Here is a 72,089-nt window from a genome sequence, read left to right on the forward strand (position 1 = left end):
TCTTGCAGCTGGTATGTTTCCACATAGTCTAAACCAGGCAAGTTGATGGCAGTGAAGGCAGTAGTCGCTTCTTGTGGAAAAGGCACTTTCAAATTCTTCAGCGACACTGGGTATTTGCTACAAGGAAGGCCAAAGAAATCAGGATGATGTAGTGGTGGCACTTCCATTATTATTTCATCATCCACCTCCTCAGCTTCAACATATAATGCAGGCTTCATTTTCACAATTTTGCACATCATAACTCTCTTTTGAAGCTCAGCATCATATAATTTGAGTTCAAACTCTCCAAAGTGACCATCAAGTTCAAACTTAGCAGTGGGCTTTGGAGAGACTCTTGGAGGAGGTGGCATATCATCAAAAGACTCTGGGACATCATTAAAATGAGTGGGAGAAGAGATAAGCACATATCCCAAGTCTTCAGCCAAAAACCCACTAACAACATCTTCCTCACTTTCTTCAGCAGCAGCGAGTGTGATTTCGGCTTCATCATTTAATGGGTCGAACTCACTGCCTGCTTCTTCATCTGTAAGATTACCAAAAATATATGTCTCGGTCCCTGCAATAGCAGTTTCCAAGACAGAAGTAGATTGAGGGTTAAGGGAACCTGGTGCCTCAACCTCAGTGTGTTGTTCCACCAAGGTATCATTGGCCGTAGAGGGTGTTGACTCTAGCATCACCTGTGATCTGGCTGCTGTCAACGACTCAGAGGGTATTTGAGAAGAAGGGGGGATATTTATTTAGGGTGGATTTGGACTTAGACCTCTAGTGGGTTGGGCATGTTGGGAGGCTGCTGATGGGGTGGCTTGGGTACTATCATCCTTGGGCGTAGAGGACATCCTAACCTTTCGTTGGCCCTTTGGATTACTCCGCTTTCGTTTTGGGATGACAGCGGAGGGTGAAGATTGGATATTATCAGTTGGGGATGCTGCCTTAGATTTTCTTTTGTCTTGTTAAGAGGCTTTGGAGGTCGCTGGGGGGTTTTCCAGCGAACCAGCCTCCGAAGGCATTTGGGCATCCACAGCGACCGTATCAGCCACTTCATCAGAAAGAAGTGCTACCTCCCAGATGCTGTCTTTGGGGTATAAAGAAGAATTTAGAGAGAAGAGTACCTCTTTCATATATGTAGTGAGGCGAGCAACCAAATGTTCAGCAGGTTGCTTGTAGATATTGCTGCCTACCCTTGCAACTTGAATTGTGGCAGCATTTGGTAGGTCATATTCATCAACTAAAACCTCTTTGAAGATGAGAGAGAAGATCCTCACAAAAGGCACTGTGTGAGATCTGTTGTTCAGCGAGACCTTATTCTTCATGTCATTGAAGATCAGCAAGGCAAAGTCCACGAATCTTCCTTCGGCCAAAGCGTGGATAATAGGCATCGAAGTAGAATACGCCTGATTATAAGACCCAGAGTTACCACCCATGCACTGGATCACATGGGTGAATAGGACTCTCCAGATCCCTGGGAGATTTTGTTTTAAGGGATTGCTTGGGATAACTGGAGGGTTCCTCAAATTGTGATTATACCCGATGGAAGGCAACCATGCCTTCCATTCATCATCTCCAGCAGCTTCCACAAACATATTGTCCTCATTTTCTTGTGGGAAGCGAAGAGTACGGCGTAATGACGCTGGAGTGATTGAGACAGACTTTGTTCCTTCTCGAACAGTACCCACTATAGACTGAGTGGACTCATCAAAGTTACACGTCCACCAGAATTCACGAAGAAGATGAACATAGATCTTCTCCGGATCTGCCATTATACAGTAACTGGCAGGAGAAGCATGGATAAAATCCAACATAGGCTTATATCCTTTTGTACCTTTCGGTACGTCAGACGAGCCGAGATGGTTGTTTGGCTTAACAACCATCTCAGAAGCAGAGAATGAGATTTTAGGAGATTTTACAATATTGGTAGATGGAGAAAAAGAAGAGGAGTTTAGATAGGATTTCTGAGTGGCGGCGGAAGCAGATGGAGTTTCAGATGAAGAAGCCATTTTGATTTTTAGTAGTGAGATGTGAAGATGTAAAGGACGGAGGAAGTAGAGACCAAGATATAGAGGAGATGAACAATTTTTTAGAGATTTTGATAGATTTGAAAGAAAATGAATAGTTGAAAGAAAGCGTGAAAATGAAAGTATGGGTATGAGTTCGTATATATAGGGTGTGGTGAAGGAATGTGATTGGTCAGAAACGAAAACACAGAGGAGAGTTTTTCTCTCTCCTCATTTTCAACATCTACAGCTGCTTAACAACTGTAAACCTATATATATTTATATATATAAAACCCTTTATGAGTAACGTTTTGAAAAAGAAAAAAAGATATTTACAAAATACTTGAGTGTGTGCCGTATGCATCTGACAGAAACAAACCAACAGAGGCATAGTCACAGTCTCAAGTGGACAGATGACGTACTTGAGTAAAACAAGTGGGTAACTTTTTTGTAAAAGTGTATAATATGTGGCACAAAAGACTGCCACGTTGCCAACATAGTTACATCCGAAATTGTGAGTTTCAGATCCAGTCCTATGTTTTATTTAATATGTTTTATTTTATCTAAATAGCACATGTCTCAGCGAACGTATCGATAAGGACATATTTTATATTAGATATCAGCGAGCATATGACACACATATGGTCGCTGAGATACAATTTTTGGCAAATTGTCAGCCATCAACGGATTTTAGGAGTCTTTACCAATAACCGTTTGCTATTGGACTAGATGGAAACTTTTGGCTTTCCATTGCCTTTATTTTGCTTTTTCCCAAAGCAACAGGGATCAACGGATTTTAGAAGTCTTTACCAATAACCGTTTGCTATTGGACTAGATGGAAACTTTTGGCTTTCCATTGCCTTTATTTTGCTTTTTCCCAAAGCAACAGGGATCAACGGATTTTAGAAGTCTTTACCAATAACCGTTTGCTATTGGACTAGATGGAAACTTTTGGCTTTCCATTGCCTATATTTTGCTTTTGCAAGTAAGACAAACTTAAACTTGCTGACTCCAATTAAGCTTACACATGATATGTAAGTTAGATAGCAGAGTCACCATTCAACATCCCCAACCTACTGACAAGATCTTTAAATCTCTTTTCATCTAAGGGTTTTGTGAAGATGTCGGCGAGTTGATCATCAGTGGGGATGAAATATATTTCAACATCCCCTTTCATGACATGGTCACGTATGAAATGATACCTAATGTCTATGTGTTTGGTTTTGGAATGTTGAACAGGATTATGTGTGATAGCAATTGCACTTGTATTGTCACACATAATGGGAATCTTAGTGTAGTCTAAGTCATAGTCAGCGAGTTGGTGTTTCATCCAGAGGACTTGTGCACAACAACTCACTGCCGACACATATTCTGCTTCAGCAGTGGAGATGGACACTGTATGCTATTTCTTACTAGACCAACTAGTTAACCTCCCCCCCAACAGTTGACATCCTCCACTGGTACTCTTATGATCTAACATGCAGCCAGCATAGTCAGAATCAGAGTAAGCAGCAAGATCAAAATTGGACTCCGTGGGATACCAAAGACCTAAGGTCATGGTACCCTTCAGGTATTTGAAGATTCGCTTAACAGCAAAAAGATGAGATTCTTTAGGAGATGCTTGATATCTTGCACATAAGCAAGTAGCAAACATGATATCAGGACGATTCGCTGTAAGATACATTAGCAAGCCAATCATCCCACGATAGTGAGTGGGGTTCACATGCTTACCATCAGGATCAGCATGGAGATTATTGGGAGGAGACATGGGAGTTGGCTTTGGAGAAATATCAGACATAAGGGAGCTAACGTATTTGCAAACCAAGAAAGAAGGTTAGTTCTCCCATCATACTCATTTCAAAATGAGATGACATAAGGGAGCTAAACTTTTTGCATAGTTTAGTGCTTGAGGATCCAAAGATAATGTCATCAACATAAATTTGGACATATAGTATATGAGCACCTTTTCGAAAGATGAAAAGAGTGCTGTCAATGGATCCTCGCTGAAAGTTGTTCGAGAGAAGAAATTCTGAGAGGGTGTCGTACCAAGCCCTAGGGGCTTGTTTAAGACCGTATAAAGCCTTATTAAGACGATAGACATGATGTGGCTTGGCTGGATCTTCAAAACCAGGTGGCTGTTCGACATCGACTTCTTCATCGAGTTTTCCATTTAGGAAGGCACTCTTAACATCCATTTGATAGACCTTGAAGTCACGATAAGCAGCATGTGCCAAAAATAAGCGTATAGCTTCTAATCTGGCCACTGGAGCAAAGGTTTCATCAAAGTCGACTCCTTCTTCTTGAAGATAACCTTGTGCAACCAGCCGAGCCTTGTTGCGTATAACAACACCGTCTTCGTCCATTTTATTTCTATATAACCTTGTGCAACCAGCGGGGTGACTAGCTGTCCACTTAAGTGAAGGAACACTTGAAGAACCTAGTTGAGTATCAGCAGAAGATGGAGCGATGGGGACTAAAGGAAGAGGATTGTATGAAGAAAGGTCGATAGTGACAGTGGGTTCAGCGACAGGATGATCACTTGAGTTATTTGATGGAGTTGAGTTATCATTGATGTTGGACTCATCAGCAGACTCCATATCATTCGATCACAAGTTGTCTTAAGTTTGTACGATCTGCCTCTTTAATGGATAGAATTTTGACTCGTTCTTTTCTGCTTAAAGCATTAGCTACTACATTCGCCTTGATGGTCCTAGAATGCACTACTTGTGTTTGATTACTAACTTGTAATATAAATAGAACTGTGTTTAGTTATATGTATTTCATACTAAACGATGAAAAACATGGATGGTTGTTTGACAACAACAACAATAAACAGAAAAATATGTTAAGTTTTTGAACACACAAAAACTTAACAAATAACTAAAGAGAATAAAGTAAAACTATGGAACACACCAACCAGTTTTAGTGGCTAGGTCAAGTGATTCTTTTTATAGGCAGATAAGGAATCACATGACTACTCTAGTAGATGTTGACACATGAAGGTTGTCAACTATCTATTGGTGGAACATTCAGATCTGCAGAGGTCTCTTTCCATCATCTTGTTTGTTTCCAGAAGCGGTATGAAAGAGAAACTCCATTGCACCGAAGTAGTACAAGGTCACATGTCTTCATCTTGATCTTTCAACACGTGTCCTTGGGACCATTCTTCTATTCTTCAAATTCCCGCTCATATTTGACTTACAAATACTGAAGGATGAGTCATTGAACATATCTTTTAGACTTTGAAGATAGATTATGCTTGCAGATATATGAGCTCGCTGAACGAGTCACTCGCTGAGTTCCTCAGCGAATCCCTGATCCAACACGCCTTTCCAGGATGGTACTTAATTTCACAATCGTAATCACTGAGTAACTCCACCCAACGCCTTTGTCTCATGTTTAGTTCTTTCTGGTTGTACACATGTTGCAAACTCTTGTGGTCGGTGAAGATAGTACATTTACTTTCGTACAAGTAGTGCCTCCAAATCTTTAATGCAAAAACAACTGCTCCAAGTTCTAGATCATGGGTCGTATAGTTCTTTTCATGCACTTTGAGTTGTCTGGATGCGTAGGCGATCACTTTGCCTCTTTGCATGAGTACACAGCCTAGCCCTTGATGTGAAGCGTCACAGTACACGACAAAGTCTTCGGTGCCTTCTGGTAAAGCTAGAACAAGTGCTTCACACAGTTTGTCTTTTAGGGTTTGGAACGCTCGTTCTTGTTGTTCACCCCAAATAAAGTCTTTAGTCTTTTGAGTCAGTTGAGTCAAGGGTAGCGTGATCTTAGAAAAGTTCTCGATAAAACGACGATAATAACCAGCTAATCCGAGAAAACTACGAACTTCAGTAGGAGCTTTCGGGGCCTCCCACTTCTTAATGGCTTCAATCTTGGTCGGGTCGACATGAATGCCTTGATCATTTACGACGTGGCCGAGGAACTATACTTGGCGAAGCCAGAACTCGCACTTAGAGAACTTAGCGTACAACTCTTCTTCTCGAAGAAGTTGAAGAATAGAACGTAAATGTTGCTCATGATCAGTCTTGTTCCGAGAGTACACGAGTATGTCGTCAATGAACACGATCACGAATTTGTCTAAGAACGGACGACAGACACGATTCATTAAGTCCATAAAGATTGCTGGATCATTAGTCAGCCCAAATGGCATAACGAGAAATTCGTAATGACCATAACGAGTACGAAAAGCTGTCTTTAGGACATCACCATCTTGAACACGAATCTGGTGGTAACCCGAACGTAGATCGATCTTAGAAAAGTACGAGGCACCTTGCAATTGATCAAATAGATCGTCTATGCGAGGTAGAGGATATCGGTTCTTAACGGTTAGTTTGGTCAGTTCGCGATAGTCTATGCACATTCTCATGGAACCATCTTTCTTTTTAACGAACAAGATCAGTGCTCCCCAAGAGGATGAACTAGGACGAATAAAGCCTTTGCTCAAAAGTTCTTGCAATTGATTGGACAGTTCTTGCATTTCAGGAGGAGCTAAACGATACGGTGCTGTAGCGACTGGTGCTGCACCGGTAACAAGATCAATATTGAACTCGACTTGTCTAACAGGTGGAATGCCTGGTAAGTCGTCAGGAAAGACATCTGGGAAGTCCCGAACAATGGGGATGTCTTGAAATTTTAGTTCTTTAGCACTTTTATCAATGATATGAGTTAGGTACACAAGATGATCTTTCTTGTCTAAGTACTTACGGAACTTCATGGCGGAGATGATTTTAAGTTCGTTCGTGGACTTATCGCCTTGTACGATCAAGATCTCGCTGTTCTGAAGCGGTATATGAACTAATTTCTCATGACAACAGATAGTCGCGTGGTGTTTGGATAGCCAATCCATTCCCACGATAACGTCAAACTACTAATCTCGACAGGGATTAGGTCAATCATAAAGTTCTTGTCTACTAAGATCAAAGGACAGTCTAGAGTAATTTCATTAGTGTCGTACTTATGGCCATTCGCGTACTCTACCACATACTTATCATTTAGTTTGCCAGTTTTCATGTCAGTCTTAGCTTTAAAGTCTAATGCAACAAAGCTACGTTCAGCACCGAAGTCAAATAGTATGGAAGCATAACGATCGTTAAGAAGAAAAGTACCTGTCACAACCCGAGGGTTCTGACGAGCTTCCTCAGCGTTCAGAGCAAAAACACGGGCGTTAGCAGGGCCTTGTTGGTTTTGCTGTTGTTGATGGTTCTGGTTTTGATGTCTGGGCCCGCGTGGATAAGCAACACGCTGAACTTGGGCGTTTTGGAACTGGTTCTGATTTCTTTGAACTGGTACAGCAGGTGGTAGTGGAGGTCTCACATTTCTCATCTGAGGATTTCTGTTCACTGGTGGAGGATTAGTTCTGATCAAGTTCGCTGAAACAACATTACAGTACTTTGCCATGTGCCCAACACCTTGGCACTTATAACAGACAGGACAAGCACCAGTATGATGAAGATGGCAGCGAGAGCACTTAGGATAAGCTCCAGAGTATCTAGTCGGCTCAGGCACTGCGGTCACCGCATAGTTCTTCAAGATCTTCCCCTTCTTACTTGGGGGCTCAGCTTTCTTCTCAACAACCTCCTCAGCCCTTCTCTTCCCCTTCTCAACATTCTCCGACAAACCTCCAGATCTGATGATATCTTTAGTCAAAGTCTTAGCCAGTACAGTGGCTCTGGACATGGTCTTGGGGCCTTTGCTGGTGAGGTCACGGTGGATCTCAGGAATCAAACCCCAAATGAAACGATCGATCTTCTTTTCCTCAGTAGAAGCCAAGTGTGGTACAAGTCTAGCAAGCTCATTGAATCTCAAAATATACTTCTCAATCTCTAATCCTTCCATCTTCAAAACCCAAAACTCTTGTTCTAACTCTTGCAAAGCATCTTTGGTGCAGAACTCAGCTCTCACCATCTTTGGTATTGAAGGTCTTCCTGCCCACAGTAGTGGCGATGTCAGTCCACCAAGACCTAGCAGCTCCGTCAAACTGGCTGGTCGCATGCTCCACCATCTTATCTTCAGTAGTTTCAGTGTAGTACAGGGCTTCTTCCATGTTCTCAAACCACATCAACAGTTCGGCAGCACCTTTCTCCCTGTGTACACTGGGGGTTTGCACTGAGTAAAGGTCTTGAACAAACAACCCCTACTTCGGGTAACTTTGCCCTCAGCAGCAACTTGGGTGTTGATCTGACTAGCACCTTCAGAATCACTGTTTGCCTCTTGATTCTGTTCAGGCCCTTCTTGAGTTTTCTTGCTTTGGGTAACTCTAGTAGCTTCAGTCAGGGGAATTTCTAGCATCTGAGCAAGTTGAGTAGCAAGGTTCGGCATCATCGCATTCATGCGGTCTGTGATGAGGTTCACTACATCTTCTAGAGTGAAGTTGACAGTAGCATTAGCACTTGGTTCAGGTTCAGCGGGTTCAACAGTGGGTTCAACCTTAGCTTTTCTCCCACGTTTAGCCGGCATCCTTCCTTATATCTCCCGATAAGATGAAAATATGAACTCGATTACGTTTCGAACAAGTCTATAGCTCCAAGCATGTAGTACGTTAATAGATGATCGTCATTAGCACAGTACATGAACAAGAACAGTCGTCGGTCATACGATAAGGACCTATAGTTGTATAAGCTCTAAGGCCTATAAATGAAGCACTAGCACGTATGTCTTACAAGAACGGATGAACTATAAGAGAACGAATGAACTAGAACTGATATGAACAAGAACGAGATTGCACGAAGTTATTAATAGAGCTCTAAGAAATGGATGACACCTTCAATGACACACCTTCAGGTCCTAGGTGCTTTTATCGTAATTATATGTAGTTGATCAGGTTACATCTAATTAGGATAAGAGTACCTACTACTCAAACCGGTCATCAAAGAATCACCTCAGAGTGGATTAAAGTTATAGCTCGAGTTTTCCTTAGGAAAAAGCTCGGTGTTCACTATAACCTAGCTCTGATACCAACTGTAACACCCCGCTAAAGCGGAATATACGGGATGCACAGATAAGCACAATTGCACACAATACAATTTCCAACACAGCCATTAATATAATTAAAGAACAGAAGTACGATTGTTATTACAGAACATAAATGAACTTATAATAGTCAATATCTGGAAGACAGAACAATTGTCTTTTAAGAACAGAACTTGAACTGATGTAGCAAGGAAGGTCTTCATAGCTCCTGAACTTGTACGCTCGAACAATCACCAAAAGGATGGGCTTAGAAAGGAAGACTCCTATGCTAAAGAACTATGAACTAGCCTGAAAAGCATGTAAGTTCAATAGGTCAACTACAAAAGTAGTTGGTGAGATTCACATAATGTACTTTTAGTTTACATATACGTATATATGTATAATAAGAACAAGATCATAAGTTTTGTACGTCGAACCAATGTACTTTGTAATAATAAGAACTAGATCAAGTTCTGCACGTTGAACATATGTACTTTATGATATTAAGAACTAGGTCAAGAACTGCACTTTGAACATAGGTACTTTATAATAGTATGAATTAGGTCAAGAACTGCACTTTGAACATAAGTACTTTATAATAGTATGAATTAGGTCAAGAACTGCACTTTGAACATAAGTACTTTATAGTATGAATTAGGTCAAGAACTGCATTTTGAACATAAGTACTTTATAATAGTATGAATTAGGTTAAGAACTGCACTTTGAACATAAGTACTTTATAATTGTATGAATTAGGTCAAGAACTGCACTTTGAACATAAGTACTTTATAATTGAATGAACAGAGCAAGAACATATAATGAACTTTAGTTATAAGTTGTCATTGCTAAACCGATTGGCCAGAACTGAACTATAATGTGATAATATGCTAATAAAGATCAAGTACGTCAAATCAGATCTATGTCAGAACAATGACAAGAACAAGAACAAGTAATATGCATTCTCCAGAACTGCGGAGAATGAGGGTGGGCCTACCCTAAAAAGCGCTGTCCATAATTACCTACGGTTCATTCCCTGAACTGTGGGATATGAATTGATAGCAGTGAACAAGAACTGAACAAGTACATGTACGAACTAGAACATAATAAAGATCAAGTATAGTGATATAGATGTATTTAATATCCTGCCCATTCAAGACTTAAATACTCTTTTAAACAATTTTATAATCATATCGTAGGTAGTTCAAGATCATAATGTAGTACGTAAGATAGTTCAAGAACATAAGTACTAGTACAAAATAGTTTTCATGCTTTTCAGTCCCCGATAAAGAACTTTGAACAAATGTACGAAAGGGGGATTAGTGAACTCATAGTGATCTGATACAAGCACTAGTAGTATTAGCACAGAGAATAAGCACAAAGATAGATAAGTATATCTATCGAAATCCAAGCACGTCTTGATGGATGCCTAAGTACATGTTGATCATAAATAAGTACATATATTAGTTCATGTGATTATTCAATCACAGAAAATGTCCTTGATGAACTGATGATTTAGTCCTTCGAAGATCTTTGAACGTGTTGACTCAAAAGAGTTTTAAATGAACTTTAAGTACATGAACTGGACTCGAACTGTACGTCTTTGAACTCACACATAAGTACTTATCATTTTAATGAGTTGAACATGTCTTTAATAATAAACTTTAGTCTTTAGAACTCAATTTAGTTGATCATAGAACTCGTACTTTGATAATCATGATAGAACATGTCTTAATTGTACTTAATTAGGGTTTGCGCTTTGTACGTTGTCTTAGATCGAATCATGAACTAGCTTGATGTTATAAGTAGCCTTTGATGTGTTTAATCAAGTGATAATGTTGTTATGAACTGATTTGATGATTAAGGATCAAGTGTGGTATGTTATAGAACAAGTACGTGTTGTTATATGAGTGCACAAAGTCGTCCTAGGGTTTTGTACATCATGCTCGTCCCACTGGCTAGCCAAGATCGTCCTGGTTGCTCCACAAAATCGTCCTAGTTGGCTGATGCACAAGATCGTCCTAGGGTTTAGGACCAAGATCGTTTCAGGTTTCAAGCTAGGATCGTTTCAAGGAACTTATGAACTTCAAGATCGTCCTAATGGACAATGTACAAGATCGTCTTGAGGGAACAAGCTCAAGATCGTCCCATTCCAAGGACAAGTACAAGAACAAGATCGTTTCACGAACAAGTGTTTGAGCTAAACCAATCCAAAGGATCGGTTACCCATTATACGTACCAACAACAACACAACACCACACAAGATCGAACGAACATGAACTATGAACAATGAGGGCTGGCTAGGACGATCTTGGGCTCAAGATCGTCCCTCCAGGATCGTCCCAAGTGCCAAACATGGCTGAACAAGAACTTGAACATCACACGAAGATCTGGATCGAATCCGGGACTTGATAAAACATAGAACTTGTACATATACACACAATAACATTAACCATTCACACTTTTAATGATTTCAAGATCATCTATAACATGAACAAGGTGTGGCTCATCAAGAACAAGTTTTCTTTCTTTTTCAAAAATGGGTTTTGAAGATTAAAGCATGTTATGACCCAAATTTGTTCACACAAATGATACTAAACACATTTAGACACAAACCCATTGATCATTAACATGATTTCATATCAAAATTGGACCAAATCATCAAGAACATAAAGTTGAAAAAGTACACTTTTAATTTGATCTAAAACTCATAATTTGTTGTTGTTACCTGAAATTTGATTCCGAAAATATGTTTTGATTATCACAAGGATGCTAAAAGTACAAATGATTTTGGTTTAATCAACACAAAATCAAAGGATGAATTTAGTGTGTGAAAATGTGGCTGCACTATGTGTTTCTAGAGTGAGAAAGAAGAAAGAAGAAGAAGATGAAGTATGTTTGTTTCTCCTTCTAGGGTTCTCTTCCTTTTCTTTATATACATTACCATAATAAATGAACTCCATAAATGCAATGACCATTTGCGAACATTTTGAACTAGAACTTTAATGAACATGAACGTTTATGAACCGAACTTTAATATTTCATTGCACATAATTATGAACTCGTCATATCAATCCAAATTTAAGATCAAATTGACCTTCATATAAGCACATAACTGAGGTCTAAAGCACGTCAAGAACATAGTCAAATTGAACTGTCTGGTTTTTCTAGTGGCGAAAGTACGTGTCAAGAACTTAATTAGAACATTTCTAAAACGGTTGTTACATATCATCTTAATCCATTATTCTGCAAATTAAACATATTTGTTAATTCAATTGATAAACAAGATGTGTAAAGCTCCAAATCAAACATATATTTTCATTCAAAGATACTATAATTGACAAAACATCTTCCTAAGGCATAACTTTTTGTACACTATGGTCTCAATTAAGATGTAAGAATATGTCACTATATTCTACTCTCATATGACAATTTTTTTTATTCAAGATCATATATTACATTATTATATTTATTTTCACAAACGAATAAGAAATGTAAGTTATGCCCAGCTTCATTAATTTGGATATTAGTATATATATACACTAGTTAATCATTAATGTAATATATGAAAGCTACTTCATATTTATCAAAATTTTATCGCTTTCAACCTAGCAATAATCACGATACGCATATATGGTCATCTGACACAATCACATCATACACAAAGCCAACTAACCATAAATCACTAGCATTATTAACATTTCTACTCCCATTCTAACTATTACATATCTTGGATTTCTATGGGTTTCTTAAATTTGAAGTAGTTTTCATATTATTCATAATGAAAATCAATGCAATAATAATTAAACACTATAAATAATAAATTTAAGATAATCTTATATGACTTATTGATATATATATATTAGTTTTATATATATATATATATATATATATATATATTTAAGAAATAATATAATATATTTAATTTATATGATAAATGAGGAATGTCTTTCTTAAATTAATTATAAGATATAATGTGTAAGGTTAAATAATAAAGTTATATAAAGTGAAAAAGGAAATAACAAATATGATGTTATAATTTTTTAAAAGCACTTATAAGAAGGGACATGAACTTGCCAAATAAAAATTTTACATAAAAAATGTTCTAAAAACAATTATCCCATAGTAAAGCAAATAGCATGCTTGCTACGCAGCAGACTGACAGCTTGTTTGTTTTTTTCATTTTTCTTTTTTAAATTGGCTTTTTAATTATCATGTCTAACAAGTTGTTGCATATCTAGATCTAAACGTGCATATTCTTCATGGTTTTACATAATGTTGATTCTTTTTTATTTTTTATTTATTTGGTAGTAAATTCATTGATAATCTTTTTTATACAGAGTATTTTAAATAAAAAAAAATTAATATTTGTTATCCTCATTCAACGTTCACTTAATCCATGATTAATAACTATATCTACCTATAAGCTGCCTATTTAATTTATTTATTTTTTATATATTTTTTTTTATAATACTTTTCCTTATCGCTCACCTTTCATTTATTAATTATTCATTGATTAGTATCATAATTAATTTTTTAAGGATTCCTCTAAATTAAAAACAACTGATATTTGCATGACCAATGACTCGGTAATCACATAACACTACGATGTAGTACTATTTTTAAATAGTCTATTGAACCACCTTTTATTCTCCGTGTTGTAAATTTTAAATTCTCTGATACGTTTTTCTAATGTACGTTTCTCTTTATGCGTATATCACCGAACTTATACACATTGCAATTTTACGTATCGTTATATTTTTCAAGGCAACGTGGAGCTTCAAAAACTAGTTATTTTCAAAAATATGACTTATTCGTGAATATTTAAAAGGTGACATATATACATCGTTCTAACCACATCTATTTATTTGGATATATCTAATCGTAGTTTTAGTTTTAGGACGTTGTGGTCTTTATCACCGTTAGCCTCATTTACATGATTTAATTTTGATTTTTTCACATATATATAGCACCTTCTCGAATTGTTAATGATTTAATAACGTAACTTTCTGTTAAATATAGATAAAACGATCGAAAAAGAAAAGATTTATACACGACAAGTTGCATAATTAAGCTAAGCAGTTAACATCTTCCACCTATATATATGTACCTTACCTCCCTTCACCGTTCCTCATCTCCTCAACATTCATTATCCAATTACTTTCTTTCTCTTTACAAAACTCTGACATTTCTTTCAATTCTCTCGCACACACAAACAAAAACAAAAAAGTTCACTTGAATGGATAATGACTCGTCCGTACAGATTCCTCTCAACCGTTATTAACTCATCACCAAAACCAGCTACAGAATCATCTCCTGAAGTTGCATCAGTCGAATCCGATTTCGTAGTTATTTTTGCAGCCTTATTATGTGCTTTGGTATGTATAATTGGTCTAATCGTCGTAGCCCGTTGTGCGTGGCTACGACGCAGATCAATAGCTAACCGTACACTTAACAACCAACCTTCAGCCAATAAAGGAATAAAGAAAAAACATGTCGACTCAATTCCTAAATTCGCATATAGTTCCAGTTACGGTACGGAACTGGTTGGCGGAAGAAAGCTTTCTTCCGCCGACTGTGCCATCTGCTTGGCTGAATATGCAGATGGTGATGAAATCCGTGTCCTACCACAGTGTGGACACGGATTTCATGTTGGATGTATTGACAAGTGGCTTGGGTCTCACTCGTCTTGTCCGTCTTGTAGACAGATTTTGGTGATAACTAGGTGTAAGAAGTGTGGCGAGTTTCCAATGGTTTCAGATGGGAATGTTTCGGTTATGGTGGAACCACATGAAGGTAGGCAACAAAGTAATATTAATAGTAACAGTAATAGTGATAGTTCTAGTTTAGGTTTAAGTATACATCAACTGTTGTAAATTTTAATAAGAAAATAATATATCATATTCTACTTTATGTCTTTATCATTATTAATTTGTATATATTATTCGTATTCGTCTTGTAGACTTTAAGCATAGTACAACTACTAATTCATTGTGTAATGTGTAATAGTGATAGTTCAAATTTACGCAATACAACTAATTTTTAGTGGATGTCACCAACTGATCATTGATAGAATATATTGTTGTTAGTTCCATTTAATAGCCATTGGGGTGTTAGCAATTTGGAGGGTTTTTAAAATGTGGCTTAAAAATCTCAGGTTTGAATCTCTTCCTATGCAAACGTGATGAGGGCATTAGAAATTATATTCATCCAACATATAGAAAGAAAACCTGGGCATGGTCAATAATAAAGCTGGTGTGCGTGTATCTGTATCGAGGTATTAGTAATTTATCCATTGCATTTAAAAAAAGCTTTTTTTCTTGAAGATACAAGCTTCTATTAAATCGGGTAACATCACATTTGCAGATTTGCTCAATATTTTGATACTTGAGTAGATAACTTTGCACATAAAATCCACAAATGCCGAAGACAGTCATTTAAAATCCGAATGGAAGTCTAGTAGAGGCTATAATGACGGAAAAGATGCGGATATAAATATGAAACGGAGTATATGAGTATATTGTATTATAAACTTGTCATATATATGTGTGGTGTCAAACGGGGTTGGTAGCTCATTGGTAAGTTCTTTAAAATTGAGAGAATCTACCTGAGTTCGAGTCTCACCTATGAGCTGGATTAATATTGGGTTTTTCTAAAATCTTAGTTTTTAGACGTACATGTAATTTCAAAGTAAAATTAAGATAAAATGTCCTTAAAAAAAACTTGTCATATGTGCCCATTACATTTTAATTTTGTAATAAAGTACGTTGAGAAGAAGTTGTGCCCATTACATTTTAATTTTGTAATAAAGTACGTTGAGAAGAAGTTAGTTACTATTGATATGGGTTAGTAATGATACGGCAAAATGATATACTTTCTGTTTCATTTTAATTGTTTAAATTTGATTTGTCAAGTCTTCTGTCTCTAACTTTGACCGTAAATATTTTGATTTATATTTTATAATATTTGTTATAAGATATATATGAATGAATTAAGTTTTAAATATATTTTATTTGATATAAATTTTCATCAATTAATATATAACATAATTAAAAATATTTATGGTTAAACTTTTTAATAAAAAAAATTTGAAAAATCAAAATTAGATATTTAAAATAGGATAGAAAGGAGTAGAAATGATCTAAGACATCAAGCGGTACGCACGTAATAATATGATGGTTATTTTTAGGCATTTTGTCATGTAGCTAAAAGGTGGAATTGCATCACAAACTAGAAACAGGGAAATATGTAATTTATTAATTAAAATCTAATATCGATATGGATGGATGAAGTCTCCCTTATCTTATCCTCTTGGATCTCGGTGTATCTTTTCGCTAGCTTGTCATGTAAAAAATGTTAACTTAATACACGTTACAATCTCTTACACATATATGTACACACTATCACTGTCTTCTTAAGTGCAAAGTGAGAAGAAAAAATAAAAATTAAAAATATCTGAAAGAGAAAAAAAAATGGGTTCGTCAGATTAATGAAGCGTTATTTATATACTGTTAAAATATTGGGATCTAAAATTTACAGAAAACAATTCGTTTCTTTTTTTTAATATTATTTATAAGAGTCCTACCAATAGTAAAAAAAAACATGGCCTTAGCTAGAGAATAAAACATGAGCCTTACAAGAATTTTCTTTTTCTTTAATATCGGGTTTAGCATCCATATTTGAAAATATCATATATTTTTTAAATTTTTTTAATATATAAAGATAACACATGACACAAAAAGGCTTATAAACTGATAACGTAGTCAACATGTTAGGCTAATAAAGGTTTCAAATGATATTACTAGCTAATCTCATAAACATTAATACCAATTCAAAATATATATATTTTTTTATGTAATATTTAGCTTGTATATATCTTACTATGTGGATATTGTGATATTATTAGTTGTTTGTCATAAATATATGTAATAATAAGTTTAAAAAAAGAAATTTTTAAATATACAATTACACTATCTATGTATAACACATTTATACACTTATCAAAAAAAAAAACCTTTTTCTTTGACATTTCTTCGTTCTTTTTGTCAAAAATCAAAATAAATCAAACTTTTAATCTTTTAATTGAGAAATCTATCTTAAAACTAATGTTTTAAATAGCAATGATTTTTAAAGAATAGATTTACGACAATCAATGTTACATTTGTATGTATTTCTTAATTAAATTTTAACTTTTTCTTGCGATAAATAACAACTATACCATTTAATTTAAAAATTTACAGTGAAGCAAAATTGGAGTGTATGCAATTTCCATACTACCCCCATCGTAATTCTGTCCTTGCCACCACTACTGCCACCCATCATAATGTTTAGTGCATCATAATGTAACTAACTAAGCACGTAATGTTATAGTGTCTAACCACAACCTCTATTTATACACAAACTTAGTAAATATGTTCAAATAATTTAATATGGCACTATGGCAGAACCGATGAATAAAACACTTGCACATAGCGGCTTATATGGGGTGTAATGTATACTATATTACATAATTTGACCATACGTACGTACTACGTTTGTGCATACAATAGAGATTGCAGATAGTTTGTGGCTTTGTGCACTTTATAACATTCCACACTTAATTAGTTACATTATGACGCAATTAACTCCTTTTTTTAATCATTAAGTGATTGTGTTGAGAAAGTGACTGAATAAGTAAAAATATTTATATGGTTTAAATCAATATAGTGTTTTTTACTTATCAAGATATAAAAAAATAGTATTGATTTAGTTAATGAATTAAACGATTATAATTAAGTTCATTAAGCTATAAACAAAGTAACTAAATAAACCTGGTAAAGAAAAAATCAAAGAATTCAAACTTCCGCATTTAGAAAAACCTAGATGTATCATGACATCAACCGTAAATTATTGAAGTTGATATAGATTTTTAATTTATCATATTATTATAAAATAAAAATGTTTCTCCGTCTCTTTTTAAGTGTCCAACTTGACAAGTTTAGTGTTTTCTTGACAAGTTTAGTGTTTTCTTTAAGTTTGATGTAAATAAATTTTTTTATGTTATATAACATTTGATTTAAAATATATAAATGAATTTAATTTTGAGTTTATTTTTCATTGATAAAAATTTTCACCGACTAATATATAATAAAAACAAAAAATTTAAGGTTTAAAGTATAAATAAAAAAAATTTAAAAATCAAAATAAGATATTAAAATGAGACGGATGGAATTATAATTATAATATATAATATGCATTAATTTGTTAAAGCAATAAATTTCCGACATATTATATAAATTTATAATTTGTTACTCTTACTAATAATATTTTATTTACTTTTTACAAGCACGTTACCCGCGCAATGCGACAGAAGTCATGGCGGTGACGCTGTAGTGGTGGGGACGATTGTTGGTGGTGGAGGAGATGTGAGTGTTGTAGATAATTGATGTAAAAGTAATTGATGTAAATGTTGGGACCACGTTAAATGTGAGCGTCATTGATCGTTTATCATTCGTGATATGATAATTGACGATAGTTGAAATCCCTATGTCTAGTAACTATACGATAGGCGTATTTACTCTTCAAGATATATTATAGGGTTTCTCATTAGATAATTATAACTACGGAGACTTATATTGCACATACTAAACACTAGGGACTAAGTTGTAAATGCTTTACTTATAAATAAAGAATCATGTATAACAGTTTTACACTGTATTGTTTAGTTAACTTAAGAGAGGAAAGAAGAAGAGATGGAAAGAAAGTTTTTCTTCCTAATCACCTCAAAAATGAGAAGAAAACTTTTGAATCAAAAAACAACTACACTCCCCCTCCTAATCCTTTCCATTTTTTTCCCTATCCACACTTACAAAAATCTTAAAAATGTATTTTATAATTTTCCCTCTCTTCTCCTTTCCTTCCTACCTCTAAATAAACTAAACAATACAAGTCTAATCTTCCATCTTTCTTTTGTGTATATTTTCTCTCCTAAATTCTCAATCTCATCTAAATACAATAATCTCATTTAGGGAACCCGATATCAATGTCAAACATTTTTGCTCTTACAAGGTCTTCTGAATCGTTATGCATACATTATTATTATCATGTTTTCATTATGTTTACAATACGAATTATATTAATTCCCAACAATAAAGGGTTAATGAGGACATCTTAAAAAATAAAGGACTGATTATGTAACTTAATCATTAAGGGTATTTTAGACAATTTTTCTTATGTAATTTTTCAACATGAGGGCTATTTCTATTATAATATAACTAGTGTTCAGACCCGTCCATTGGACGGGTAGTCTCATTATATATAATTCTTATAATAATTCACAACTTACTGAATACGAAAGCCAAAGAAGAAACAAATGAAAATTAACTCCATATTAATATTGATTCCAGTTTACCTTTTTTTTTTTCCAACTATAGTTAAATAAAAAGAGAAACAAAAAGTTTATGACCAATATCATAACTTAATCAATACGAAAGCTAAAGAAGAAACATATGAAAATTAACTCCATATAAATATTAATTTCAGTTTACCATTTTTTTTCAACTTTAGTTAAATACAAAGAGAAACAAAAGTGTAGAATATATAATTTGAAAATACATACCAATTTATCAACAAAGACCATCTTGAACATTTTGATTTTTTTTTGGTTTTTCCACTCCGAAACAGTCCATACATGCACAACACAAAGTCGTAGATAATTGTTAACATGTGTTGGCTTATAAGATTTTTTTTATTAAATGTTGGCCATTTTTTATTAAATAAATATTAAAAAATTAGAGGAAAGCTGAGGCCCGTCGAATGGACGGGTAGTCTTAAAATATATTAATCAAAGCTAAAAAATTGGTATTCAAGTATATTAAATCTCTATGACCAATATCACAATTTAATCAATACGAAAACTACAGAAGGAAACATATTAATTCCATATAAATATTGATTCCAAAATACTTTTTTTTTCCCAACTTTAGTTAAATAAAAAATTTGCAGTTTGTTATATATCTTAACTTACTACAAACACAAACAACAATTTTAGACTAAACGATTTAGAGTTAAGCTCAACAAAAAGAGAAACAAAAAGTGTACATACAATATATAATTTGAAAAATACATACCAATTCGTCAATAAAGACCATCTCGAATGTTTTGATTTTCTTCGGGTTGTTCTACTCCGAAACAGTCCATACATACACAACATGGAGTCGTAAATGATAGTTAATGATGCAGTTTTGCACGCAATGAAATGGTAAAAGATTAAATCAAAGACCAAAACCATTGACAAAACGTCAACTTTCTTATAATTTAATAATAATCAACTGTCTTTACAATAACCAAATATCCATATTTATACTGATTCTAACACTCCTAAAATAGGAAATAAATCAACTCACAATTATCTTAATAAATAAGAAGATAAGTTATAAAAATAAAAGATTATTTAACAAACCATAAAAAAATAGAAGATCACGCTACCGCATCATTCTCTCCTTTTTCAAAAAAATTCATCCTCGAGTTTTCCGTAAACTTGGAACAAGAATCCAAACACATCCACCCGGATTGAAAGGAACAACGGGATTCCCATTCATTATTAACATGACGACACACCTAAATAGCTTAATTTGTGAAGTAATCTTACCAAGCGCGAGACTTGTATCACGGTCGCACAAAACTTTGAGACTTCGCTTTCTCTTTACTAAAAACGAAAACTTAAAACTGTTAGGTCCAGATTTACTGGACTCGCTCCAGACGTGACTACTGGAGCCCTCTGAAGATTTGTCCAGAAATTATGTGAAGACCAGTGAACAACTTACTTGTATAAGAATCTGGATTCCACCAGATTTGTTCACTGGACTTCACTCCAGTCAAGATTTTTCCACTGAAGAACATTCTCACTGAAGTCGAAGACTGAAGTCTAAAGAAAGAAGTCTGACAAATAGCGGAGCTCACTGGAAGACTTACCAGATCTCCTGACTGGAGTCCTTGTCAGTATTTTAGACCTTACAAGTCTGAACACTGATTTCGAGGAATTGACTTTATGCCTTTACATGCCTTTAACCGGACAATCCATTTGTCTTTTGTTAAAAGCCTTACACGCATGTAAAGGTGGTTGGTTAATTAGAAGACAAGTCACTACCATGTGACTTTATTCTTGTACTTTAATCAATGCTTTTAAGGAATTAAAGTAATTTCCTTAAATGCATGTAACCATATTTGTACGGCAAAAAGAATATTATATTTATTCTTTTTGCCTATAAATACCAAGTAACTTCCTCGTCCAAATTACATACTTGTGCAATTTGGTGCCTTTACTCAAATACTCTCGATATAAACAGTCATACTTCACAACTTTAAGTATTTCGATCAAAGAGTTTATTTAGCAAAGATTAGATCACTTGTAATTCATAGGTTGTTTAGATACTTACTTTGTAATATCTTGTTCCGCAACAACCTTGTATTTTATTTAACATCAATAAATAAAATACACTTGAAAATTACATTGTGTCTCACCATTTACTTACTTGCTTATCTTTATATTGCTTAAGTACGTATTACGTTATATATATTCTTGCATTTATATTTATCTTAATACTAGTCCAATCTAGTGCTTACTTGACGTTTAATACTAGTCCTATCTAGTGATTACTTGACTTGTTATTCTACACCTGTGGGTAAACCATTGAGTGAGGGACTTCACAATTGGTATCAGAGCTGAAGGCTAACATACTTGCCTACATCTGCATTCTCTCGATGGCCAACCCAGAGAATACACAAGGAAACCCTTTAAATACTGGACCTCCACCCATAAATGAATTTGAACAAAGCAATGACCATGCTAATAATAATCCACCACCACCACCTCCTATTCCTGCTTCTCCACACGTGCATGTGCACTACTCAAACACTCCTGTTCCCAAATTCAGTGGGAATGGTGATGAATTTGGCACGTGGAAAGCCATGATGTTATTACATGTTACTGGTATTGAGAGGAATATGCTTAAAATTTTAAATGAAGGACCCTATATTCCTAGAAGTCCTCTTAATCCACTTCTTGATTCAACTGGAGCAAGATCTGGGAGGGAAAAGAGAGAGGAACATTGGTCTGAAGAGGAAAGGAGACTGGTCAATATTGACACTACCTTAAAAGTCATGATCCTCGGGGCCGTTCCTGAAGCTCTTATTCCTACACTAGTCCTTTATCCCAGTGCCAAAAGCATGTGGGATGAACTAGTGAACCAGTATGAAGGTGGTGATGATACTATTGTTACCAGGAAAGTGGATTTAAATAAGAAGTACGAGTCATTTTTTGCCCTACCCAATGAATCATTAACTGATACCTACACCAGATTTATGTCCATTATAAACCAGTTAAGAGGGCTTGGGGTAGAAAAGGACAAGGACATACTTCTTGAAAAATTTTGTGATATTCTTCCTTCAAAATGGTCTCATATGATTGTGGTCTTGAGACAAGGTAAAACCTTGCATTCCCATACTCTGTCATCTTTGTATGGAGCCTTCAGATTCACTGAAGAGAATCAAGCCCAGAGAATTGAGGCAGAAAAATATGCTATTAATCATGCTTCGAGTAGTTCCCCTGTGGTTAGTCATACTGAACCATCATGTGCAGCTTTAATGTCTTCCGAGAATGTATTTTCGATGAAGAAGATGATGTCTGAACTAATGGATTCTGGAGTCATGAATAATATCTCTCCAGATTATGATGAAACTGATAGTGATGATCTGATGGCTATGATGGCTAAAACGTTTAACCGTTTCAAAGCCAGAGTTAACAGACCCACTGGACACACTGCACCAGTTCTTCCACTGATAAGACCAATCTGACATGCTTTAAGTGTGGCAGAAAAGGTCATTTCATGAAAGAGTGCAAGTCCAATCAGTTTGTCTCACAATCTGGTCCATCAACTTCTTATAACAAGCCTGATGATAGCTACAGATTAAAATACAAAAAGCTTAAGGCTCAAATTGCTCTCATGTCTGCAGAGAAAGATAATAATAAATGCATGGTTGTAAAACTTCAAAAGATTCGTGTTTTGATGCGGAAGTTAGATGTTCAACAATGGTGGTTAGTGTGTGTAAGTGTGTGTTCTTGAGAGAGAAAGATATGTGTGTGAAATGATCTGATTACATTCAATCTGTACAATGTGTGGGAAATGAGTTATCAGGTTACAAGGAAGAAAGGTTTGAGGGGTATTTATACTCTAAGGAAACTTACAAAAGCTCCCCCTCAACCTTACAATAAGTACATAAACATACATTGTTTTCAACTACAACTAAGCGCTATTTATATTTCTAACATTCTCCCCCTTAGTGCTTGGTTGTGAGCTTGGTTGTCTATCATCTCTTCCTTTGATGCCTTCTCCTCATGCTTGCTCTCCTTTGCTTGTTCTTTCTTTTCTTATAACTTTGAGCAGCAGTTGATGTTGTAGGCTTGTCAATCTTTCAATTCCAGAAGGCTCTTTTCTTATAACTATTTCAAGTGTCTTTCCAATACTTCTTTGGAATGAAATGCCAGTTATCACCTTCAGGACGTTCATCTGGAAATCGAATGTTGTCTTGGAAATTCATTGGTGGAATGTTATGAGGACCATGTTTGTGACTAGGATTCCAAAGAACCCATGAGCCTGTCTCAGTATGTCTTACTCCTTCTTGAGCCTTGGGAGTCCTTTCAACAATAAGATCTCTTATTCTTTGACGCATCTCAAGAACAACTTTGATACGTCTTATATGATTTCCTCTCTGAGACTTGATGTGATCATCTTCTTCATCATCAGAATCTTCATTCAATGCACTTAAAATTGACAAGCAATAGTTCAAAATACCATCAGATTACTTGGGAAAATCTGAAGCACGAATAAAGATCTTTCTCTTTAGACGGTTAATGAAGACAAACCCATCCAAGTCTTCAATCACATCTCCAATTTGAAATGAATCTAGCTCATAACCTCCTGCTCTTTGATTTGGTTTTGTGAGGTTAATGTTGCTAGTTCTTCTTTCTAAGCCGATCTGAAAGTCATTGAATTCATAAAATCTGATTAAGGCTTGAATGTGACTTTTCAATGTTTCATAGGCTTGAAGTTGATCAAGAGTCTTGATAATCAAATATGCATATTGATTGTAGAGGAACAGGATGTCTGAGATCTTCAAGTGTTGGAAAGATTCTTCTTGAAAAACATACATACAACCATCTGCTCTGCGAACTTTAAATCGAACAAGTCTCATGTTGTAAGTTACCAGGGGAACAAACAACTCTAGCACTCTTGTGATTGGTCTTTGAAACTGCCTATACCACCATTCTTCTCTCACAGAGCTTACAACATTCATCAACTCCATGTACGCATCTCTTCGATCTTTATGTCTGAACAAAAAGAATGCTCTCAACCGATTCAATGTCATGTTTAATCTTTCATCTGGCATGCAATAAATCTGGAAAGATCTTTCTTCAAGATATCTTGCTTTGCACACAATCTCTTCAGGCTTGGTACTTAGATCCAAGATCTGGTCATTGTTCTCAGTGAAATAACCCTCATTAATCTACCAAATTCTGCTTCTTGAAATTCTTGGATGTCTTACTCCTTGTGCAAGCTCACTAGGAGTCTCAAGATTTTCTGGGTTTTTCAGATGATAGACAATCTTTTCAAATATGTCTTTTCCATATGTTTCTTGCTGAGATTGTTCACTTGTTTGAGCATTATCAGGATCATCGGAATCAGATGAATCAGACTCATCATCTTCAGGTTGAAATGGATCACGATCACTTGACTTGTCAGAACTTGAAGTTGTGGAATAATAGTGTGAAATATGTCTGACAAGTGGTGGTAGATCATCTGAATCTGATTCATGAATATGAGTTGAAGAAGCTTAAGCTTGTATTTGATCTTGATTTTGATTTGTTTTATCTTGATTCACATCTTGACCAGTTTGTTCTTGACCACTTTGTTCTTGAGTTTCATGACCTTCTCTGATATCTCTTATATTCTCCCCCTCGGGTTGATCATCAGGATCTTGATCATCCCGAGTTCTAGAGATATCTGCCAGTCGACATTGTTGGTCAAGTTCACGAACTCGTTTCTGAAGAGCTTCAACTTCAGCTCTATTCTCTTGTTGTGTAGCTTGAAATGACATGTAAGCAAGAAGTGATTGAAAAATTGACCGTTTATGGGAAGAGAGATGTGGTTCTTCGGATCTCAACCGATGCATGAGAGAAACAATAAGAGTGTCGGTTGATAGACGACTGGTGGCAAGACGTTTGGGTGAGCAATCACTTAGATATTCGGCAGAATCAGAAGATACAGAAGAAGAACTGGAAGAGTGATGTGGTGAACTGGGATCAGGAAATGATTGAGTATTTGGTGTTGGTGTTGTTGTTGGTGAAATAGTTGGAGTTATAGGTGTTGTTTGAATTGGTGATGATGGAATTGTTGTTGTTGTTTGTATTGTTGTTATTGGTGATGTTCTTTGAATTAATGGGGGTGTTGTTGTTGCACGAATTGGTATTGAAGATGCAACTGGAGTACCAATACGTAAAGCACCTCCAGTAAGCAATCTTGATGATGGTGAACTTGATTCGGTGGCAGGAAGTTTTCCGGTTAAGATATTTCTTGAAACAAGTAATTCACTTCTTTGACCTTCTTCAATTCCTTCAACAAACTGAGATATCAACCTTTGAGCTTCAATAGGAAGAGGAAGAACAGAATCTGGAACTTCAGTAGCCTCAAGTGAGTCTACCGAGTGTCCTGAAGACATCATAACTGTCTCAGGATTTCCCGTTGGTTCAAAAGGATGAACAACAGTTGATGATTCGGCTTCACAACCAGAATCTTTTGGGCAACGAAGGTGAATAACTCCGGAGTCACTTAGACTTGCCGTTATGCCTAAGGCATGAAGAGCTAACACAACAGATTGAGCTCGAAGGAACTCAGACTGTCGCACAACTGATCTAGCCATTAAGGCGCCTTCGTCTAAAGCTGGCATGATGTTAGCAATGGAAGGACTTCCAAACAATCCTCGAGAGGGCACAATAGCCGATCTCTCTATTTTTGTTCCGGCAAGATCACCTAGATGTGCATATGGGATCACAATTGGTGCAAAAGGTGTCCTAAATGGGATACTAGACAAACGTGCAGAAATGAAGTCCAAGAGAGGAGCAGATGTCTCTTGTGTTTCAACATTCACAAACTCAGAAGGAGAATGGAATGGAATATGTGGATTTTGCTCATGCATGAATGAGACGTCAGTCTGTAGAGAGACTTCCGAATGGCTTATGGAGGTTTGACCTTGCGAGAGTTAGGAGCTCTCGACTTCTATCCTAGGGCGAACCCAGCGTTGATAGATGTTTTGAACTAAATGGAGGCCAACGTTTTCTTTTTTCCTTTCTCCTAGTCCGGACCTCTCATCCTCTCTGGTATTTTCAACCCCTCCCTCATTTCCACCTTGTTCCTCCGGGATGTCCATGACATCATCTGCAAACATATTTGCATCATCAGAATCAGACTCAGCATCACTAGAGTCATGAGCATCTTCTTGTGTTGTTGATTGAAATCGATCATATTCAAATCGAGATTTCTTGAATGTTTTGCGGATATTAACAGGAATTGATTTCATTCGGCCTTGAAAATATGTAGGTGGAGGAGATCGAGGAAATGATGATGATGAATGAATTTGTGAAGCAATGATTTGAGGTTGGTTTTGTTCCATTGTTGGTGGTATTGGTGAGATGATTTCAGGAAATGGTGATGATTGATGAATAGGGGTTTGTGGTGTTTGAGGTGATTTAGGTGAAGATGGAGCAGATGATGAAGTTGATGATCTTTGAGGTGACGGTGTTTTGGGTGAAGAAGATCTCAAAGTAGTTGTTTTTGGTGGAGGAGATCTAATTGGCTTTGGAGACCCAGCAACAGAAACTGTCTCCTCAGAAGATACAGGTGAAGAAGGTTCAGCCGAAGTTTTTCTCTTCAATTTCTTTGACGAACTCCCCTTCTTCCTTTTCTGAAAAACTTTCTTACTTAATTTCAGCTCAAACTTTTGATCTTTCTCAATCTTTCTTCTCTTAGGTTCACTGGAACTAGATACACCCTCACGCTCTATTCTTTTTCTCTTTAACCCCTCACTTGGTGTCCTATGTACAGCTTGGGCAGGAACCGGGAGGCTTTCCGGTCCCAGAGTTGTTCTAATCCAGTCCAGGTAACCTTTCAAATCGTTATTAGACTCAGAAACCAAATCCAGCAAATGTGAAGGAATTAAGTATGAATAACTTGCAATTCCAGAGTCTCTAACATACTTGTATTGTTGGAGTGTAACTTTTGTATCATCATGAAGTCTCAGAATGCTTTTCTCATGTCTGATTGCAGCATGGACAATTACTGTCAGAAATCTGATAAATGGAATATACTTTTTGGGAGCTGAGATTTTTCCATTAACCAACACTATCAATTGATCCCACAGAAGTTGAGCGATGTCGTAATGTCTATCAAAGACAAGACCATAAAAGATATGCAGCATAGGCTGAGTCAGATTATCCATCCCTCTTGTATACGGAGTCAAGCAGTTGGTGAGGATAGAATATACATAATACCAGATCTTGGGTAGATTCTTTAGCTTGAAGTCTCTAGTCTTGGTCAAAGGACCTTCATACCCAAGTGAGATTAATGCAGCAAACATTATTTCATTGGACTCAAACTCATCAAAATTAGCATGTCCATTAGAATTAGCTTCAGGGAGCATCAGAGTTTTTCTGAAGTCATCAAGATTGAACTCAAAGTCATATATTCTATCTCCAGAGCTCAATTGATATTGAAAGAACCCTTAACGACGAAGTTCGGGAGATTTATGTTTTGGTTTTGATCTTGAAGAAGATGGATCTTGAGGTTGAACAAAACTTATGGTTCTCCACATCTCAAACAGATAAACTTTAGGTAAGTCCCTTTCGACAGTAAGAACATATGAGAGTGGATGATTGTGAAGAATTCTTGGGACAATTGGGAATCCCGGAGCAACAAATGGATCAGATAGAGCTCTATTGTTTCTCATGTTCTTTGAGTTGCCAGCAACAAGAATTTCTTCAATTGATTCATTTAGGGCAATCTCTTCATCATGTTGGATTTCTTCTTGATGATCCATTATTTTTGTTTTTCTGATTTTGAAAGAAAACAGTTTAACGCACACATAAAATAATGTTTGAATAGCAAATAACAAGTTTCATACAAATTATTTATATAAAATTCAAGGAGGTTCACATAGGCGATCAACTCAGTGTGCTTTATATAAATAGTTTGATATGAGAAAATAAACACAGAATAGTTAGATACATATTTCCATATATAATCATAGTAAGAAAGTACACAAAGGCGTTCAATTCCTTATATTTTCATATATAGAAATATATATATATATATATAACTTTGAAAATAGAATATAATCATATAAGTACAAGATACATGAGAATAGCAAGGCAGTACATAAAGGCGTTTAATTCCTCGTATCTCAAATATATTGCAATTATATGACTATACAAAGCACTTAGTCACACCACACAAAAATTAGGGTTTCAAGAAAAAAATTGTTAAAATTGAAAAAAATTTCTAAGTGTGGGAACTAGGACGATCTTGATAAGATCGTTCTGAGGTTCAACTTAGGTTTTGAAGAAAAAAATGTTAAGTCTTTGAAAAGCAGTGGGACGATCTTGTTTAAGATCGTATCAAGGTTTATGAGGAGAAAACGGTTTAAGTATAGAAAGAAAGAAATGGGACGATCTTGATGAAGATCGTCTTAAGTTTTGTTCCTTAAAAAAGGGTTAAGTATGGGAAAAAGGAAATGGGACGATCTTGGTGAAGATCGTCTCAGAAACACTTTTGAAAATCCTTTTGAAGTGAAGAGAAAATTGAGACGATCTTGGTGAGATCGTCTTGGAAATCAAGTGATAAAAACACTTCACTTCAATTTTGAGAAATTCTAATACTTAGAAATATAAGTTGAAATTATGTCAATTTCTGGAAAAATTGAGCATAGTTTCCCTTTACATTTGAAAGAATTAGTTTTGAGCAAAACCGATTTCTTATGAAATCAGTTACCCATTCAATTGAGTTTGAAAAATTCTCAACAACCACATAGCGTACAGACCCTAAGACGATCCTGACAAGATCGTCTTGGTCTTGGTCTCAGGGGTTTTGCAAGGAAAACAAGTATGTGGAACTAAGACGGTCTTGGCAAGATCGTCTCATTTCCAAGTCGTTTTGGAACCAAGACGATCTTGGTCAAGATCGTCCTAGAACCAATCCAAACAAGAAACTGCGATGACTTTGCCTAGATCGTATTAAATTCAAGCAGCTAATTTATGCAACAAAAATACCACACAGTGGTTCTAATTAGCTTCAAAACTTATTACAGACACTTTACACACCCACAAACCAAAAAAATTAACTAAAACAACCTTGAACATTTAAACATGTAAAGACTATCAACACATAACCTAAACATGCTTCTAAATCATTCCATATCCACAGAAACATTAACAGATGCAAGATTCGAATGAAATTGAAAAACTAAGTTCCACTTTTAAACTCTAAATCATACCTGTGGATGTGATTAGATGACAAAGTTGTTATGAAATGAAATGATCAGTGTGAAATTTGTAACAAAGCCCTATTCTTGTTTCGATGATCAACACAAAATGGTTTTTGAGAAATTTGTGAGTGAGAGAGAGTGATTGAGTGTTTGTTTTACAGAAAGATGGAATGGAAAAAAAAAATAAGAAAAACAATTCCCTCCTTCTTGTTTAATGAAAAAAATCGAGCGAGTCAACTGGGTATGGACCGGGTCAAACAAGGTTTTGGGCTCAAATGTAAAATTGGGCTTTAGAACTGGGCTTGATGTTTTTAAGGAAAAATTTGGGCTCACAGAATTTATCAAGACACATGATAAACAAAACAAAAAAATATAGCAAAACAAATAATAAAACAACTAAAAAATTTTTTTGGTTTTTGACATTATCATTTTTATGAATTTTTCATTTTTAATTTTTTATTTGTTTTTCTAAAATAAATAAACAATAAGTTTCTCTTCAAATAGTGCAAATACACAAACTCACCCTAGATTCAAGATTCATGATCTATCCTTTTTCTCCGCCTCAAACATTGAAAGATATTTAAGCACATTGCACATAAACATAGCATCAATGTTTGACAGATAATGAATGAAGAGGAAAGAGATGAAGGATTTGTATAGAACATTCAGAGGCAAGTAAATGCATTGATAATGAGCACTTATTCGATATTGTTTCTTTGAAAAGAAACTTATTCTAGGATCATGTGTTGAGAAGTATCCAGAATTGAAATGTTAAACACAGACCTTTATTACCTACAAAACAGAATTAGGTCTTTTTAGGTACCCACTTTTGAATGGGTCCTTTTGGGTTAGAGGAAACATTCAAGGTATACAAATGGGGTTTTCGAACAAGAGGTTTATTCTTAAAATTCATCACAATCCCCTTAAAATCAACAATCAATGGTTTAGAAATCACAGTAGAAGATTTTGAATTTATTACAGACCATGGTTTAGCTTAATTACTCAAATTTGAAACAAATTTCCTATTAGAAACTTTATTCTTGTATACATTAGCTGTCCAACTTCTTCTAACTAGTGATTTAACAGACACATGTCTTTTAGCATTTTGATTGTTGGTTTTCTCGGAAGATTTGATGTTCTATTTCTTTGGGTTTCCAACAGTGAACCAACCATACTGATCTCTATATCTGGTTTTACCATTAGATGTATCTGTGATTAGAAAATCTTTGTTAGACTTTGACATCTTAGGTAAAGAACTAGATTGTGAGTCAACTTTAGGAGCAGTGGTTCTAGATATAGATGAAGAATCAACCTTGTTCTTTAAGGTATTTAAAATGGGCTTCTTACCTTTAACAGCTGGTGCATGCTGACCTTTGGGTGAATAAAATGAAGTTGGAACAATCTTAGACTTAGATTCCTTCTTTGTTTCAATTTTAGGCCTTTTTGGTGAAAGTTTTGCAAGTTCTTTCTCTACTTCAGGTGCAAAAACATGTTCAGTTTCCAAAAACTTATCAAGTTCTTTAACAGAAAAATCTGGAAAAGAAAATGTTGAAACTTTTTGTTGAACTTTGGGTTTGGAAACAGTTTTGTTTGTAATCTTTTCAATTAATGCTTTTGCTTTAGCCTTAAGATCTTTAGGAATCTCAATCTTGTGCTCTAAATTCACTCTATTTTGGTCAACAGGGGTGATCACAGGAGTATCAAAAGAGAGTATCCTTTTCACAGAAGAAAGATTCTTGTTTTTCAAAGCTTTAAACTTGTCTTCAATCTGGAGAAAAGATGAGAACATTGAAGTAGACATATCATGAATCTCTTGAGGAGAGATTCTTTCACCCTGCACAGCTTTGTTAGAAATCTCACACTCTTTGGACTGAGTGGAGCAATCAGGAGAATTAAAAACATGCAACATTTGAACAGGGGTGGTCTCTTTTACCTTTTGAGTATTATCTTGAGTTTTCAAATGTTCAATGACCTTTTGCTGAGACTCAATTTTTTGTTTTTAACCTTCAATTTCCTTTTCCAATATGTTAGTTGGAATATAAGTTCTTGTTGAAACTGGCTTTAAACAATCTTTTTGAGAATCTTTTTCAGGAATTGAAACGTTGTCTATTTCTTCTAACTCATAGATGGTTCTTTTATGAGTTTTCTTATATGTATCATTTAGAGCAACATAATCAATACCAATTTGATTTGTTTGTGGTCATTCAACATCATCTGACTCAAAATCATTCTCAGATGGTCTAACAAAAGTTTGAATCATGCCAAGTCTCAGAAGGTTTTCATCATACAAAGGACCAAAGTCTTCTATTTGAGCTTTTGCCAAGTGAGCTGGATTCTCAAATCCCAACCCAAGAAGAAGTTCTGATCTATCTATCTTTGACTTGTTGTAAAAAGCAGTGAAATCCAGAAGAGGATTTTGTTCAATTTTATAGATTTTCTCTTGGTAAAACAAGATATTTGCTTTCAAATCCTCAATTTGCTTTTTAAGAGTTTCAATTTCAACTCCTTTGAGAAAACAAGTACTGTTTAGATCAGAAATTTGTCGTTCATGTTTTTCACAGTTGGGTCTAAAATCTTTCATTTTATTGGTGAGAAACTCAACATCAGCTTGTCTTGCATTTGCTCTTATCCATTCATTTGTTTTCTCAAGCTTTAGGGTCTCAATGGTCTGTTTGAGTGAATGGACAGTCTCTTCAAGGTCTTTACATTTGTTAGTTAAATGAGCATTGGGAGAAACAACTTGAGAACTGGCACTTGACAAATGCATTTCTTTCAAAGAATCATAATTCACTTTGAGAGCTTCATGAGCTATTGAGAGTTCTGAAAAATTTTCATTGATTTTATCAAACTCTTGTTTAGCCATTTTCAAATTGTTTTTCAAAGTAATGTTTTGCTTTGTCAAAGTGTCAGCAGTTGTTTGGTCAGACAAGAAATCAACTTTAGTAATGAAATCTACCATACTTGGTGTTGCTTGTGAGGTAGTTTGTGAAGAACTGGTTATTGAAGTCATCAAGCAGTTGACATCTTCATAATCAGCAATCTTTGGTAATGCATCCCATATCTCTGTTGCATTGTGATCATGATTGTAGCAGAGAAAATCTCATCAGAAAGAGATTGATAGATATAGGATTTTGCTTGTTTGTCAGCTCGAATTCTTGCTTTTTGATCATCAGTGAGTTGGTCATTGGTAAGGAGAATTCCATGGGGATGTTTGAACTGAACTGGACCGTCAAGAATTGATTCTTTAATGGAGGCACCATTTGATTTAGTATCAAGAAAATCCATGAATTCGTTTTCCCATTGGACAAAAGAATTTTTGTGAAGAATTGGGGGTCTGATGATTGACATCATTGGATCAATGTTGATTGCTGTCATTGAAATGACTGAACAATGATTTGAAAATTGTTTTTGTTGATTTTGAATTTTAGACGACAAAACGATCTTGATGAAGATCGTATTGAAGAAAGAAAGCTAGGACGATCTTCAATAAGATCGTCTTAGAACGAATGACATAAAAATTCTAAGTATGGAAGACAGAAAGATAAGACGACCTTGGGGAAGATCGTCTTCGAAAATTTGTTAAGGAAAAATAAGACAGTCTTGAGGGAAGATCGTCTTAGAAGAACTTAGGTTAAATTTTCTAAGTACAGAAAATCTTGGAAATTTGGACAGAATGATGGTTATGATTTCAAGAGTGTTGAGCAAAACCAATCTCAAAGAGATTAGTTACCCAGAAAGTGTGTGATTCCCAATCACAACAACTTCAAGTGATCAAATCACCACACACAGTTCACACAGAGCCAAGAATGTTAGGACGATCTTGGCAAGATCGTCTTAACAACAAATACCAAAAAAAACACTAGGACGATCTTGGGAGATCGTCTTAGAATCACGTAAGTAAAATGGTCTATTTGAAGATCGTTTCAAGGGAATTTCCTCAAGAACAGCAGATAAGACACAATAGTCGTGCAGAATCACTGATTTGCTCTTTTCTCACTCAATTTTGAGTGTTAGAACTTGATTTAAAAACAGAAATGCTCAGAATTCGATCGCGCACAACCCTAGCAACAAAATTATAGATCAAATCAACTCAAATTCAAACCCAAAATTTTGGCGGTTTTCCCATAATTTTGAATTTTGATGAATACAGTGAATTGGATTCTGAATTTTAACATGATGTTTTCTGAGGTGATTTAGAATGGATTTGTGAACAAAAACAGGAAAACTGATTGAAAATTGATGTAGAAATGATGAAGAGCAGAGACGGTTTTGTTTGAACACGAATTTTGAACTTTTGAACAAAATCAACACAAATCTATAAAGAATTTGTTCTTGATCTTCAACAGATTGTTGTTTTGCTCTGATACTAAATGTAAAACTTCAAAAGATTCGTGTTTTGATGCGGAAGTTAGATGTTCAACAATGGTGGTTAGTGTGTGTAAGTGTGTGTTCTTGAGAGAGAAAGATATGTGTGTGAAATAATTTGATTACACTCAATCTGTACAATGTGTGGGAAATGAGTTATCAGGTTACAAGGAAGAAAGGTTTGAGGGGTATTTATACTCTAAGGAAACTTACAAAAGCTCCCCCTCAACCTTACAATAAGTACATAAACATACATTGTTTTCAACTACAACTAAGCGCTATTTATATTTCTAACAATGGTGGCAAAAGAAGAATGGGTTCCCTCTGATGACTCATCAGTTGATGATGAAGAGGAAAGAGATTGTTGTTATATGGCTCTAGCTGATGAAGAGCATCTGGTGAAAGAAGATGTCACATCTGGAAGATGGGTGGACATTGTCATTAAAAAGGTAATAGATTATGACAAAGAAACTGATCCTGAATTAAAACTGGACATTGCTGGAGCTTTAAACTCTGATTTAATGTTTGTGGAAACTGTTCGTTCAGAAATGTCAAATAATTTTGAAACAGATTTTTCTGAAATGACAAACTTACAATCTAAGTTAAAAGAATTGCAAGATATTGAACTCGCTTTCAAAGCACAAGTTTTGGTTACTGAACAACTGGTCCAAGAAAAAGAAGAACTGGAAAATCTTTTATCAAAAGAAAAACATGTTATCCAGTCATGGCTTGAGACCAAGAAACCATATGATGTTGCACGTAACCAGTACCCCTCCCAAAAACGTGCATATCTGGGGGGTGATGTGAATGCTTCTGCATTAATACCTGTTGTTGACCGACTGCCTGAAGTGTTAAAACCTAGCACTATCTATGATGAACCAACAACACCCAAAACTTGTATTATTCCTCTTGTTCAATTGTCTGAGGTTAAGAATGGAGCTCCCTAGATGAATGCTCCAGTCAAGAAGGTTAAGCAGAATAAACCTTTGCCTAAATCATCTTCTAAAGAACCCTAGGTTCAGAAAAAGAAGAATGTTGTTCCTTCACCTAAGCCAAAAGTACAGTCAACTGGAAAGGCTATGGTGTCATCTGAAGAAAATATTTTGTTAAGGTTGGAGAGTCAGTTTCAACTACTGGCTCGTCAAGTTCAAAGTTGCAATGCAAGAATTAACAAATTTGAGGGTACTTCATCTGGCCTTAAACAAAATACAAAACCTTTTTCCAAGAAAGAATTATCGAGCACACCTATTGACAAGAAAAAGAAAAAGATTTCAAAACTGTCAGTTCCAGTGGTGTTTACTGAGAAACCCACTATTTTTTAGAGTGAAATCAACCAGATACCTGCTGGGATCCATCCTTGTGGATCCAGAGAACCCATCAGTCGATGGGTTCGCAAACCTTTAAACTAATAATCTGGTGGATGTGCAGGGCGATCGAAAGAAATATATTTGGTATCTTGACAGTGCTGCTGGCAGGATATGACCGGATGTAAGACCCTGCTGGAGGAGTTCGAAGTCTCAGACGGACCCTCCATTACTTTTGGAAATGATGGTTCTGGAAAGACTGAGGGATAGGGTATTCTGAATAATGGTCAAGTCAAATTCAGACGAGTGGCTTATGTAAATGGGTTGAAATATAATCTCATAAGTGTGAGCCAGTTGTGTGATGATGGCTACCAGGTGTTATTTAACATCTTTCAAGGCATCGTATTTAATAAGGATTGGAAGGTAGTATTGATTGCTCCCAGAAAAGGGAATGTGTACATAATGGATATGGAAAGCTCTCCTTCAGAGCAGTGTTTCTATACCAAGGCTGATGAAGACACAAACTGGCTATGGCATAAAAGGTTGTCCAGAAAACAACTTGCGGATGGGATACCTTCTGTCTCCTTCAAAAAGGAAAGGCCATGTCCAGGATGTGAGATGGGGAAGCAGAAACGCACCAGTTTCAAGACAAAACAAAATTTTAGCATATCTGAACCTCTTTATATGCTTCATATGGACCTCTTTGGTCCAATGAATGTTCAGACTCTTGCTGGTAAGAAATATACCCTGGTAGTTGTTGATGAATTCTCCAGATATTGTTGGGTAATATTTCTTAGGTCAAAGATTGAAACTGCTGCTGAAATCATCGCTCTTATCAAGCAAATTGAACTCAAATATAAGCGAAAAGTGTGTCAGTTAAGAAGTGATAATGGAACAGAATTCCAGAATGCAACTCTGGAGAAATTCTGCACTGACACTGGCATCTCCCAGAATTTCTCATCAGCACACACTCCAGAGCAGAATGGAGTTGTAGAAAGAAAGAACAGAACGCTGATAGAAGCTGCCAGGAGTATGCTTGCTGAATCTGGTCTTCCTAAAATGTACTGGGCTGAAGCAATTGCAACTGCTTGTCACACTCAAAATCGCTCAGTATATGTAAAGAGACACAAGAAAACATCCTATGAAATATTGAGAAATAGAAAACCAAATATTGGTTATTTTCACGTTTTTGGATGTCTAGTATACATCTTGAACAACTCCAGTCAATTAGGCAAATTTGATGCAAAAGCTGATGAAGGATACTTCTTAGGATATTCAGCCATTCGCAAAGCCTTCAGAGTCTATAACAAAAGACTAGAAAAGGTCCAGGAGTCAATACATGTCACATTTGATGAGTCAAATGAAGCAATCAATAAAACGCCAACCCTTAATTCTCCCCCAGAAAGTCCAATTATTTTTGGTGAATCTGATCCTAATAAAGATTTATCTGAAGATGTTTCCAGTCATCCTGACTTGGAACCAGTGCATTTTGAAAAACCTTCCAGTAATACTTCATTCTATCCTTCAATAAGTTTCAAACTACCCTCTGAACTTGTTATTGGATCAGATGTTTGTACTACTCATCCGGTATCAGATTCAATTGATCTTGAGCCAGTAATCCAAGAAATGCCTTTAAATGAAGAATTTCATGATGCAAATCGTGATCTTACAGATTCTGATGAAGATGCTGAAGTTGTCTGGCAAGATCCTACTCCAGAGAATCAATTGAACTCTTGCACTGATATTGTTGTAAGAAACAATCCTGGTCAATACTCTAAGTGGACAAAAGCTCACCCAATCAACCAAATATTCGATGACTCCAGTAGAGGGGTTCGGACCAGAAGTTCCTCCAGTGAACAATGTTTATATGTCAGCTTCTTATCACTGATTGAACCAAAGAAGATTGACGAGGCAATGAATGACCCAAGCTGGGTGATAGCTATGCAAGAAGAGCTTCACCAGTTCGAACGAAATAAAGTTTGGAATCTGGTTCCTCCTCCAGTTGGCAAGAAAGAACTAATTGGAACCAGATGGGTCTTCATGAATAAGGTTGATGAAGATGGTCATGTGATCAGAAATAAGGCCAGATTGGTGGCACAAGGGTACGTCCAGACAGACCTTGACTTTGAAGAATCATTTGCACCAGTAGCAAGGTTAGAAGCCATCAGAATGTTTTTAGCCTTCGCTGCTCATCATAAGTTCAAGGTCTACCAGATGGACGTAAAGAGTGCATTTTTGAATGGAGAATTTAAAGAAGAATTTTTTGTGAAGCAACCTCCAGGCTTCATTGATGAAAAGCATCCACATTGGGTATATCATCTGGACAAGGCACTGTATGGCCTCAGACAAGCCCCTCGAGCCTGGTATGATAGTCTGACCAAACACTTATCAGAAAATGGTTTCAAAAGAGGTACAATTGACAATACCTTATTTATTCTTCGTGAAAGAGGTAATCTTCTGTTGGTACAAGTTTATGTTGATGATATTATTTTTGGTTCTACTGATGAATCTTTGTGCAAGAAATTTTCAAAAATCATGTCTTCAAAATTTGAAAAAATCATCTCTCTTAATAAATTTCCGTTTTCAATCTTAAATTCCTTCTCTTTCATTTTCATATATCTTAAATGGCTCCTAAACCATCTCCTAAAAATCTTCTAGCCGCAAATTATACTCCTGCTGATAATGTCAAGAAGGCAAATCATATATCTCTTTCTGCTGATACCATCCGCACACATGAATAACTGGATGGCAAAACTCTCAACAAATCACACTGAAACTTCAATCATTGGAAGGTTGAACACCTTTTTCTTGAGCAGTCCACTCTATGGTGCCCTAACCCTAAATCCGGGCAAAATGTATCATGACTATCTTTGTGAATTCTGGTATACTGCTGTGTACGTGGAAAGTGATGAATCCATCCGCTACACATTAAAAAAAGGCACCAAACACTTCACCATTACTGTTGATTCCCTCAGAGATGCCCTGAGGATGAATTACTTTGATGAGAATGAAATGCCCATTGAGATTCCATCTGGAATCAATACCAGGGAGGTGTGCAGGTTGGTGGGGCACAGAAATAGTGGATGAGAATGGTCAGCTGCTCAGGAAGGGCACTGTATATATGAGCAGGCTGACAGATTCATGGAGGTATTTCTTCACTAATCTTGTTGAGTGTTTGGGTGGCAGTTCTGGAGGTTTAGATCAGATAAACCAGACACAACTCCAGATTGCTTACTACTTATGGAATGGGTACAGGGTGTACTTTGCCCAGATCTTCTTCAATGATCTGGTGGACAGATTGAGGGTCAAGAGCAGGAAGGCCTTCATTCCATACATTCGATTTCTGTCCATCATATTCAGAAGGGCCTTGAAGAATGAGTACTCTGTAAACACAACTCATTTTTCAATGTGTGAATATCTTAGGGACCTCAACCAGTTGATCTCATCTCCTACTGGGGTCGACATTCCATCGGTGATGCTTTATCAATTCAGAATTCAAGAAGATGCAATTGCATCATCACCTGATGAGGAGGTTGCTGGTGAGCCTCATAACGATGAGGAAATTACTGATGATGTTACTGCTGAAAGGGTGCAACCTATTTCCCAGATCGCCCCAGATCTTCAGCAGTCTGGTGTGAATATTGTTGAAATTCCACCTAATCCCACCAGGCCAAGGAATATAACTCGTCGTCTTAGGAGAGACGGAGTTCTGGTATCATCCCTTCCAGAATCAACTCATCAAGATTCTGGAGAAATTGGTCAGGAAACTGCCCCAACAACTACTTCCCCAGTACAAGTAGAAGGAAGTGGTGAAGAAGAAGAAAGAGGGTCTGGATCACCTCTTTTCATTCTAGTGGCAACTGCTGAAAGTGGGGACATCATGGCTGCTGATGGGTCCCTAGTTGTTGAAGAGGTTGAGGGGGAACAAGTTAGGCAGGTTGAACGAGATAATCTGGAGCAGATGGCTCAGATTGATTTAAATTTTGGAGTGGAGAATGTACAAGTAGAGGACCAGGCAGGTGGAACCGGCCCAGATTGGGATATGGTTGATTCTACACTGTCTGAGGATAATGATTTTGATGTGAATATGAGTTTTCTGGGAGAAGAAGAAATTGATTGCACCATCTACTCTGTCCCCCAGTCAATTCTTTTTGATATGCCTCCTCCACCCCCAGAAAATACACCAACATCTCTTCCAGAACAAACAACAACAACTCTTGAATCACCTTCTGCACCAGAAATTCAACATTCTGAACCACTGGTAGTCACCCAACCAACTGAAAATATCACAAGGGTGTTGCCAGTATCATCAATCACCATAATCACCAATCCTTTCAGTGGTCTCTCCTCTTCTTCTTCAACCGATGTCCAAGGCCTTTTTGATAAGGTGGCGGACCTGGAGAGATCACTTCAGGCTTCTTCTCAGGTTATTTCTGACTTTAAAGCTCTAATTTCCAATAATCTTAAGTCAGAAATGAACATTTTTGCTGGAAATGAGAAGATAGTCTTTGAGAAGCTGGATGAACTTGTCATGGCAACAAATAGAAATTCTGAATCAATACAAGTTGTAGTCCAGGGAATCAAGGGGGATGTGGTAAGAAGTGTTCAGACTGCCATTCAAACTGAAGTTGCTCAACCTCTGGCAAGTCTGGTTGGTGATGTTCAGAATTTGACCACCAGAATAAGCTCTCTAGAGAGCAGGCCAACCCTGGAGAAAAATTCAGTGGTCAGCACCCTCAGTGATGAAGTTGTTAGGAAGTTCAGAGGAGATATGTTGAAAGAAATCACTGAGGAGGTGTTTGAAACTCTCCTTAGAAATCTCCGTGATGGGTTATTGCCTGAAGTAATGAAGATGATCGACACCCAGTTGCCTCGCCACTTTCCTCAAGATCTTGAAATAATTTAAAAGGAAGTGATGCAGTTAAGGAAAACTGTGAACAACATTGCTCCAGTGTCTGGTCAAACTTTTGACTCTACTGACAGACATAAGCTAGATCAGGTGTGGAATCATCTTCAATCTGGAGATGCTTCCAACGAGGAAGGTTCTGGTTCTGGTACAGAGAAGGTTGATGATCTTAAGAAAAAGATCGAAGTCTGGAAGAAGGTTATTGGAGAAGATGTCACTAGTACTGAAGCCAGTGGACAGGTTGAGGAAGAGGCTGCTGGTACTGATGCCAGTGAGCCAGTATTTAAAGAGTTCCCAGACATCCCAACCATAATGAAAAGTCTCAAAAGAAAGAAAGTGGTGTTTGGGGAACCAACAGATGAAGTAGAAAAGGAATATGTGTTTGCTGATGAGGCCAAGGCAAAGAGACTGGAGCAAGAGTGCATCTTAATTGAAATTTTCAAGAAAAACTTAAAAGATTACTTGATTGCTCACCAGTTAGATATGGCCAGGCATGGGACTCTGGATTCTTACAACGCTGGCAGGTTGGGCGTACAAATTGAAGTTTATAAGAAGATGAAGGATGATCCCAGGCTGAAGAAGTGTCTGGATGCCTTGGATGACGTCTATATTCGATCCATGTATGCTCAGGATGAACAAGTATATGATTCTGAAATTTATGGTGTGAGCATACTGGATCTTATTGCCCAGAGAAGAGAAGAATTGAAAAGTCTCCAGCAACAAGTAAGGAGTAATGCAACTGCTCTGGAGCATGAATATAGGAAGAAGGTTAAGGGTTTGCCCAAGGCACCAGCCAGAAAATCCAAAGCTGTCAGAGATGTAGATCTTAGCACCTTCATTCCCTTGAACACAACTGAAAGGATAAACAAAGAAAAATTTCAACAAGTTGCTGAACAGAGAAAAGTGTCCGGGGAAGTGGATGAAATGGTGAAAAGGGCTCAGACAAAAGAAAAGTATGAACATTTGTCACAATTTAGAGTTGATGTCCGATCAATACTGGGTGCTGAGATCCATCTGGCAGAAAATCATGACAACTTCTCTAAGTTCCATATCAAACTCTTCAGAGAAGGGAACTTTACTGATGAAAGAAAAGACACTTCAATTAGGGCTTTTGGGTGGTCAGAATTAAGAGAGATTGGTCTTTCATTCAGGGGTAAAGATGTCTCCCAGGATGTTAAATACTTTATGAAGAGGATTGGCAAGGAATGGATGAGGAAGGAGTTGATGGAAATGGAGCTAGGCCTAAGGACTTCTCTTACTTCGTCTTCATCTCCAGGCGTAAAGAGGAAGGCTACTGAAGAGCCAGCTGGGCATACTGAAAAGAAACAGGCTGACTCTGATATTGTACTTGTATTTATTTGATGTCTGTAAATATAAGTACTTATCCAGATTAAGTCTAGAAATTAAAATGTATAAACTGGGAACACTAATGATCTATAAAGTGGCTCTCCAGAAACTCAAATTAGACTTAGTCAAATCTTTTCAAGGATTCTTCAAGCACAAACTTGTATAGATATAAGCTTGAAAATCCTTGCATAATTCCTAAACAAATAGGGGGATTTTGTTAGGTCCAGATTTACTGGACTCGCTCCAGACGTGACTACTGGAGCCCTCTGAAGATTTGTCCAGAAATTATGTGAAGACCAGTGAACAACTTACTTGTACAGAAATCTGGATTCCACCAGATTTGTTCACTGGACTTCACTCCAGTCAAGATCTTTCCACTGAAGAACATTCTCACTGAAGTCGAAGACTGAAGTCTAAAGAAAGAAGTCTGACAAATAGCGGAGCTCACTGGAAGACTTACCAGATCTCCTGACTGGAGTCCTTGTCAGTATTCTAGACCTTACAAGTCTGAACACTGATTTCGAGGAATTGACTTTATGCCTTTACATGCCTTTAACCGGACAATCCATTTGTCTTTTGTTAAAAGCCTTACACGCATGTAAAGGTGGTTGGTTAATTAGAAGACAAGTCACTACCATGTGACTTTATTCTTGTACTTTAATCAATGCTTTTAAGGAATTAAAGTAATTTCCTTAAATGCATGTAACCATATTTGTACGGCAAAAAGAATATTATATTTATTCTTTTTGCCTATAAATACCAAGTAACTTCCTCGTCCAAATTACATACTTTTGCAATTTGGTGCCTTTGCTCAAATACTCTCGATCTAAACAGTCATACTTCACAACTTTAAGTATTCGATCAAAGAGTTTATTTAGGAAAGATTAGATCACTTGTAATTCATAGGTTGTTTAGATACTTACTTTGTAATATCTTGTTCCGCAACAACCTTGTATTTTATTTAAAATCAATAAATAAAATACACTTGAAAATTACATTGTGTCTCACCATTTACTTACTTGCTTATCTTTATATTGCTTAAGTACGTATTATGTTATATATATTCTTGCATTTATATTTATCTTAATACTAGTCCAATCTAGTGCTTACTTGACGTTTAATACTAGTTCTATCTAGTGATTACTTGACTTGTTATTCTACACTTGTGGGTAAACCATCGAGTGAGGGACTTCACAAAAACGAAATTTAGTAATGCAGATCTTTCCATTAAATATCACATATAATGTTGGTGGAACACTAAAATTGGAAAGAAATTGCAAGATAAATGCAATTAATACCCTTAAAATATGATAGGCAAGCGAGAAATTCTATTTCAAAATCCAAAGCCAAATCCCATGATTCAAGATAAACGATATTACTTTTCCAAATTAATAGCACATTACCACCAAGATATGACGTAGTGATCTCTTTGAAAGCCAAACTTTTATCATCGTGATTGTCTTCCTTCTTTGACTTGTTGTCGAGAATTTCATTGATGATTGCCATTTGAATCAACATAAGCTCTGATACCAACTGATGCAGTTTTGCACGCAATTAAATGGCTCAAAAAGATTAAATCAAAGACCGAAACCATTGACAAAACGTCAACTTTCTTATAACTTAATAATAATCAACTGTCTTTTACAATAACCAAAGATCCATATTTATACTAGTTCTAACACTCCTAAAATAGGAAATAAATCAACTCATAATTATCCTAATAAATATGAAGATAACTTATAAAAATAAAAGATTATTTAATAAACCATAAAAATAGTAGATCACCCTACCGCATCAGTTAATATGTGTTGGCTTAAGATCTTCATGATGAACTAATGTGGTCTTATTTTTTGTTGTTGAAGAATAAGCCATAATGAACCTATAATGGATAACAAACTAAATTAAAAAAATTTAATAATAATAATTATTTAAGTTCATAATATATTCAATTTCATAAAAATGATAATCTTTAAAAATTAAAAACATGTTACCTGTTATAGGAGAAGGTCGAACCTTTTGATACTTTGACTTTTTTGTTTTTTTGGTCATAAGTTTTTTTTTTGTTGAGAATATGTGAGGGATTTTTCATAGATTGTGTATATATATATATAGGTTTTAGGTAAAATAAAACAAGTATTAATGTAAAACAGATAAAACAATAGGTTTTTCTATAGTGATAATCATCGTGCATCAAAAAAATCATAGTACATCAATTGTTTCGTGAATCTTCGTGCATCAGTTTAACCATGATCTAAGGGTCAAGATCTTGTGTTATTTGTTTTACTTTAATACTTGTTTTACAATACCCAACCCCTATATATGTATATATACATAATATAATTTTTAGGAGACTTTTAAGAATAAAAAGATTGTTTTATTAATAATAAGGTCGATCTTTAGATTTAATAATTAAAAAAATATTTAAAAAATAGAGGATTAATAAGGAAAGAGTATTAGGCTAAAGGAGAGGATTAGAGCTGTCAAGTGTAACCCCAACCTCCTATTTTAATTATATTATTATAGATATTGATCATAAAACAACTCGCAAACAAAGCAAAGATAGTGATAGATATTTAATTTTCACCAATCAACCTTTCTCAGTTTCTGGGTGGGTGATAAGGGTTATATATCAAGAATTTTAAATTTGAGATTTATACGACGCGAGACCCCTAGCGCGAATTAGGTAATAACAACGTATGGTACACCTCCTGATATTCTCGAGTAATCTACATCTTTCGGGAACAAGAAATGAAGACAACCATCATGTGTTATCGTTTACAGTTCGTGCGAGTCTGACTTACCACATTTATATATAGTCTTTAACGTTGAGAGTATTCATTTAAGTTCGAGTCTCACTTCTAAATTAGAGTTAAAAGTGAAAGAACAATTAAAATGTAAAAATTTAAAATATCCCTAATATCTGAATTGTCAAATGATTAATTTTTTAACTTCAGAAGATTCAATAATTATGAGTAGACGTGGGCAAAAGTCGGTTTTTGACCCAAACCGGACTCGACCCGGTCCAAACTGGTTTGGAGGGGTGTTGGCCCAAATCGGTTTGAGGTCAAACCCAAACCGGTTTGGAACCGATTTGGAGGCTTGGAAACCCAACCCATTTTGAACCAATTGGATAGGTTTGGGACCGGTTCGGGTCCAAACTGATTTGAAAACCGAACCTATTACTTTTAACTACGTAAATCGTCTTTTGGCCACGTTATTGCTAATGACTTGAGACTAGGACCCAAGATATCTTCCAAATGATAATATCTAGTGAATTAACACAAAAAACTCGAAATTCTTTCACAAAAAACACTTAAAAGTAAGTGAAAACTCACTAAACATCACTAAAAATGCTAAAAGGTCGCTTTTTAACTACATATATCATTTTTTGGGCACGTGAATGCTAATGACTCGAGACTAGGACCCAAGATAACTTCCAATGAATAATATCTAGTGAATTAACACAAATAACTTCAAGTTATTTCACACAAAACACTTGAAATTAAGTGAAAATGGTATTTCAGACCGAATAGGTTTGAAACCGATTTCTCAAGCCGGTTTGGTGACACCGGTATTGAAACCGATTTGAACCCAGAAACCCCGAACCGGTTTCGAACCGCCGGTTTGGCTTTGAAACCGAACTGATTTGGTCAAAATCGGTTTTGACCGGGTTCGATTTTCGGTTTGGTCGGACCGGGTCGGCTCAAACCGGTTTCCTTGGGCACGGCTAATTATGAGGGTTTGATTCAAGTATTTATAAGTTTGTAGATGATTTTGGTCTTCTTACCAATCGGTAGACTCATCCTTCAAAGACTAGTCCCTGTCAGCGCCACATGTCCAAGTCAACGCGGGTCAACGGTGTGGATGGCCGGTTACCTTTACAACAGGTAACGCGTTACATAGCATAACCCAAATACTAAAGGATCTTCTATTACATAGCCACTCTAGTACGCGGTTACATTACATAACCATTCGGGCATAGGTGGTTACACTCAGGTGCCATAATCCCTTTTTAAACTAACATTAAAGTGTAGGGTAGAAATTGGAAATTTTACACATAAAAGACAAATCTGGAACCCTTCTTCTTCATGGAACTTCGGCTGCTGCTGCTCCATTTTCCGACCGCCGGAAAAAAAATAAAAACTCACCATCTGCTGCTGCTGCTGCTTCTTCTTCATTAAACACACACACACATATTTATCTATTTATGTATTTATGTATATAGGATAGAGATCAAATGAGAAGTTACCTTATGGGAAGAAGTGCGAGAAGGTTTGTTTTCGATTTTTTTAGCTTGTTTTTTTGAACTTTTTTTCTTTTTTGAACTTTTTTCATTCTCTCATTAATTAACTAATTCCATATAAAAATTTAAAAATATTTTAAATTTTTAAAAATATTTTTTTTTTCAAAGGCCGTAGCACGTTATGGCTATGGGCGAAGCCCGTTAGGTAGTTCACCCCAAGTTGTCATCTTCGTGACTTTTGAGTTGAACAGCGAGTGTGGCAGCCTTGGTGAGATCATTTAGTTGGTGTTCCACCCTGGCCAGCCTATCAGAAGAGTTAGTAGAGTAAGAGATACCCAACTCTTTGGCAGTATGAGAGACGACAGGCTTGGCAGCAGAAGAACAGCCAGGAACACTTTGAAAGGAAGAGGGCATGCCAAGGGAGAGCATGGTGTTCACTGGTTGCATGGGTGGAGTCTGAGGTCTGGCAGAAAGAGTCAGCACCTCAGTTTCTTCATCATTAGCTGCTGCATTGTCATCAGCAGCAGCTTTTTCAACACTTTCAATGATGGTTGCTGCATTTACATTAGCAGCAGCCTCTTCAGCATCAACCTCCATATCACTAGCTTCAAGTTCATCAGCCTGGTTGGAGGAATCCAGCTGGAATTCATCAACTACAAAATTTTCCAACTCCAGATCACTTTCATCACCATCATCATCAAAATTTTCAATAAAAGTTTCTTGTGCGTTAACCTCAGCACCTTCAACCAAACTTCCTTCACCACAAGCAACATCCTCAGCATTTTCAACCTCAACACCCATCCTTTCATCCATAGAAAAATTTAGAGGGGTAGGGGAACCGGGTGCCTCAGCTTCAGTGTGTTGTACCACCAAAGCATCATCGGCCGTAGACTTTTTTGTTTGTAGCATCACCTGTGATATGGCTGCTGACAACGACTTTGAGGGTTGAGAAGAAGAAAAGGAATAGTTTGTTCGGTAGACTCAACTCTAATGGGCTGGGGTGGCCCTTGATCTTCACCATCCTCGCCTACAGAAGTTTGAGATGGCTGCTTTCGGTTACCCTTTTTCTCATCAGCAGTCTTTTTTGAGACTGCTGATGGGCTGGCTGGGTCTCTATTGTCCTTGGGCAGTGAGGACTTCTTAACCTTCTTTGGTACTCGCTGCTACTGTTTTGGGACAGCAGCAGGAGGTGAAGTGGAAAAAGATGCAAGTGTTTTGGCTTTCTTGGGAGCTTTGGAGGTTGCTGGGGGGATTATCAGCATACCAGCTCCAGCAGGGTTAGGTTTGTAAATTTCAGGATATACAGAGTAAAGTACCTGCTTCATCGCTGGAGTGAGCACAACATACTTTGAATCGAATTGCTTTGGGTCGCAAGCAGGAATCTTATAAACAGAGCTTGCAACCCTTGGAGAGAGAATAAATTGAGCACCTTCAGGGAGATACTTTTCTTTCAGCTCCCTTCTAAAGATCAAAGAGAGGAAACGTGCAAAGGGCATTGAGCTTGATCTGTTCTTTATTGTGACCTTCCCCTTCAGGTCTTCAAAAATTACGCTGGCAAAGTCAATGTTGCGACCATTTGCCAGCGCATATATCATTTGCATTTGTGCAGCAGTGGCTTGATCGAAAGAGCCACTGTTGCCACCCAGACACTGGATTACGTGGGTGAACAGCAGCCTCCATACTCCTGGTAGATATTTCTTCTGAGGGTTGTTGTGCACTGGTTCCATGTTGGTCCCAAACCCAATGGTTAACAACCATTCCTTCCATACTCCAATGGGGACCAACTCCACATATGGATGCTCTTCCGATTTTTTTGGAAGACGAAGAGCATCTCTCAATGAGTCTACAGAGATGGAGATAGTGTGTTCTCCTTTCATTACAGTTCCAGTGATGGTGCTACTGGCAACCTTATAATCACATATCCACCAAAACTCCCTTAAGAGGTGGACACACATTTCCTTGGGATCAGAGTAGATATCCTTTCTGGCAGGACATCCCATGATGAAATCAAGCATAGAGAAGTATCCTTTGGTTTTAGATGAGATCTTTTAAGATCCCAGATAGTTGTTGGCCTTGATGACCAATTTAGAAGCTTGGAAAGATACTTGATTAGAAGGATTAATGCCTTCATTATCATATACTTTGGAGTTGAGAAAAGAGAGATTTTGTTGTTCAGGAACAGATGAAGAAGCCATTTTAGATGAGATGATTTGAATATGATATGAATAAGAATTTGAGATGAATATTTTGAGAAAGTAGGAAAGATTTTAGAGAATATGAGAGATTTTAGAGAATATGAAAGATTGAGAGAATGAAATGAACGTAAAAGAAGGTGAAGAGGAAGAGATTTACATATATATGGCATGGATATGGGTCCCATGACTGCAAAAAGTGAGTCGTCACATGTACTCTCTTTCATACGTGGCATAAAAAAATTATATTAAATTGTGAGACACTGTTTATATGTACGTATGAGAGAAGTATGATGTGACTATATGAACCACGAATTCAACTGTACTTGAGTTCATATGGCGCGTACAAAATACGAGGTAACCGTTTGAGATATACATAATAAAAAGTTAACAAAATACGTAGTGGAATACACTAAGATAAATTGAGGTATCCACTGAAGAGTTTATTTTATAAAAAGGTATGGTTATCAAGTTTTAATCAGCACCACAAAGAAAGAAAGAATGGATGCTGATGAGCATTAAACAATTTTTGGCAAATTGTCAGCCATCAACGGATTTTATATGTCTTTACCAGCAGTCGTTTGCTGTTGGACTAGATAGGGACTTTCAGCACCCTATTACTTTTTATTATGCTTTTTCCCAAAGCATCAGGGATCAACGGATTTTGGATGTCTTTACCAGCAGCCGTTTGCTGCTGGACTAGATAGAGACTTTTAGCACCCTATTACTTTTTATTATGCTTTTTCCCAAAGCGTCAGGGATCAACGGATTTTAGATGTCTTTACCAGCAGCCGTTTGCTACTGGACTAGATAGGGACTTTCAGCACCTTATTACTTTTTATTATGCTTTTTCCCAAAGCATCAGGGATCAACAGATTTTAGATGTCTTTACCAGCAGCCGTTTGCTGCTGGACTAGATGAAGGCTTTATGGCTCTTCATTTCCTTATTTTGTAGTAAGTAAGACACACTTGAACTTGCTGAGGATCTTGATATAAGTCAAGAGATTTTAACTTACAAAAGATATGTAAGTTAAGTAGTAGACTCACCATTTAGCATTCCCAACCTGCTGACGAGAACCTTGAATCTCTTTTCATCTAAAGGTTTAGTGAAGATGTCAGCAAGTTGATCATCAGTGGGGATGAAGTAGATTTCAACATCCCCCTTCATGACATGATCACGAATGAAGTGATACCTAATGTCAATATGTTTAGTTTTGGAATGCTGAACAGGATTATGTGTGATGGCAATAGCACTAGTGTTATCACACATAATTGGGATTTTAGAAAAATCTAAGTCATAGTCAGCAAGTTGGTTTTTCATCCAGAGGACTTGTGCACAACAACTTGCTGCTGACACATACTCTGCTTCAGCAGTGGAGATGGAAACTGTATGCTGTTTCTTACTAGACCAACTAGTCAGCCTTCCCCCCAACAGTTGACATCCACCACTGGTACTTTTCCTATCTAACATGCATCCAACATAGTCAGAATCAGAGTATGCAACTAAGTCAAAGTTAGAATCTTTGGGATACCAAAGACCTAGAGAGGAAGTCCCTTTGAGATATTTGAAAATTCTCTTGACAGCAAGAAGGTGAGACTCCCTGGGAGATGCTTGATATCTTGCACAAAGGCAAGTAGCAAACATAATGTCTGGACGACTCGCTGTGAGATACATCAGTGAGCCTATCATCCTACGATAGAAAGTGGGGTTCACATGCTTACCATCAAGGTCAGCATGGAGATTGTTTGGAGGAGACATAGGAGTAGGCTTAGTAGTGATATTAGACATATCAAATTTAGCCATCATGTCTCGTATGTATTTTTCTTGGTTTATAAAGATGCCATCAGGAAGTTGGCGAATTTGTAAACCAAGGAAGAAGGTCAACTCACCCATCATCCTCATTTCAAAGTGAGAAGACATTAGGGAGCTAAACTTATTGCAAAGTTTCTTGCTAGAGGATCCAAATATGATGTCATCAACATATATTTGTACATATAGGACATGAGCACCCTTTCTATAAATAAAAAGAATACTGTCTATAGATCCTCTTTGAAACTCATGAGAAAGAAGAAATTCAGAGAAAGTGTCACACCAAGCTCTGGGAGCTTGTTTAAGACCATATAATGCCTTATAAAGACGATAAACATGGTTTGGCTTGGTTAGGTCTTCAAAACCAGGTGGCTGCTCCACATAAACTTCTTCTTCGAGTTTTCCATTTAGGAAAGCACTCTTGACATCCATTTGATATACAGTGAAGTTTCGATAAGCAGCATGTGCTAAGAATAAGCGTATTGCTTCAAGTCTGGCCACTGGAGCAAAGGTTTCGTCATAGTCGACACCTTCTTCTTGAAGGTAACCTTGAGCGACTAACCTAGCCTTGTTGCATATAACAACACCATCTTCTTCTATTTTATTCCTATAAACCCATTTTGTTCCAATGGGTTCTTTGCCAGGAGGAAGAGGAACTAAGAACCAGACATGCTGTCTTTGGAATTATGTTAGTTCTTCTTGCATGGCAGCAACCCACGATGGGTCAACCATAGCCTCTCCAATATTCTTAGGAGTGATCATTGACAAGAAATTTACATATAGACATGTGTTTCTAGTCGCTGATCTAGTCACAATGCCCTGCTGAGGATCACCAATAATTTGGTGAGCAGGATGACTTGAAGTCCATTTAAGTGATGGGACACTTGATGAACCTAGAGTGGCAGCGGAAGACATTTGTATGGGATCAGCAGGAGAAGGATAAGAGGAGAGATCAATGGTTATTGAAGGTTCAACAAGAGTTTGATAAGTGGAGCCATTTAACTGATTTGAGTTATCATTATTGATGGGGTCATCAGCAGACTCCATGTCTTCAGTGTTAGCTGAAGCATCATGAAATTCATCATCAGCAGAGTCATCAACTTGCACATCACCAGCCAATGATCTAGGTTTGGCTGATGCAGCATGGATTGATCTTAAAATAGGCTCAACTAGCTCAATCGTATAGATATGAGCAGCAACTTGCTCCAGCTCAGAATCTGCTGAACTATCCTCAGTGAGTTGCTAATTAAGAGGCGGTGAGCAAGAAGCATCAACAAATGAGTCAGCATCCTCCACAGGAGGATTAGTGAACTCATTGAAGATCTCTTCAGTAGAAGATGACTGGATATCTTTAAGAGCAGATGAGCTTTCATCAAAAGTGACATGAATGGATTCATCCACTTTTTGAAGACGAGTATTAAATACTCTAAAAGCCTTGCTGATGGCACAATATCCAACAAAGTAACCATCATCAGCTTTAGGATCAAATTTGCCTAGATGATCCTTGTTATTTAGAATAAAGACAGGACAACCAAATACATGGAAGTATTTGATTTGAGGTTTCTTTCCTCTCAACACTTCATATGCTGTCTTGTCATGTCTTTTGACAATGAGACGGCGGTTTTGAGTGTGACAAGCAGTGTTGACTTCTTCAGCCCAAAACCTACTGGGAAAAGAGGACTCACTGAGCATTGTACGTGCTGCCTCAATGAGAGTTCTATTTCTCCTTTCAGCAACACCATTTTGCTCAGGAGTTCTAGTAGAAGAGAAGTTTTGTGAGATCCCTTGATCAGCACAAAAAACTTCAAGAGTGTGATTTCTAAACTCAGTGCCATGATCACTTCTGAGTTCTTTAACCCTTATGCTGTTGAGATTTTCCATTTTCTTAATGAATTTGATAATTTCATCAGCAGCATCACTCTTAGAATTAAGAAAAATTGTCCAAGTGTATCGTGAATATTCATCCACAATTACTAAAGTGTATCTACTACCCTGTAGACTTTGGACATTCACTGGACCAAAAAGGTCCATGTGAAGAAGATGAAAGCAACCCTTAACAGAATTTGCTTGTTTTGTTTTGAAAGTAGCTCTATGGCATTTGCCTTTTTCACAAGCACCACAGAGTCTATCTTTTTCAAAGGAAAGAGGAGGAAGGCCACGAACAAGGTTCTTTTTGGCAAGTGAGTTTATGGTTTTAAAGTTCACATGCGACATACACTTGTGCCATAACCAATTTAACTCGGATGCTGACTTAGCAAAGAAACAAGTCTCACTATCAGTCTTGATAGGAGTGAAGTCTACAAGATATACATCTCGTTTTCTTGGTGCTACCAAGACGACTTCCTTGTTGATGTTTACTACAATGCCTTGATGTTTATCAAGGATTACTTTGTAGTCAGCATCACATAGTTGACTTATGCTGATGAGATTATGCTTTAATCCACTTACATAAGCAACTTTAGAGAATTATATGAGGTCATTAGAAAGAAGACCATACCCTTCAGTCTGTCCAGTGGAGTTATCACCAAACACCACTGCAGGACCAGGTGCCTATGTATAGTTATCCAGCAGGGACTTAGAGCCAGTCATGTGTTTTGAACAACCGCTGTCCAAATATCACACTCCTTTTCCCAGCGAGCCCTGCATGGATATAAAGAAAGGATTTAGGCTTCACTTTGTTCATCCATTGCCATGTCAGCAGGATTAACTAAAGGTACTTTAGAGGAGGATGTTGGCTCTGCAGAGAGAGCCTCCTCAAGAGTAGTATGATTTCCCACAGAGACAAGACCAAAGGTGTTATCTTCTTCATTGAAGGGCATTACACTGGTTTCATTACTGTGAAGATATGCATAGCTGCTCACTACATCAAGAGCACTATACTCAACTAGCATTGAAGGTTGCCCCCAAGCATTTGAGATAACTCTTTGAAAATGGGGAAATTCAATACGCTGAGCAGCAATGTATTCAGCGATGTTTACATTAGTGACAGAAGAGGGGTCACCAAGTACAGGTCCAGTAGAGAGGTTCTCACTGATCCTAGTAGAAGAAGAAGATGTTTCAGCAGATATAGAGATGTTTGGTTGAACTACAACCCTTGGAGCATCTCTTGAGCTGACTGAGTAACATTCAGAGGCAACATGTCCTCTACTGCTACAAAGATAGCATATTTTGTCAGAGGGGTTGCCTTGTTGATTCTGAATGAAAAAGTCCCTCAGCTGAGAAGAAAGATCATTCACTCTCTGAGTAACCCCATTTATTTGAGTAGAGGAGGAAGATGAAGCCTTGCTCTTTTGCTTAGACTTGGATTTACACCTTTGTCTAAGTTTAGGAGGGGGCATTTGAGGAACGGGACCAAGGATGGACTCACCATGATGATTTTGAGGTCCTCTAATCATGGTCCATGCTTGCTTTCCAGCAGGATAGGAAGAAGAGGAACCCTGCTGAGACTGATTCACTCGATTTTGAGTGATGGATCTGGTTTGACGATTTAGAGTCACTGACCTCATTTGCCTATGAGGTAAGTACTCCATGTTCGACACAGAGGATTGACTATGCTGAGAAGGATTTTGTCCTCTTTGTGTAGTGGGTCTTATTTGCTGATGTGGCAAATGTCCCCGCTGAGGAGTTATAGGCCTTACTTGCTGATGTGGCAAGTGTCCTCGCTGAGGAGTGGTAGACCTATTTTGTGAAGGCATTCTTCCCCTTTTTGGAGTGTTGTGCCTTAGATTTGATTTTAGAGGCATAGATTGAGATGCCATATGAGTTTAAACATCAGTAGGTACAACCTTTGTGGGAAGAACTTGCTGATGTCTTGCATCAACGAACCTAACACGTCTGTTCATAAGGCGATCATGTTCAGACATGAGATTAGATGTCTTTAGATCTCAGCATGGTAGTCATTTTGTCCCTTGACAAAATACCACTTTTTCATCTCTTCAGGAGAGATAGAAGATGAAGAGGGTGGAGGAATAGAGATTTCAGGCTTTACATCATCATTAAATGAGTCAGCAATTGAGGCAGCAGCATCAAAATTGCCACCAGTCACTACTTGTACTTGAGCAGGGGCTTGCTCACTCAAACATTGATGATGAAATTTGGAAGCCTTTGACCAGGAGGTCACAATCTTCTTCAGATTAGAAACTTCAGCCTTGAGAGTTTCATTCTCAAGTTGGAGTTTCTGAGTCATTAACTCATGAGATTGAAGTTCAATATGAACATTTTTCAATTTCATAAGTTTTTCAGATTTTTCACCTAACTCTACTCCAGCAGAGTTAAGTTTAGATTGAAGTTCAGCACGTAGACTTTCTACGAACTGAAGATCACAAGACAAAGACTCAATAATTTTGGTCTTTTCATGATCAGAAGAGGAGGAAAGAAGAGAGTGTACCTTTTTAACAGTGACGTTTACCCACTGACTAGAGGAGACTTGATCCTTTGTCAGAGCATCACTATCAGCAAGTGCCATAAGGCACATGGCATCAACATAATCGTCATCATCAGAATCATCTGAGTCAACCCAATCATGTTCTTCAGCAACAAGTCCTTTTGCTGGAACTTTGGCATCTTCTGTTTCAGCCACCTTTGCCTTCAGCTGATAGTATTTATTCGTGTATTCATCAGCAGATTTAGAAGGATTAGGTTTTGGAGCTGCTGGAGTGGGAATAGAGACTCTGCACTCCTTCTGGTAGTGGCCTTTTCTGCCACACCTCCAGCACTCTTCCTGTGATTTATCAATAGAAGGTTTGAGGGGAGCAACCGTTTCGCGATTGTTCCACCTTCTGGAGTATTTTCTACCAACAACAAGGGTAAAGCCCATAAAATCATTAAACAAATCTTGTTTCTCTTCATCATCCAGCTCATCAATGAGAGTGTGAATAGGTCCTTGAAGATTTGAAATACTGGCACCATCATAGAGATCGATGGGCTCAGTAGAAATAAGAGCTATAGGGTCAGAAATAGGATGGGAGGATATGTTGACAGAGGAAGAAGAAGAAGAAGGGCCAGCATGTCTTTTGGCATCAGCAGAGGCTCGAATGTTTTGAGCCAATGCTCTCTCTTCAAATTGAATAGTACCAAAGAGTTCTTCAAGATCAAAATCTTGAATTTTCTTCGTTGTACGAAGAGTTTGTCTTAAGTTTTGCCACTTAAGAGGAAGAGAGTCGATGATTTTATGGCATACTTCAAAATTATCATGAGCAATGCCAACATTTGTTATATCATTGAGCAACCCTTTAAAGCGAGTATAGGTGCTCTCAAGACTTTCATCAAGAAGAGAGAAGAAGTTTTCAGAAGCTCGTTTCAAGTCAATTTTCTTGATTTTGATGAGGTCAGCAGATCCTTCATAGGTGCTAACCAATCTATCCCATACTTCCTTTGAAGAGGGATACTTGATGACTAGCTTCATGATTTCAGTGGAAAGAGTGACAATAATCATGTTTTTCAGCCTAGCATCAAGATTTACCAGCTTTCTTTCTTCATCTGTCCATTGAACCTCTGGTTTAACCAGGTCAGTGACTATCTCAGGAGCTTCAGGTGTAGCTCCTGGTGTCCTTTGGACATACATTGGTACGTATGGACCCTCAGTTAATATAGTCATTAAATAGGGTTCCACACCAGAGATGTGAAGAAGCATCCTCTCCTTTCAAGACCCAAAATCCTTGGGCTCGAATTTAGGAGGTGTCGACATGTAATCAAAGTCATGTGTGTTCACAAGGCTGGGAACAGAAGACATGTTCTTGTTTTAGAAAAAAAATTTCAAGAAAAGTTTGAAGAACAGAATTTTTAATGTAAACACAAGAAGGCAAACAGATCTTGTTCCAATGAGTTAGGAACGGTGGCTCTGATACCACTTTATGGTCCACAAATGCACAACTTATGTTATATTTAAATTAGACAAGAAAGTAAATAAGAAGATAAATAACAGGAACAACAACAAGTTCAATTGTAATAAATCAATGCAAGTATAATCATATGTATCATTGATTAAACGATGAATACATGGTCGATCTTGTACACTTGACTTACAAGAATACAAATGAACAAAGGTAATTGCTAAGTCTAGACATACTAAAAACTTGAACAATTACAAGTAACACACACTTTGAAGGTGACTAACACGCTTGATACAATGCGGCTATGTTGCTTTATATAGAGGAAGAATTAGGGCAACACAGCCTTCCTTTGATGGTGATAGATGGTGGTTGTCGACATTCCATTGGCTCCTTGTACTTCCAAGCAAGAGCCTTTGTCTTCTTTACCAAAATGGGTATGAGAGAGAAGACCCAAGTTTTGGTCCCAACATGTACCTTTACCAAGTAAGGTATGTTACAGTTGGAAGAACCACCATGTGACTCTTGTCTTCATATGGTTTGAATAGTTCCCGCCATGACAAACATTTGGTCAGCATAAATCCCGCTGAAGAGAGTCACTAGACTCGCTGAAGACTTGCTGACTATACATGTCAGGGAGTAAGTCTAATCAGCGAATCCAAGACTCAACAGGGTAGTTGGTGGGAGTGATGGGTCATTGAGGGTGATAGGTCATAGGGGTGATCGGTGATAGAGTGATCTACCTTACGGGCTTCGCCCTTAGCTATCATGGCTCCGCCATAGTCTGAGAGGCTTCGCCTATAGCTTACGGGCTACGCCCTTTGAAAAATAAATATTTTAAAAAAAATTTAAAATTTTTATATGAAATTGGTTAATTAAAGAGAGATGAAAAAAATGAAAAGCGAAAAAAAAGTTCAAAAAAAGAAGCTAAATAAAATAAAAAATGAATCTTCTCTCCTTCTCTCCTTAAGGTACCTTCATTTGATCTCTATCCTATGTGTATATATATATATATATAGTGAAAAGTTATTTTGAGAACCATTTTTTTTGCAAGAACCTTTGAGAACTTTTCAAATCAAGCCTAACCGATGATTATTCTGTACATGAAAATTATTTTTTGATTGTTTTTCGAACAACATATGTGTAATTTTGAAATTTATAATTGTGTGGAGGCATGGATTATCATCCGTTATACAATTATGTGGAGATTTGGATTCTTGATCACATGTGCATGAATATTGTTATGATTACATGTGATTGACTTCCATACATGTGATCATAGCAATTTTCGTGCACATGTGATCAAGAATCCAAATCTCCACATAATTGTATAACGGATAATAATTCATGCTCCTACACAATTATATATTTTAAAATTAGACATAAGTTATTCAGAAAACAATCAAAAAACAATTTTCATGTAAGGAACAATCATCTGTTGGGCTTGATTTGAAAAGTTCTCAAAGGAACTCGTAAAAAAAGGTTTCCAAAATAACTTTACCCTGTATGTATATTAATAACCTGCGGTGACGAGGTTTTCGAAAACTGATTAGCACCAAAATAAGGCATCTTGGTCGGTTCAAAACTTCTTCACCCTCAACTTTTTCCTTTTATTTTTCTTGGTGAGTTAAAACTTAAAACGTTAAAACGTAGGACGACTAAAAGCACATGTTGATAGACATGATCTTCTACTAATTATTAGTCTTTCCTTTTAAATGTAAAGAGTTTCATTGATGTATCTTTATCAATGAATATATAATAAGAAAACAATTAACTTTTCTAACTTAAGTTTTGTTAACGACAACCTTATAGGCTTCAGACTTTTGAATTCTCAGAACCTACTTCGAATTAAAGAACTCAAGAGGGTCTCACAGGCATCTTGAAATTTTGAATTTTCCGAACCTCCTTCGAATTAAAGAACTTGAGAGGATCTTTCTCTTCGAGCGGATTAAATTCAGTAGTGGTTTTTAATGGTTGTCATTAGCTTATTTATTTTGATAAATAAAACTTTAAAGGTAGAAAAAGAAAAACATTTAAATGGAAGGGAAGTTATATACGAGTAACATCAAAAGTTCAAAGGTCTATGTCAGAATATCTTTGCTTAACAAAGCCATATCATATCTTTCAACTTTCCGTACTCCGCCCTAATCGGCTAGAATAGAGCTTTTCGTCTACCAAATTGGGGAGCTTGAATACGGGTCCCACTTGATGTTGGTTAAGGCTGCGCTTCAGGAAAGATATAAATTTAATAATTTATGGTGACATCACCCAATCCATCTTTTATTTTATTTTTTTCCTGTTAATAATATTAAGGAAACTAGATTATTGTCCCGCGTAATATGCGAGATATCATATTTAATTAATGACATATTATCGTAAATTGATAAACATCGATAAAAATTTTTTGAAATGAACTAATTAATAATATGATGCAAAAGTTGTAGAGTTAATTTATAAATAAACAAAGTTTCATTAAACAGTATTGCATTTACAATCAAAGTTGAGATATGTTTTTATATACTGGAAGAAAAACCCATGAAATTTCATGACCTTATGTTTATATAAACAATAAGTAAAACTTAAAATTAATGTATCAAGTGATAGTTTGAAATTCAAGATAACCAAATTTGTTTAGCGGAACACAATTAAGAACTAAATATAGATTTTGACTTCTTTTTTAGACTTGTAAGTCTATTAGTCATTTTTACAATCTTTCATGTAGTTTAATTGAAACGACTCAACTCGAATTAATAGAAAAATAAAGATTTTTTTTTTGAGAGACATCCCACTACGCCGCAGTGGGAGGGTGCATTCCCCACTACGCCGAAGTGGAAACAAAGCATCACCCGGACTGTAAATTCCCAATGCGCCGTAGTGGGAGTCATGTACAACAACAACACCAAATTTTATTTTTGACACTCGATCAACTTACAATATCCAACCCAAAACCAAACTTCATAATACAACATTTCTAATTTCAAATAAGTTTTAGACTCGGAAATAAGCATAACAACAGTATCCGTTTGACCAAACATTCATTTTACAACCAAATGTGTCATCTACCCGTTTTGCCAAATACCCAAAGTCAAACTATAAAATTAGAAATTTCGGCATGACCCATTCGTAAAATCATCATCCAAACCTGTTACGGATTATGAATTTTACCAAAACACATTTAATCATGATCAATACATCACTATTACAAAACGACCCATTGAAAAATACCTAACAATAACAAATGCTCCACATGAGCCTATGGCCACCAATTAGGCCTGTAATCAAACTCAACCATAAACATGGGACTTAACGCCAAATCAATTACCACCATGGACACACTCAACATGAATGGTAATTGACCCAAGGCATATATAAAAGTATGCAAGAAAACTCACCTCCTCCACGACAACTAAAATCATAAATCAACAAGACCGCAAGTACACAATACGTATGCATCAACCTAGCAAGGATTCACAAATAAATAGAATGTCATCAATCACATACAAGGTCGCTTAGCCACATTCGATAGTATCTTAGCACCAAACCCATCATTTACAATCTTATATTAATCTTGGGTTAGTTCACATAACATGTATCTCTTATATCATTTTCATATGGTCAAACTCACTTTCATACAAAAAGTACCATTTTCATATTTGACCAAGCTGCCTTCAAACAAGCGTAACTCAAGTTCTACTTACTCTTGTTAGGTCCAGTTTTGCTGAAAACTGGATCTCTCCAGTTACATCTGGAGAGCATGAAGAATTGTCCGAAATATTTGAAGTCCAGTTGCAATGTACAGTTTATGCAACTGATGACTTCTTCCAGTTGAGATCTAAAGACATCTACCTGAAGACATTCCAATTGAAGTCGAAGACAACAAATGGAAGAAAGAGAATGGCAATGGCAGCGAAGCCCAGTTGACATTCTGCCAGATCAATCAACCGGAGAATCCTCCAGTGTAAATGTCTTTACAAAGCTTTACACTGATTACGAGTAGGAGCTTTTACACTACATCCTTTTAACCGGACAATAATCTTGTCTGTGGATAAAAGTGCAAAGATGTAAAGTGGTTGAATAAAGTGACCTTTTGTCTTACTTTATTTAGCACACACAAAGGATTATTTACTAATACTTTTGTGTGCTGTCAACCATATTTGTACGTCGAAATGGAGATCCCAATGCTCATATTTCGACTATAAATAGAGGTCATTGCCCAAGCATTTCAACAACTTTGCAAACACATACATTCTGCAATATTGGTGAACTTGTGCAATATTCTCTCAATCGTAAAAAGGAACATTTCACAACTTTAAGTGTTTCGATTATTAGGAGAATTTCCATATATAGATCAATTGTATTTCATAGGTTGTTAGGATATTTACATCTTTGTATTATCTTGGTTCCGCAACAACCTTGTATTTTATTTAACAATCAATAAATAAAATACACTTGAAAATTACATATTGTCTCACCATATTTTCTTACTTGTCAGTTACATTATTGCATTGTATTTACTTATTCTGCTTTTCACCTTAATAAGTAACACTCCAGTTAACCTGGTACACTACTCACTCTAAATTGGTCACGCCCAAATTAAGTGATAGTGTTGCAAAGTACTCTCACCATTGACATAGAGGTGTCTTCAGCACCCATCTAGTAATAGTTGGGACTTACAACTCTTTTTACTTGATTCTAGTGGCCAAATTTATAAGACACATATATCTACATTTTATCTTTAGTGACCAACATGTGAATTGTCTTTCATAGATGACTTTTGGTCGTTTTAAAACCAACACTGCTGTTGTTTTCATTAACAAAATAGTTTCGACCTTACTGACTTCAAATGACCATAACTTGAGTTCTACACCATATATTGACCTCATTCTAGTGGCCACTTCTTCTTAACACATTTAGGTACATTTTATATTCAGTGACCAAGATATGAATTAACTTGCAATAATGTATTTTACCCGTTTTAATGACAGACATAGAATCAGTTTTGCTGAAAAATCTGCATTGTGCCTCTGAATTCAAAAATTCATATCTAGAGTTCTACTTCGTCTTTTTAACCCATTCCAGTGGCAAAATTTACTTAACACAATAACCTACATTTTCTTTTTAGGACTCGACAAGTGAAAATTCTGTCCTGGGGGTGTTTAACTCGTTTCAAACTCAGGGACATAATCTATCCAACTTTGTTCTTACTAGTATTCATCAAAATCTATCATTCAACCCAACTAAAAACCCCTAAATTGGTTAAATTAAAGAACCCTAACTTGTATTATATAAATTAACTCATTTTTATGAAAACCCCCAAATTTCCCAATTCAATTTAATAGCAAAAACCCTAATTTTCTAAAGGAAATCAAGAATTAGGTTAAATGAAAATTCATTACCTTCAAGATTAGGAATTGGAATTTAGAATGAAATCACAATTGTCTTCTTCTTTCTTCTTCCTAATTTCAACCCCATCACTACACTTAACCTTCACATTTCAATTTCTTAGATGATGGAAGATTATTATTATGATCAAGCTTTGAAGAATTTCTTGAATTACTTGGAGAATTAGAATTTAGGTAAAGATTGTAACAATCGCCATAGAAATAATTTAAATAAATCCATGATATGTTCTAGTTTCGAATATGTGCTCACATGAAGGTCTATTCAATCTTAAATCTTGAATTATAAGACGGGTCTATGGTCTATTGTGATAAGAATATTAGGTTTCAAGACGTAAGCGATTGTATTCAAGAAATTCTAGTCCGAAAATGTTTCATTTAGACCCTACATTTATTAGAATCATTAATTAAGGAAAAACTATAAAAGGGTTAGAAAACCCCATTTTTCCACTTCTTCACCATTTTCTCCCCATCTCACCTCTCTCTCTCTCTAAAAACACACACATACATTCACCATCTTCACCCACAAAAATTCATCATTTGATTTTGAGTTGTTAAACCAAGATTTCTTGCATTTTTAGCTTCCTTGTGATAATCAAAACATATTTCTAGCATCGATTTTCAGGTAACCACAACAAATTTTGAGATTTTCATCAAAATAAAAGTTTACTTTTCAAGTGTATGTTCTTGATGATTTGGTCCATTTTTGGTGTAAAAATCGTGTTAAAAGTTAGTGGGGTTTGTGTCTAAAAGTGGTTAGTAACCTTTTCGTGATCAAATTTGGGTCGTAAACATGTCTTAATCTTCAAAACCCTCGTTTTTGTTTGAACAGTCCCAAATTCGTCCTAAAAACACTTAAAACGAATTTAGCATCCTAGAAATGAATTTAAGTCTTCCAAAACGAAGTTAAGCTTCAAAACGAACTTAGCAAACGAACTAAAGCTCCAAACAAACTTAAGTCCTCAAACGAATTTAAGGTCTATCTTCGTTCAGATACACCTTACGAATTTAAGGTCTATCTTCGTTCAGATACACCTTACGAATTTAAGGTCTATCTTCGTTCAGATACACCTTACGAATTTAAGGTCTATCTTCGTTCAGATACACCTTACGAATTTAAGGTCTATCTTCGTTCAGATACACCTTACGAATTTAAAGTCTATCTTCGTTCAGATACACCTTACGAATTTAAAGTCTATTTTCGTTAGTTGTAGAAATCAGATTTTATACTTAGTTGTAATCCAAGTCTATCATGTACAAGGAAACCCTAATTAAGGTATAATCAAGACATATTCGATCTTGTTTATCAAAGTGCGAGTTCAAAGACGTTCATTACGAGTCTAGTATATGAAAAACACTGTTGAGTCAAACGTTTAAAGATCTTTAGTGAACCAAATCATCAGTACATCAAGGACACTTAGTGAATAAATAATCACGAGAACTAATACATGTATCCATCTATGCTCAATGGTTTGTGATTAGGTTGACATCAACACATACTTGGATTCGAGTAGATATATTTTACTATATCTGTGCTTATACCCTGTGCTCGCAGAACTACGTTGTAGCAGATCACTGTGAGTCTTCGTAGCCCCTTTTTCTTTACTTATTTCGGGGTGAAAGGAATACTACTCATGCTTTTATACATGCCGTAACTACTTTTACTACTCTTCGGCTATTTGACTACTTGATACTACTAGCCGGTCCTATTGAGGATTGTGTGTGCTCTATTGATACTATTAGTCGGTCCTATTGAGGATCGTGTGTGCTCTATTGATACTACTAGCCGGTCCTATTGAGGATTGTGTGTGCTCTATTGATACTATTGGCCGGTCCTATTGAGGATTATGTGTGCTCTATTGATACTATTAGCCGGTACTATTGAGGGTGTGTGTGCTCTATTGATACTATTAGCCGGTCCTATTGAGGATTGTGTGTGCTCTATTGGTACTATTAGCCGGTCCTATCGAGGATTGTGTGTGCTCGCTTACTTATGTGCAAGTTGGTCACTAGCCACTACATACTACTTTACACTTGAGATCTATTGACGGCAAAAAAATGCTTTTATACTACTTGTTTATACTCAAACCTACGAACTCACCAACCTTTGTGTTGACTCTTTTAAGTATTCCTTTCAGGTAATCAGGCTAATCGTGGCTAGGAGTGGTAGCATGGGACTATTAGCAGACTTCAGGATTTAGGGTTGGAGTATGCATGCTTGTACTTTGTGGTTGGTGGCAATATGCCCAATCGTATCCCCTGCGTGGGACTTTTCGTACTTGATTTGATCATCTTTGTTGAACTTGTGTGTAATAACTACTACTATGCTTGTTTGGTTATGAAATTGACTATTTATGTTTATTCTAAGCACTCATTTAGTATTCCTATGTAACATCCATGTGCGCGTGTGCTTTATCTTACATCCCGAGTTTTCCGCCGCTGTCGGGGTGTTACAGATTGGTATCAGAGCCGTGGTTATAGTGAATTAGGTGGTTTGCCTAGACTATAACTTAGGAACCGCACATAGCTTGCATGATAGGAATTATGTGTGCATTCAAACTCTATGGATTTTATCTATATCTGCGATATTCATGCTATTATACCCATTCATGCGCAGATCCTAGAACCATGCTACCTTGCCACGTGTACTCATGCTATTGGTATTCGATCTATGAGATGTGTTAAATTTAAATAATAATAATAATAAGTTAGCGATATGAAGTGTTATTAGCAAGGAAGTATGGCGATATATCATCACAGAAAAGCCTGATCAACTTTTCGCGTGTGGTATATTTTCTATGGACTTGATGGCATCGTGCCTTAGATGGTTAGAGTATGGTAGCAACTCTAGCATGTTCAATAGGTATTGGTTGGGTGGAGGGTTAGCCGCTGGTACACCCTGTATACATACCTTTGCCAATATCTAGGGAGCATGTCAGTACCGTGAGCCGACCTTGCATTAGATGTACTAGAGGTGTGGAGGGTTAGCCGCTGGTACACCCTGTATACATACACCGCTAGTGCAACGGATGTAGGTGTTAGATCCGGACCACACTTTGGCTGTCGAAAAGTAATCGGAATTAAAAATTTTCATTTAAGTTGAAATGGTTGTATTCATCTTGCAAACTATCTTTCATGAAACGAAGATTCTATTGTAATATTACTCTGTGCTGCATGATTGATATTGATGATAATGTTCACTTTTCAGACATAATGCTCAATCTCTTGAATTACATGTTATATTGAAAGTAAAATGTTTAGGATTCTAGAAAACTAACACGAGTGTGTTGAGAGTGCGTAATTGACGTCACGAACGACTATTCCTTCATTCTAACTCCGAACCCGTCTTTTCCTAATATAGGAAAAATGGTGCGAACAAGAGCAAACCCGAATGTCGAAGCACAAGATAATGGTGTTGGTCGTGGTAACCCTGGAGGTGGTCGTGGCAACCCGAGAGGAGGTCGTGGAGGGAAGCAAGGAAGAGGCCGTGGTAGAGGTCGTGGTGGCCGTGGTGATGGCATGGGTTATGGCGAGAACCCTGATTTAGCTACTATCATTGCAGAGCAGTTGGCAGCTTCAATGCCTACTATCATCGAACAAGTGACTGCTGCAATGGGTGCTGTCCCGAACCAGAACCGAAGAGCACCTGAACTTGAAGCTAAACCTGTAAGAGTTGCACCGCAACAAGTGAATCAAGAACCAGAGAACTTTGACCCCGAAGTGGAGTTTGTTGATGATGGTATGTATGTGGGCCCTGGACCCAGAAGATTTCCTAGGAATGATGAGTATGCTATGGGGAGAAGAGGTTGCAGTTACACCGAGTTTAAGAAGTGTGGTCCCCCAGATTACAATGGAAGAAGAGGAGCTGGTGTGTTTATGAAGTGGTTGGAGAAACTGGAGGCAGTCATGGATATAAGTGAATGTCCATCTCATCAGAGGGTAAGATTCACGGGAGGTTCATTCACCGATGATGCACTGTCATGGTGGAATACTTTGTTAAGGGCCCGTGGAAGAACTACTACTTTCGAGACACCATGGGATCAGTTTAAAGAGATGATGAAGAACCTATTTTGTCCACTAAATGAGATGCAGAAGATTGAGCAAGAGTTCTGGCACCACACCATGGTGGGATCGGGCCATGCAGAGTATACTAGCAAGTTTCAAGAGTTGGCTAGATTGGTACCACATTTGGTGACTTCTGAGTCAAAGTTGATTGAGAGATACATCTATGGTCTCATTCCTCAGATCCGTAACACCCTGACTGGCATTCCTCCTTACTCGATTGAAGAAGCAATTCGAAGAACCAGTGCCATGACTGATGACTTGGTTAGGGCTGGGACACTAACAAGGTCTGCAGAGAAGAAGAGAGACTTTGGTGAACCCAGTAAAAGAAGGGACTTCAGAGCTGACAAGAGGGTCAGAGTTGGAAAGGTGTTTGCAGCAGTTAAGCCGGGGCAGAAGGCGTATGTTGGCCAATTTCCACAGTGTGCTACTTGTACTTATCATCATTCAACAGCAGTGCCATGCCGATTTTGTCAGAATTGTCAGAAGTTTGGACATTTGGCTAGAGATTGCAGGATTGCCAGAGCTCCAGCAGCACCACCTCATGTAACACCGTTGAGCGCTAGAAATCCACCAGTCAATTGCGGAGGATGCTACGAGTGCGGTAGCACTGATCACTACTGGAATGTTTGCCTAAGAGTTGCTAGACGACCCATTCCAGCCGCAGCTAATCAGAATCCATTGCAGATTGCAGCACCAAATCCTCCCAGAGTTAACCAAGCCCAGCAGGCCAGGGGCCGAGTCTTTGCCTTGAATGCAGTAGAAGCTGCTAACGATCCTAACGTTGTCACGGGTACATTTCTCTTAAATAATCATCTAGCTACTGTGTTATTTGATTCGGGTGCCGACTATAGTTTTATCTCCACTAACTTCGTGTGTATTATTAACGTGAAACCCATCCGTACCCATGCTTGCTATGAAATAGAGGTAGCTAGTGGTGAAACCTCTAAACTTGACAAATTTGTGCCTAAATGTGTGTTAACACTAGATACTCATTCATACTATATAGATCTAATCCCGTTTGAAATGGGTAGCTTCGATGTAATAGTGGGGATGGATTGGTTATCCGGGTAGATGCAACCATTGTATGTCGTGCAAAAATTCTTAGAATCCCCTTAAGTGGGGGAGAGGTATTAGAAATTCAAGGCGAGAGACCCGAGTCACACAAACAGATCCTAATGAGCACAACAACTGAAGTAACCAAACTAGCTGATATACAAATAGTTCGTGAATTTCCCGATGTCTTTCCTGATGACATCCAGGGATTACCCCCGTCTCGCCAAGTCGAATTCCAAATCGATCTCATTCCTGACGCTATGCCGGTAGCAAAGATACCATATCGTTTAGCACCTTCTGAAATGCAAGAACTCGAGTCACAGTTGCAAGAGTTACAAGATAAGGGATTCATTCGACCAAGTTCATCGCCATGGGGCGCACCGATACTATTTGTAAAGAAGAAGGACAGATCTTTTCGCATGTGCATTGATTATCGTGAGCTCAACAAGTTAACCATTAAGAATCGATATCCTTTACCGCGCATCGATGATTTGTTTGATCAACTGCAAGGGCGCAAAGTACTTCTCAAAAATCGATCTTCGATCGGGCTATCATCAGTTAAGAGTTCGTGAAGAAGACGTACTGAAAACGGCATTTAGCACGAGATATGGGCACTTTGAGTTCTTAGTGATGCCTTTCGGTCTGACGAACACGCCCGCCGTTTTCATGGATCTCATGAACCGTGTATGTAGACCCTACCTTGATAAATTCATCATCGTATTCATCGACGACATCCTCATTTATTCCAAGACGAAACAGGAGCATGAAGTGCACTTGAGGAAAGCATTAGAACTTCTGAGAGCTGAAAAGTTGTACGGGAAGTTTTCAAAATGTGAATTTTGGTTGGAGGAAGTAAAGTTTTTGGGCTATGTAGTTGACAAAGATGGAATCAAGGTTGACCCCAGTAAAATAGAAGCAGTAGAGAATTGGAGAAGGCTAGAGACACCGACAGAGATCAGACAGTTTCTCAGTTTAGCAGGCTACTACCGACGATTTATCGAGAACTTCTCAAAGATCGCACAACCTCTTACACTGTTGACGCATAAAGATAGGAGTTTCGAATGGGGAGAGAAACAAGAAGAAGCTTTCAGAATCTTGAAAGAGAAGTTATGTAATGCACCAGTCTTAAGTCTTCCTGAAGGGACCGATGATTTTATCGTTTATTGCGACGCGTCGGGTCAAGGCTTAGGATGTGTGCTGATGCAGCGAGGCAAGGTCATTGCATATGCCTCACGTCAACTGAAGGTTCACGAAAAGAATTATATGACACACGATTTGGAGTTGGGAGCTATCGTTTTTGCACTCAAGTGTTGGAGACATTATCTATACGGGACAAAGAGTGTGATCTACACTGACCATAAGAGCCTCCAGCATATCTTCACTCAGAAAGACCTTAATATGCGCCAGGGACGATGGCTAGAGTTGTTTAGCGACTACGATTGTGAGATTCAATATCATCCCGGTAAGGCAAATGTAGTAGCAGACGCCTTGAGTAGGAAGGAGAGAGTTAGACCAAGACGATTAGAGCCATGAGCATTACCGTGCATAACAGTCTGAAGGATAGGGTTATTGGGGCACAAGTAGAAGCAAACAAGAAAGAGAACATTGATAAAGAAGGGCTTGGAGGTATGATAGAACGGTTTACTCAAGGGAATGATGGAGGACTCTACTTTTGTGATCGGATGTGGATACCACTGTACGGAGGACTAAGGAAACTGATAATGGATGAAGCGCACAAGGCAGGATACTCTATACACCCGGGGATAGATAAGATGTATCAAGACTTGCGAGATTTATTTTGGTGGCCAGGGATGAAGAGCGATGTGGCAGTTTACGTGAGCAAGTGTCTAACGTGTTTGAGAGTTAAAGCAGAACATAAGAAGCCAGGAGGACTACTAACACAACCAGAGCTTCCCAGCTGGAAGTGGGAGAAGATCACCAATGGATTTTGTCACGAAGTTACCAAGAACGAGTAGTGGTAAAGATGCTATATGGGTGGTGGTAGATCAACTGACCAAGTCAGCGCATTTCATACCTATACGTGAAGATTATTCTATGGAGCAGTATGCACGTCTGTATCTTAAAGAGATTGTAGCTAAACACGGTGTCCCTGTATCAATCATTAGTGATAGGGATAGTCGATTTACCTCAGGATTTTGGAGATCATTACAACGAGCTTTGGGAACGCGAATCGATATGAGCACAGCCTACCATCCGCAGTCAGACGGAGAGAGTGAGAGAACGATTCAAACACTCGAAGACATGCTAAGAGCCTGTGTCATAGACTTTGGAGGAAGTTGGGACACTCATCTCCCATTAGTCGAATTCTCGTATAACAACAGTTATCACGCAAGTATCGGGTGTCCACCTTATGAGGTTTTGTACGGAAGGAAATGTCGATCTCCACTTGCATGGCACGAAGTTGGAGACATGCAACTAATAGGTCCAGAGATCATCCTCGAAACTACTGAAAGAGTCGCTCAAATTAAGGAGAATCTACTGAAAGCAAGAGACAGACAAAAGAAATATGCAGACAACTGAAGAAAACCCCTAGAGTTTCAGGTGAGTAATCGAGTAATGCTTAAAGTTTCGCCATGGAAGGGCGTGGTCAGATTCATAAAGAGAGGGAAACCAGCCCCAAGATATGTTGGACCGTTTGAGATCGTAGAGCGCATTGGTGCAGTAGCCTACCGTTTGAAACTTCCCCAAGAACTAAGTAACGTACACGATGTCTTCCACGTATCGAACCTCAAGAAGTGCCTAGCCGATGAAACAAGTAACCTAACCTTCAAGGAAGAACCCGTGGAAATTCTAGAACGAATAGTCAAAAAGCTCAAGAGACATAAGTATACTATGGTGAAGGTTCGTTGGAACTCCCGTAGAGGTCCAGAATTCACTTGGGAACGAGAAGATCAGATGAAGCTTAAGTATCCGCATCTATTCGCTTAACGTATTATCCTAGTCTAGCAAGTAAACTTAAGGACTTGATACTTGATGCTTATTATGCAATATGATATTTGAAAAAAAAACACAATGTGAAGCATGCTACTTGTTACTCTTGATGCAAATACACTTAGCACTAAATATGCAATCTAATACTTGTAAACTTGGTGTGCAAGCGAAGCATGAAACATGATGTGTAAATTCGAATTTCGGGACGCAATTCCTTTAAGTGGGGGAGAATGTAACAACCGCCTTAGAAATAATTTAAATAAATCCATGATATGTTCTAGTTTCGAATATGTGCTCACATGAAGGTCTATTCAATCTTAAATCTTGAATTATAAGACGAGTCTATGGTCTATTGTGATAAGAATATTAGGTTTCAAGACGTAAGCGATTGTATTCAAGAAATTCTAGTCCGAAAATGTTTCATTTAGACCCTACATTTATTAGAATCATTAATTAAGGAAAAACTATAAAAGGGTTAGAAAACCCCATTTTTCCACTTCTTCACCATTTTCTCCCCATCTCACCTCTCTCTCTCTCTAAAAACACACACATACATTCACCATCTTCACCCACAAAAATTCATCATTTGATTTTGAGTTGTTAAACCAAGATTTCTTGCATTTTTAGCTTCCTTGTGATAATCAAAACATATTTCTAGCATCGATTTTCAGGTAACCACAACAAATTTTGAGATTTTCATCAAAATAAAAGTTTACTTTTCAAGTGTATGTTCTTGATGATTTGGTCCATTTTTGGTGTAAAAATCGTGTTAAAAGTTAGTGGGGTTTGTGTCTAAAAGTGGTTAGTAACCTTTTCGTGATCAAATTTGGGTCGTAAACATGTCTTAATCTTCAAAACCCTCGTTTTTGTTTGAACAGTCCCAAATTCGTCCTAAAAACACTTAAAACGAATTTAGTATCCTAGAAACGAATTTAAGTCTTCCAAAACGAAGTTAAGCTTCAAAACGAACTTAGCAAACGAACTAAAGCTCCAAACAAACTTAAGTCCTCAAACGAATTTAAGGTCTATCTTCGTTCAGATACACCTTACGAATTTAAGGTCTATCTTCGTTCAGATACACCTTACGAATTTAAGGTCTATCTTCGTTCAGATACACCTTACGAATTTAAGGTCTATCTTCGTTCAGATACACCTTACGAATTTAACGTCTATCTTCGTTCAGATACACCTTACGAATTTAAGGTCTATCTTCGTTCAGATACACCTTACGAATTTAAGGTCTATCTTCGTTCAGATACACCTTACGAATTTAAGGTCTATCTTCGTTCAGATACACCTTACGAATTTAAAGTCTATCTTCGTTCAGATACACCTTACGAATTTAAAGTCTATTTCGTTAGTTGTAGAAATCAGATTTTATACTTAGTTGTAATCCAAGTCTATCATGTACAAGGAAACCCTAATTAAGGTATAATCAAGACATATTCGATCTTGTTTATCAAAGTGCGAGTTCAAAGACGTTCATTACGAGTCTAGTATATGAAAAACACTGTTGAGTCAAACGTTTAAAGATCTTTAGTGAACCAAATCATCAGTACATCAAGGACACTTAGTGAATAAATAATCACGAGAACTAATACATGTATCCATCTATGCTCAATGGTTTGTGATTAGGTTGACATCAACACATACTTGGATTCGAGTAGATATATTTTACTATATCTGTGCTTATACCCTGTGCTCGCAGAACTACGTTGTAGCAGATCACTGTGAGTCTTCGTAGCCCCTTTTTCTTTACTTATTTCGGGGTGAAAGGAATACTACTCATGCTTTTATACATGCCGTAACTACTTTTACTACTCTTCGGCTATTTGACTACTTGATACTACTAGCCGGTCCTATTGAGGATTGTGTGTGCTCTATTGATACTATTAGTCGGTCCTATTGAGGATCGTGTGTGCTCTATTGATACTACTAGCCGGTCCTATTGAGGATTGTGTGTGCTCTATTGATACTATTGGCCGGTCCTATTGAGGATTATGTGTGCTCTATTGATACTATTAGCCGGTCCTATTGAGGGTGTGTGTGCTCTATTGATACTATTAGCCGGTCCTATTGAGGATTGTGTGTGCTCTATTGGTACTATTAGCCGGTCCTATCGAGGATTGTGTGTGCTCGCTTACTTATGTGCAAGTTGGTCACTAGCCACTACATACTACTTTACACTTGAGATCTATTGACGGCAAAAAAAATGCTTTTATACTACTTGTTTATACTCAAACCTACGAACTCACCAACCTTTGTGTTGACTCTTTTAAGTATTCCTTTCAGGTAATCAGGCTAATCGTGGCTAGGAGTGGTAGCATGGGACTATTAGCAGACTTCAGGATTTAGGGTTGGAGTCTGCATGCTTGTACTTTGTGGTTGGTGGCAATATGCCCAATCGTATCCCCTGCGTGGGACTTTTCATACTTGATTTGATCATCTTTGTTGAACTTGTGTGTAATAACTACTACTATGCTTGTTTGGTTATGAAATTGACTATTTATGTTTATTCTAAGCACTCATTTAGTATTCCTATGTAACATCCATGTGCGCGTGTGCTTTATCTTACATCCCGAGTTTTCCGCCGCTGTCGGGGTGTTACAAAGATGGAATGAAGAAAAGATGAATAATGAAAAGGGTTGGTGGTGGAATTGTGATTCAACAAAAAAAAGAAGTGCCTGGCAACTTTTCTAAGTGCCACGACCCAAATGAGTTTTTGTGGGTATTTTACCCGCTATCCGCTAAAGTTCCAACTAAAACAATCCCATATTCAAAAATAAAATAATAGGAAAATATTTAATGTCAAAACTATAATAGAGGTTAATTTTCATTGGCTTAATAATTTAGGATGTTACATTAATGCTTATATAGATACACACATAAAGAAAAATTAACAAAGTTTAAATAATCTTATCTAAAATATCAAGGATCATAGATCTAAGCAATACACTTACATTTAATATTTATGAGTACTAATAACAAAGTTTAAATAATCTTACCGTTCAAACGAGCTTATGAGTACTATCTTTTTTAACAGATTAATAACATTTTTTTTAGAAGGTATTAATTGTATATCAATTTTTCAATTAAAATTATA

The 72,089-nt window shown here is 36.9% G+C and overlaps 2 protein-coding genes across 3 annotated transcripts; one reads left to right on the forward strand and one right to left on the reverse strand.

The window, feature by feature from the left end:
- Positions 1-6,800: 6,800 nt before the first annotated feature.
- On the reverse strand, positions 6,801-7,997 carry LOC122610255. Its single transcript, XM_043783249.1, has one exon. The coding sequence runs from the start codon at positions 7,995-7,997 to the stop codon at positions 6,801-6,803; it is 1,197 nt and encodes a 398-aa protein (XP_043639184.1).
- A 6,109-nt stretch (positions 7,998-14,106) lies between these two features.
- Positions 14,107-31,448, forward strand: LOC122579067 (RING-H2 finger protein ATL8-like). Of its 2 annotated transcripts, none has more exons than XM_043751156.1 (3): positions 14,107-14,747; positions 15,109-15,228; positions 31,206-31,448. In XM_043751156.1, exons 1-3 carry the CDS (start codon positions 14,198-14,200, stop codon positions 31,328-31,330), a joined length of 795 nt encoding a protein of 264 aa, XP_043607091.1. In that variant the 5' UTR covers positions 14,107-14,197; the 3' UTR covers positions 31,331-31,448. The 2 variants fall into 2 exon arrangements, with proteins under 2 accessions (XP_043607091.1, XP_043607092.1); XM_043751157.1 differs by lacking the exon at positions 31,206-31,448 and adding an exon at positions 18,277-18,474 and having other exon boundaries at positions 14,111-14,747.
- The last annotated feature ends 40,641 nt before the right edge of the window (positions 31,449-72,089 follow it).

The sequence above is a fragment of the Erigeron canadensis genome, chromosome 8, assembly GCF_010389155.1.
Source record: "Erigeron canadensis isolate Cc75 chromosome 8, C_canadensis_v1, whole genome shotgun sequence".
Classification (NCBI taxonomy): domain Eukaryota; kingdom Viridiplantae; phylum Streptophyta; class Magnoliopsida; order Asterales; family Asteraceae; genus Erigeron; species Erigeron canadensis.

Coding starts and splice junctions, on each gene's coding strand:
- LOC122610255 (XM_043783249.1), bottom strand. CDS start 7,997: ATGCGACCAGCCAGTTTGACGGAGCTGCTAGGTCTTGGTGGACTGACA.
- LOC122579067 (XM_043751156.1), top strand. CDS start 14,198: ATGACTCGTCCGTACAGATTCCTCTCAACCGTTATTAACTCATCACCA. Junction 14,748..15,108: donor TATGGTGGAACCACATGAAG/GTAGGCAACAAA, acceptor TAAAAATCTCAG/GTTTGAATCTCTTCCTATGC. Junction 15,229..31,205: donor GTGCGTGTATCTGTATCGAG/GTATTAGTAATT, acceptor TTTGGTCAACAG/GGGTGATCACAGGAGTATCA.